Here is a 72,089-nt window from a genome sequence, read left to right as displayed (position 1 = left end):
AACTTAAAACCGAACCAAACAAGGTGGATGTTTCACGCATACGATTAGCTAGTGATATTCTAGATGAGGTATGACTCCATTTTGTATATTTATAACATTGTGTGTTACATTAATGCAAAACATCAATGATGGGATAATTTCATACTGTGTGGGCTGTATACTTTTTCCACGTGGGCCAGGCAAGCTCTCTGCTCATTTGCCAACCCTATCTATAAGCCCTGAGTTCCATCAGAAGCCTCAGACACAATTACTGATTGAGTTTTCTGAACCAGCTACACACTCAGCTCTGCTGCATCGGACTGCTACATAGGCCAGCACTGCTACATCGGGCCGTGCGTTCAACTCGGCTACTCCAGAGTAGCCGAGCTCAGCGAACGGCCAGCTCTGCTTCATCTCTGATGTAGCAGTGCTGGCTGATGTAGCCGTGTCCGATTCAGCAGAGCTGAGTGTGCAGCAGGTTCAGCTGAACCATGCTACACACTCAGCTCTGTTGCATCGGACTGCTACATCAGCCAGCACTTTGGGTTGAGCCGATCTTGAAATTGTTTTTAAGGATCGTTTTTAAAATCCGATTTCCGATCATTCGGGGATTGGATTTTAAAAACGATCCTATTCACTACACAGCATGTAGTGGTGATTAACCCCCTCTCGACACCAAAGCCCCACCCCGTCACCGGTGTCCTTCACATGTCTTTAGAGCGCCCTGCCTCCCGAGACTAGTATTATAGAGAAGGTGGGGCTTAGGAGAGTGTGGGCGGGTACTGGGAGGGGAGACGCCCACACTCTCCAGCCGCATCAAGCCCCGCCTACTCCCTGCATCTCTACAATACTAGTCTAGGGAGGCGGGGGCAGGGCACTCTGAAGACATGTGAGACTGGAAGCTGCAGCTGTGCAGGTAAGCGGACACCGGGGGGGGGGGGGGGGGGTTAATCACTACACAGCGTGGGGTCCAAAAATTTAAACAATTTTTGGACTACATGCTGTGTAGTGAACAGGATCATTTTTAACATCCTATCTCCGAATGATCGGAAATCTGATTTTAAAAACGATCCTGAAATTTCAAGATCTGCTCAACCCTAAGTGCTGGCCGATGTAGCAGTCCGATGCAGCAGAGCTGAGTGTGCAGCAGGGTTCAGCTGAACCTGCTGCACACTCAGCTCTGCTGCATCTAATGTAGCAGTGCTGAGTGTGCATTGAACCATGTTGCACACTCAGCATTGCTGCATCTGATGTAGCAGTGCTGAGTGCGCGCTGAACCTTGCTGCACACTCGGCTCTGCTCTGCAGCTCTGTGTGTGCTGAGCTCTGCCGCTTCTCCGTGTAGCAGTGCTGTGTCAGCACTGCTACATCTGAGATCGGACCACAATGGAAACTGCTGTGGACGGATCTTAGACTCCGCCTCCTCCAGCAGAACCAGCGTTGATTGGCCAAATTCTGTACACTGGCCAATCAACAATGGTCTGTGCATTCCTATGGGAAAAAGTCAGCTTGCGCATATCGCAAGCTGACAGGGATCCCGACCAGATAGAGCCCCAAAGAGCTGAGTGAGTAACATTCCCCCCTAAATAAAGGTAATCCCTAGCTAACCCTGCCAGTACATCTGTCCCTGTCTCACAGTCACATAGTTCACATTCTCAAATTAATCGAATATTAAACTCACCATTCGTTTAAATTGGAGGTCACCTGATTTCGGCCGCCAATTCCTTTTTCCGATTTCTTTTTTTTTTTTTTTTTAACTGCCTCCGTTGTCATATTTCCTGTCCCACCACCCTGCACAGTTATTGGTGCAAAAAAACACGCCAGGGAAGGTGGGAGGGGATACGAAGTTTAATATAACTTTACCGGTGCCTGAATAGCCTTTTTAAAGGCTATGCATGCATATGTGGGGCTCTAGCAGCATGATTTTGCTGATAGAGCCCCTTTAATTGCTTCAACACCTAGAATAAAGAGAAAATATTATTCAGGTGTAGAATGAAAATATAACAATAGATGTTACAGTAAAATGGCCCAACAGACATGCACAGTTGGTTCTGCCTGATGGTGGAGCCAACTGCACTGCTTGCGGCACTTTTCTCTCCACGTTTTTTTAAGCGGGTTTGGGAATTGAAACCCTGAATGGAGTGCAAGCACTGGTGTGAACCCAGCCTGAACTAGTCTCATTTAAAAACATTATATTCTTTGTCATATTCTGTTTTTATTGACAGAACTAGAAGTTGTGACTCTTTGGTAAAGTCTCCAGAAACTGTACTTTCATTTAATATTTTTAGATATTTACATCTTGGGAGACATATTTGCATATTCTTCCCATGTTCCTTTGCAGTGGAGCAACTATGGCTGTATAAGTCTCCACACACCTGAGAAGGTGGTCTCTCCCTAAGGAAAGACGTTATCCCCACAATCTGGTCTTTCAGCCTCTCACTTAAACCAAATCAATTCTCTCTAGGCTGCACTGATGAAGTCCAAAGAGACAGAAACGGTCCGTAGCTGAGAAATTGATGTGGTTATAACCTCACATCATGCAGCAAAGGCTTCTGGGAAGTCGGGCATGGTGTTCAGGGTGCTTGCTATAGAGGGCAGCATAACAGAGGCACTGTCTCCCTGTTTACATCTTGGGAGACAGATTTGCATATTCTTCCCATTAATATTTTTAGTCAGTGCAAACTAAATAAAACTTAAAACCTACCCTTTTTTCTAAACATTTCCACAAGGAAGTTTGTTTGTCCCTTTGGGCCACAATAGTAATGTGTATTCTTAACCCATCAATTGATGTGGCCTCACCTCTGTATGTGTGACTATATCTGCCTGGGCACAAGGTGGAAGCTAGTTTACCAGAAAAAGTATATTTGTGATAAATCTGCATATTGTTGTTCGCTGACAATGACGGGTCATTTCCCTTTATTCTGTTTAGTGCTGCTCTAAAATGCATATTATATTTTCTAGATGAAGACAAAGTATCAAAGTGGTGCAACAGATTAATATCCTCGTATGAAATTGAAGCTTTTATTTCTTTAAACTTTTATGCATGACATTTTCTTTTTTTTTCTTTCTAACAGGGTGAATTTGATGACCAGACTGGAACTGAAATGAAGATCCTAAGAGCCCACTGTGGACCAGTTTATAGCACCCGCTTCCTGTCTGACAGTGCAGGCCTTTTGTCGTGCTCTGAAGATGCTTCCATTCGCTACTGGGATTTAAACAGTTTTACAAACACTGTCCTATATGAAGGCCATGCGTACCCAATATGGGATCTAGATGTTAGTGCTTGTAGTATGTTTTTTGCCAGTGCCTCTCATGATCGCACAGCCAGGCTTTGGTCATTTGATCGAACATTTCCTCTTCGGATTTATTCTGGACATTTAGCAGATGTGGACTGTGTAAAGTTCCATCCCAATTCCAATTACCTTGCCACAGGGTCTACTGATAAAACTGTTCGTTTGTGGAGCAGCCAACAAGGAAACTCTGTGAGACTTTTTACTGGTCACCGAGGGCCTGTACTTGCCCTTGCTTTTTCCCCTAATGGAAGGTACTTAGCTTCTGCTGGGGAGGACCATCGACTTAAACTGTGGGATCTGGCATCAGGTACACTTTATAAAGAACTGAGAGGGCACACTGACAATATCAACAGTCTTGCCTTTAGCCCAGATAGTACTTTAATTGCCTCTGCATCAATGGACAACTCTGTTCGTCTATGGGATATTAGAAATACATATTGCAATGCTCTCTCTGACGGCTCTTCCAGTGAATTAGTTGGTGTATACACAGGACAGACAAATAATGTTTTGAGTGTACAATTTATGGCTTGTAATCTCCTAATGGTAATTGGGACTGCACAGGGACATCAGGAAAACTAATGTTTGGGGGGGGGGGGGGGGGTTATTTGGGTTTTTTTTTTTGTTGTTGTTGTTTCTAAGTTGAAAAATGTGTATGAAAATTCTTTAAAAATCCAAAATTTGATTGCAAAATCTTTTGGAATCTTTTTTTTTTTTTTGCCTGTAAGATGTTACGCAATCAAAATAAAGAAAAGGGTTCCATACATCCAAAATGGTGGTGTATTAGCAGTAAGTATAAAAATAAATAAATGTAAAGTTTCTGGGTACATGTTTTGATAAAGGGTCTATTAGTTGGCCCAGTTATCAGGAATGAATGTCTATAGGAACATAGCTTGTTGTTGGCCCTTGTAAAGGTAAAGACACGTGGTCAGGTTTCCTTGCTGTAGTTTTAAAAGCCAAAACCAGGTTGAAAGTCTGAGACCCTAGAACAGATGGTGATTCTCTTTTCAGTCTATTCTTGATTTGTCTTCAAAACCTGCCATAGTGTAATAGTGTTGGCATTTAGCTGACTTATGAGCAAAGAGTCCTCAGCCTTCTGTAAATAGCGATATGATGCCAATTAAGCAAAAAAAAAAAAAAAATTGGAGGAACAATCGTGGTATCAGGCTTTCCTCTCTGATATTCTTTGCATTGGTATGTGTATTAAGCCAATGCTGACCTGCACTGTTCACATTTGTTGATTTGACATTTGGAAACGGCAATAGGACTTTTCATTCTTTGTAAGACAATGTCAATGAAAAAGAATGGATGACGATGAACCCCATTATAAATAACTGGTCCCTCATGCTCTGTTGGTGCCTACTATTATAGCAGTACACTGTCTATTCTTCTGGCCCTCCAGACCAGAAGAGTGAACCCCCTTGTGCTTTGGTTTGGTAAAGCCTACTAGTGTTTTTGTTTCTTTTCTTACATAACCTAGAAACGTGGGAAGAATATGCAAATCTGACTTCCATGGTGTAATTAGGATGCACACCAATAGAGGGCGCTGACTGAGAATGTGCAAGTTTATCTTCCATGATGTAATTAGGAAGACAGAGTCTCAGTCAAACAAACCTATCGAGTGCGCTCCCTTTAATATGCCGACCTTCTCAGAGACCTTTGTTTGCAATGATGTTGGGATTATACCAGATACAGTCTTCTCAGCCAAGGACAGCCGTTTCGATGTATTTGCATCTCATCAGCTTGGCGCAGAGAGGACTGATCTGGTAGAGGTGAGAGGCTTAGATAGGGTTGAGGGGATATCTTCACTCTATAAGGAAAGAACCACCATTAAGGTGTGTGGAGTCTTATTAAGCCATGAGCGCTCCACTGCAAAGGAACATGGGAAAAATATACAAATCTGACTTCCATGGTGTAATTATGATGTCAGTGCCTCAAGTATGCACACCAATAGAGGGGACTGACATCTAAAAGTAGATGTAAAACCTTTAAATCAAATCACTCCTTTTTCCCCATTTTACAAATAAAACTAAAATTTTCAGTATTGCTGCGTTCAAAGATGCAGGAACTATCAAAATTAAAAATATCTAGTCCATACTGTTAAACCTCTAATGGAGGAAAAGAAATGCCCAAGTTGCCATTTTTTGGTCACTCCTGAAAAAATAATTAAAATGCTATTTTATTCACCATTAAAGAAAGACCACTTGGTCTGAAAAAAAAAAAATATCACAATACAAAAAATTTTTTTTTTCAATTTTTTTATTTTATTTTTATAAAGTATTAAACGTGAGACTGTAAAATTAAATGATTGTACTGAGCTGTACAATAAAGGTAACTGTGCTTGTTTTTTTTCCCCACTTTAACCGGTTAAGGACCGCCGTACGTAAATTTACGGCCTGCGGTCCAGGTACCTAAAGACCGGACTATTGTCAAAATACGTCCTGTCTTTAGGTACCTATTTCGCGGGGGGAGGGGTGCGGGGAGGACGGGGGTTAGGTGTTACTAACACCTAACCCCTTCCTCAATAACGTTTTAACCCTTTCGATCGCGCTGTGAAACATCACGGCGCGATCGAAAGGCATCCGCCGACAATTAAAGCTGATCGGCACCCCCTGCGGCGAGATCGGAGGGTGCCGATAGCAGTAAAAGGTAGTCTGGGGTCTGGCCAGTGACCCCAGACTGCCCGGAGCCCCCACATACCTGGTGATCCTGCCAGGACCTTCTGATGTCAGGCTGTGCGTCTACACAGCCTGACATCCTGCTACGGAATGCCATGTGGGACACCTGCAGGCTGTCTCACATGGCATTCTATATCAGCAAAGTATTGCTGATTGAAGTGTCCTAAATGGACACATGAAAAAGTAAAAAAAAATGAAAAAAAAAATAAAATGAAGTGTATGAAAATAATTAATAAAGTTATAAAGCCCAAAAATCCCTTTTTCTCTATAGAAAATGAATTATATAGAAAAAGAACTAAAAAGTAATAAAAACAATGCATATTTGGTATTGTCGCGTCCGTAACAATCTGTACAATAAAACTGAAATAATATTTAATGTACACGGCGAACGCCGGAAAAAAAACCCGGAAAAAACGCGCCGGAAGTAATGATTTTTCGCCATCTCACCATACAAAATATGCTATAAAAAGTGATCAAAAAGTCATATGCATCCGACAACAGTACCAATAAAAAGCGCAGGTTGTCCCGCAAAAAATAAGCCCTCAACCAACACTGTCAACCGAAAAATAAAAATGTTACGCCTCTTAGAAGATGCGATGCAAAAAACATTGATTTATGTCCCCAAATGTGTTTTTCCTCTGCAGAACTAGTAACACATAAAAAAATAATATAAATGAGGTATCTCCGTAACCGTACCGACCCGCAGAATAAAGGGAACATGTTACTTATACTGTACGCTGCATGGTGTAAAATTAAAAAAGTAAAACTCAATGCCAGGATTGATTTTTTTTTTTTTTTTTCTAAATCCAGCAAAAAAGGGTTAATAAAATGTATTCAATAAGATGTAGACACCCAAAAACGGTGTCATTACAAAATGCATCTTATCCCGCAAACAACACGCCCTTATATGGCCGCGTCACCAGAAAAATAAAGAAAATATAGCATCTAGTAATGTGAAGACAAAAATCGCCAAATTATTTGAACACAACTGGCTGCGTCAGGAAGGGAATATATAAGCTGTGCGAGCGAATATCAGCAGACACCCCAGATTTACACCTTATGAGGGAACAGACACCAGAAGTGACCCCTAAAGTGACCCCCAGAGTGACTCCCCCAATCATAGGAGCTACGGGGACATAGTAGGGAATTTGGTGTCTGCAATGTCCTCCGCACTGCTTATATATTCCCTCTTTTCGCCATCCGCTGTGCAGTCACGTCCGGGATACTAATACTCACTACACCCCCTGATAAATTCTTTGAGGGGTGCAGTTTTCAAAATGGGGTCACTCCTTTGGGGAATCCACTTTTCTGGTACCTTACAGGCTCTACAAACATGACATGGCGCCCAGATACCAAACATCTGAATCTGTACTCCAAAAGCAGCATAGCGCTCCTTCCCTTCTGCGCCCTGCTGTGCGCCCAAACTGCAGTTTATGACACATGTATGACACTGGTGTACCCAGGATAACGGACGTAATGTCATATGTGGGTATAAACTGATATTAGGGCAGAGCCGGACACAGAAGGGGAGAAGGGTCATTTGGTTTTTGGAGCACAGACGGTTTGGTTTTTGGATGCCATGACACTTTTGCAGAGCTGAAACGCCAGTAAAGTGGAATCCCTAGATATGAGACGTTATTTTGGAAACTACACCCCTGAAGGATTTATCCAGGGGTACAGAGAGCATTTTTAACCCCCAAGTGTTGCTATAACTTATTATCCATAAATGAATACGCAGCTGATTGTGAGAGGTGAAAATGACCATTTTTCCAGGAATATGTCATTTCAGTGCGTAATATGTTGTGCCCGACTTGTATCCAAGATGAACGCTCTAAAAGCTGTTGTGCCCAGGATACCCACTTACCAGTTTTTGGAGTGTGTATCTCTGCTGACATAAGTTGGGCACAACATGTTGCACACTGAAATGGCAAATCTGTAAAATTTTCATTTTTAACTTCTCATTATCAGTTGCGATTTCATTTCTGGAAACTAAATAAATGCAACACTCAAGGGTTAAAAATTCTCGCTACACCACTTGATAAATCCCATCAGTGGGGTAGTGTCCAAAATAGGGTGACATGTCTGCGGATTCCACTTTATTGGCAATTCAGGGGCTTTGCAAAAGTGGCATGACGTCCAAAAACCAAACTGTGCTCCAAAAACCAAAATAGCGCTCCTTCCCTTCTGTGCCCGGCTGTGCCCAAACAGCCATTTCTACCCACATATGGTATTAAGTACGTTATCCGGGGTACACCAGTGTCATACATGTGGGCATACACTGCTATTTGGGTACCCAGCAGGGCGCAGATGTGAAGGAGCAATATGTGCTTTTGGAGTGCAGATTTAGATTCTTCGTTTTTGGACACCATGTCACATTTGCAGAGACCCTAAAATTGCCCCTACAAAATGGGGTCACTTCTTGGTGAATTCCAGTTTACTGGCACCTCCAGGGCTCTGCAAAAACAACATAGTGCCCAGAAAGTCCCTCTAAATCTGTACCCTAAAAGCTAAAACGCACAGTGGTCCTTCCCTTCTGAGCCCTGCTGTGTGCCCAAGCAGCAGTTTACACCCACATATATAATTTTTTGACCCCCAGGATGGCCCACTTAATAGTTTTAGGAGTGCAGGTCTCTGACAACACAAAGTGGGTGCAACGTATTGGGCACCGAAATGGCATATTTTAAAAAATTTCAATTTTCATTTTGTACATTAATTTTTGGGAAGCATTTTAGGCTCAAAATGATAATACCCCTTGATACATTCCTTGACAGGTGTAGTTTCTAAAATGGGGTCACTTTTGAGGGGTTTCCATTGTATTGATACTTTAGGGGCTCTGCAAATGCGACATGGCCCCTGAAAACTATTCCAGCAACATATGCCCTCCAAAATCCAAATAGCGCTCTTTCCATTCTGAGCCCCACCATGTACCCATACAGCAGATTTTGGCCACATATGGGGTATTGCCATGTTCAGAAGAAATTGTGTAACAAACTGTGGGGGGCTTTTAATTCTTAAACTATTTGCAAAATTAAAACTATGGCGCTAAATGGACGATTTATTGGGGAAAAAAAGTAATTTTTCATTTTCACGTCCCAATGTTAATAAAATCTGTGAAACACCTGTGAGGCCAAAATACTCACTCTACCCCTAGATAAATTCTATGAGGGGTGTAGTTTCCAAAATGGGGTCACTTATAGGGGGTTTCCACTGTATTGGTACTTTAGGGGCTCTGCAAATGCGACATGGGACCTGAAAAATATTCCAGCAAAATCTGCCCTTCAAAAGCCAAATAGCGATCTTTCCATTCTGAGCCCCGCCATGTTCCCATACAGCAGATTATGACCCCATATGGGGCATTTCTGTGTTCAGGAGAAATTGTGTAACGAACTTTAGGGAGCTTTTTCTCCTTTATCCTCTTGTGAAAATTAAAAATTTGGGGCTAAATTGACAGTTTGTTGGAAAAAAAGTAATTTTTCATTTTCATGGCCCAATGTTAATAAAATCTGTGAAACAGCTGTAGGGTCAAAATGCTCACTCTACCCTTTCATATGTTCTGTGGGGGGTGTAGTTTCCCAAATGGGGTCACTTTTAGGGGGTTTCCACTGTATTGGTACTCTAGGGGCTCTGCTAATGCGACATGGCACCTAAAAATAATTCCAGCAAAATCTGCCATCCAAAAGCAAAATAGCGCTCCTTCCATTCTGAGCCCCGCCATGTTCCCATACAGCAGATTATAGCCACATATGGGGTATTGCCGTGTTCAGGAGAAATTGTTTAACAAACTGTGGGGGGCTTTTACTCCTTTAACCCCTTGTGAAAATGAAAACTTTGGAGATAAAGTGACATTTTAGTAATTTTTCATTTACACATCCCAATGTTAGTAAAATCTGTGAATCAACTGTAGGGTCTAAATGCTGACTATACCACTTGATGAATTCTGTGAGGGGTGTGGATTCTAAAATGGGGTCACTTTTGGGGGGTTTCCATTGTTTTGGTACTCTAGGGTCTCTGCAAATAAGGCATGGCGCTGAAAATTATTCCAGCAAAATCTGCTGTTCAAACACCCAGTGTCGCTCCTTCCCTTCCAAGCACTGCCGTGTGCCCAAAAATCAGTTTACGCCCACATGTGGGGTATTTCTGTGCTCGGTAGAAATTGTATAACAAACTGTGAGATGCATTTTCTCCTTTAACCCTTTGTGAATGTGTTAATTTTAGGTCTAAATGAATGTATTAGTGAAAAAAAATGAAATGTCTAAATTTCACTGCCATATTATTTTTATTCTTATGAAATGCTTAAAGGGTTAACAAACATCCCAAATGCTGTTTTGAATAATTTGAGGGGTGCAGTTTTGAAAATGGGGTAATTTATGGGGGTTTCTATTATACAGGCCTTTATAATTACTTTCAGAACTGAAGTGGTCCCTAAAAAATTGGTTTGGAGAATTTTCTTGTAAATCTGGAAAATCGCTGTTACACTTGTAAGCCTTGTGACGTCCAAAATAAATTAAAAGACAATCAAAATATGATGCCAATATAAAGCAGAGATATGGGAGATAATATTTATTCATGTATTTGGATGGTATGACTATCTGCCTGAAAAGCAGAGAATTTCACATTTTGAAAATTGCAATTTTTTTCAAATTTCAATCAAATTTCCTAGTTTTTTTTTATAAATAAATGCAAAAATATTGATTAGTGTTTACCACTAACATGAAGTATAATGTGTTACGAAAAAAACAATCTCAAAATCATTTGTGTAAGTTAAAGCGTCTCAAAGTTATTGCCATTTAAACTGACACATGTCAGTTTTGAAAAAAGAGGCCTAGTCCTTAACATACTTTTGGGCCTGGTCCTTAACCGGTTAACTTCTTTATAGCTTATTTTCAAGCTATGAAATACAGACAAGCATTATCAATCCCCCTGCAGGGATAACAAAAACTGAGGGTGTAACACCGTAATGGTATCAAACCATCAAGTGATAAACAACAAATTTATACTTAAACGGGTTTTATTAAGGATTTTTCAAAAAAAATAATACAACACAAGTAAACAGAAGATAAGCAGAGCATCAATGATAAAACACATAAATCAGTAGGCTGGGAGGCCAAAAAAGACCCCCCTGCACATAAACATCAACAATAAAATAGCTCAACAAGGAGAAGAAAAGGGAATAAAGAAAGGACAAGAAACAAACAAACACAAGACGAAAACGAAGAGACCACAAACAGAACCAAAACGGGAAGCGGAGGAAAGGGAAAGCCTGAAAGAAAAGGGAGAAGAAAACAGGCGGCCACGTTACACTCAAGCAAAGGCAGTAGAAAAAGCAGAAGATTCCCAGAACATAATCCAAGGACGCCAGCTAAGCTCAAACTTGGAATAAGCGGGAGAGTCCTCCGCCACCAAGGTCTCCATCCTCTGTATAAGGAGGAGCTCCTGGAAGAACTCAAGCAGGGAGGGTGGAGTGGAGCTGCGCCAGTGCCTTGGAATAACGGTCCTGGCGGCCGTAAGAAAATGCCTCAGGAGGTCCTCCTTAATAGCCGACAGCTTGCCAGGGATGACTGACAGAAGTGCCAGCTGAGGAGAAACAGTCACAGAACGCCCACTGACCGTGGAATACAATGAAAACACCGCGTCCCAGGAAGGTCGCAGAACATCACAGTCCCACCAAATATGTAGCATAGTACCCCTAGCGGAACCACAGTGCCAACATAAGTCCGAAACTGCAGGGAAAATCCTATGAAGAAGCACTGGACACCTATACCACCGGGACAGAATCTTGAAATTTCTCTCCTGAGCACTATATGGTAGGGCCATCTTATGAGAAAGCAGGAAGGATCTGTCCCAATCCGCAGAAGACAGACTCACAGGAAGGTCAGAATTCCAAGCAGCAACATAGGAGGGGAGTCCTGCCGTGGCATCCGAAAGGAGAGTGTCATACAACAGCGAAAGAGCGCGAGGGGGGGAGGACCGTCGCCCAACAAGGGATTCTAAGGCTAAGGCCGGAGAAGAGAGGTGAGAAGGGAGCGAGAAGCGCGTCAAGAAGGATTGAAGTTGGGCATACTCCAACCACGAGAGGCGTAGGTCCGGGTGAGAGCTACACAACTGGGCAAAAGGAAGGAGCGGAGAATCACCTGCCACCTCCTGAAGACAAGTACGATTCTCTCTCTCCCAACAGAGGAACCGATCCACTGAGCACCCAGGGGGAAACATGGGATTCTCGAAGAGGGGAGTCATAGGGCCCGGAACACGGGCCAAGCGACCAGAAGAGCAGACCAGATCCCACACCCTCAGGAAGTGCGAAGGGAGAACATAGAGGCCAGGAGGTTTGGGACGAAAGTGCAGTGGAATCCATGGCCAAGAGGAGAGCGAAGATGATATCAGGTCAAATTCGATGGACACCCACTGCTTATCTTGACGACGGAATTGCCAGTCAAAAAGACGAAGCAAAACCGAGGCGCGATAATAAAGGCGAACATCCGGGAGGCCAACACCTCCCCTGGACTTACGCCTGACAAGAGTACTAAACCCAAGTCTGCTCCGAGAGGAGCCCCATACAAACTTCCCAAACAAGGATTGTACCCTAGCCAAAAAAGTGCGGGGGAGAGGGATGGGAAGGGCCTGAAACAAATACAAAAACCGGGGGAGGACATCCATTTTAAGGGCATGGATTCGGCTGAACCAAGAAGGAAGACGAGCGCCATAAGAGCGTAGGTCCGAGGCAATGGCATCCAAAAGTGGGAGGTAATTAAGGTGGAACAGGGAAGCAGGATCAGGGGAGATATGGATCCCCAAGTATTTGAAGGAGGAGGGTTGCCACCTAAAAGGGAAAGTCTGCGCCAGAAATTCAACCTCGGAAGGAGGAAGTGAGACATTAAGGGCCTCACTCTTAGATAGATTAACCTTGAAATTACTGAGGGCACCAAAACGGGAGAATTCACGCTGAATAGCTGGGAACGACACCCGCGGTTCGGAGACATAAAGCAGAAGGTCGTCAGCATATAACGCCGCTTTGACCACACGAGACCCCAGAGGTATACCGTGCACATCCGGACAGCGGCGCAACGCCACCGCCAGGTGCTCCATCACCAAAGCAAAGAGCAACGGCGAGAGGGGGCAACCCTGGCGGGTACCGTTACGAACAGAAAAAGGATCCGAAATCACTCCGTTCGACCGGACACGCGCCGACGCATTCCCGTAGAGAGCCAGAATCTTGCCCAAAAATCCGGAACCAATACCGATCTGCACCAGGGTCTCCCGAAGAAACCCCCAATGGATGCGATCAAACGCCTTCTTGGCATCAATTGAAAGCAAACAAAGAGGGACCCTAGAGGAGCGGGCAACGGAGATGGCAAGAACAGTTTTGCAAATATTATCCCGTGCCTCCCGACCCGGAATAAAGCCGACCTGATCACTGTGAACCAAAGCAGGCATGAAAGGAGAAAGGCGATTCGCCAACAATTTCGCATACAATTTTACGTCTATATTGATTAGGGAAATAGGCCGGTAACTCGCCGGGCACACCGGATCCTTACCAGGCTTAGGAATCACAGTGATCAGAGCCGACAAGGATTGCGTAGCGAACGGCGACGACTCCCCTACACTATTAAACACCCGCGCCAGATCCGGGGAAAGTAGAGAACTGAAGCATTTATAAAAACGAGCTGTGAACCCGTCTGGGCCCGGCGCCTTACCCGCGGGCGTCGCCTGAATCGCCGCTGCGACTTCTTCCAACGAGAAGGGTGTCTCAAGGGCTTCCGCGTCAGAACTAGAAAGGGAGGGGAGGGCAGTCTCCGTGACATAACGACGGATCTTATCCCCGAGCGCCGACGGGTCTAGGTCCGCATAGTGACCGCGAATGTTATATAAGTTGGAATAAAACGAGCGGAATTCCGCGGCAATGTCAGTAGGATTATGAACCAAACCACCCAAACCCCTACGCAGGCGCGGAACGTACGCGGGGGAGTCACGCGGATGGAGACGACGAGCCAACGAACGACCACATTTATCAGCGAACTCGTAATAATGTTTTTTAACGCGATCCCTGAAGTGTAGATATGTCCCGTCCAAAAGGGTACGGAGTTCCTCCCGCACATTGATAAGCTCCGTGAAGGTCATACGGGAGCCAGTCAGTTTGTGGGACATCTCCAAATCGTGGATCCGCCCCAAAAGGGCAGCAACCCCAACAGCCCGCTCCTTCTTGAGACGAGCGCCATGCTGAATAAGGACCCCCCTCACCACGCACTTCATAGCCTCCCATTGCATCGGGAGGGAAGTAGGGTCATGGGTATGATCAAGCCAAAAGTTCCGAATAGCCTCCCCGACAGCTTCCCTACAGGAAATGTCCTTCAATAGGCCCTCGTTTAAGCGCCAGTTAAATGGACGACGCGACAAACCAGGGATGACCAGGGACAAATGAACCGGAGCATGGTCCGACCAAAGGACCGAGTCGATACGGACTTCCGGTGACCAAGAGAGGGCATGGTGGCTGGTCAGGAAAAAGTCAATGCGACTGTAAGAGTTATGGGCCGGGGAGTAATATGTATAATCCTTATCCTGAGAGTGTAGAATACGCCAGACATCCACCAATTGGGAGTTATGAAGGGCAGACCACAAACGGCGCAATTGCGAGGGAGCGTGGGGGGGACGCGGGGGGGAGGAGTCCACGAGGGGGTCTAGGACAAAATTGAAATCACCACCCAAAACTACTACCCCCTCACTGAAGTCTGCCAATCTGTGGATAAGGGACCTACAGTATGCCAATTGACCCTGATTCGGAAGGTAGCAGCCAGCCACAGTAAGAACCGTGCCTTCCGTGCGCAATTTCAAAAAGAGAAACCTACCCTCAGGGTCGATACAGGTGTCCAGAACCTCATGCTGCAAGGAACGGTGGATAGCAATCGAGACTCCCTTGGACTTAGCAACTGGGTTGACGCTGTGGAACCACTTAGGGAAGTAACGACTGCGAATGTCCGGGACGCGGTCCTTCTTAAAATGGGTTTCCTGCAAAACAAGGACATGTGAGCGCTGTTTATGCAACTGATACAAAATCTGATTACGTTTTTGAGGGACATTTAGACCCCTAGCATTGAGGGTGCAAAAGTTAACAGAGGACATGGCCAAGGGAGAAGAAAAGGGACGAGACAACAGAGAGACAGACAGAGAACGATAAAGGAAAACAAGAAAAGGAGGGAAAAGAAAAAAGGAAACAACCAGACAAAGAAAAAAAACAAACAAAACACAGAGGACAAGAGACAAGGAGAGACAAAACCAACTAAGTGGGGTGGAGGGAAAAACTCCACACAGAGAGGTGGGGAAACGGCAAAGAAAAAGATTGCCAAAGACCACGCAGAAAGAAAGCGTGGAGACCCCGGTGGGAAACGGGCTTTTCCAAATATAGCAGCCGGTGCCCCATCCCGGGCCCCCAGGCGAAAACACCGAAACAATAAATCTTCTAACAGAATATTAAATGCTGACCAACAAAATAGAACAACAAGAACATAACAATCGAAGGGAGCAAGCTACCCGAAGGAGCCAGTTGGTGGAGAGGATGGAAAGACCACAGTGAGAGATAAGCATCACACATCCCTATCCCCCCCAACACATATCACAGGGACGCAAAAGGAGTCCAATCTAAACAACTAGAAAAGTCCGTCCAAACAATCAGAGCCATCAGGTAGAAGTGCCAGGAGCAGCCTGAGACGGATTCGCCTCTACCGGGGAGCGGGTCTTGCGGCGCCTCCCGGAGCGCCTTTGAGGACGGACAGGAGGGGCCGACAGGAGGCCACCAGGGAACGGAGGCCAAGATAGGGCAGGAACAGACGGGAGGCCCAAGGCAGAGGCGAAATTGAAAAGTTCATCCGGATGAGACATGGAGACAACACGGCCGCCAGTACGGACCTGCAGGCGGAAAGGGAAGCCCCATGTGTACGGCACTTGATGCTGGGTGAGAACCTCCAGAAGAGGCTTCAATGCTCTCCGTTTAGCAAGGGTGAGGCGCGACAGGTCCGGAAGTAACTGGAGCTCAGAGTCCTGAAACAAAACCTTCGGCACCTCCCGAACTTTACGCATAATCGCCTCCTTCAACTGGTATCTGTGCACCCTGCAAATAACATCTCGGGGCCTATTGTCATCAGGAGGGCGCGCACCCAAGGAGCGGTGCGCGCGGTCAAGTTCCATGGGTGAGTCCAGGGGGGCCCCCAAAATCGAATTGAAGATGGTGCGCAAGGTGGCGTCCAGGTGCTGAGACTCAACAGATTCAGGCAGTCCTCTCACCCTTATGTTATTACGTCGATTGCGATTCTCCAGGTCATCCAACATATCAGATAAGAACCGCAGCTGCTGAGTGTGAGAGGCAATGGTCGCCTCCTGGTTAGAAAGCTGGGAATCATGGGAGGCAGAGGACGCTTCGAGGGAATCCACTCTGGTCTCCAGTTGTTGTACAGAGGAACGGACCGCAGACAGCTCCGATTTGTAAGACTGCTCAAGTCGAATCACATATTCCTCCATATCAGACTTAGTGGGAACCGCCGCCAAATGAGCGCTAAGGCGACGTAATTCAACCAGGGTATCAGAAACAGAGGCAGATGAAACGGCAGGTCCAGCAGAATCAAAAGCAACACACAGACGTGGTCCACCAACCGCAGCAGCAGTAGGAGAGTCCAGGGGAATCGGCAGGGAGGTAGCAGCAGCCTGATGACCTTGGGGTGGCCGGGAGGGAGCAGCAGAGGGGGGGGCGGACCCCGAGGGGGAGGCAGAAGATGGGGAAGAAAGTCCATGGGCCGCATGGACGGCACAGTCAGGAGCCAGAGGGCTTGGATGCACAGACAGCACATTCACAGTCTCATGTACAGGGCATGAGGGGGACGTTGGGGCCACCCTAGGGGAAGAGGGCTCAGGGGAGTACCAGCCATGTCCACCCTCCCCCCAAGCAACAGACCCTGAGGAGGCATTCATGGGCTCCAGGGAGGGGGGCAGCAGTGGGGCAGCAGGAGAAGGCGGCAGGGAAGGCCACTCACCATCCATCCCATGAGCAGGTAGTAGAGAGGGTGAGGCAGAGTCACGGCCTACCTGCCCATCATCCATCAGGCCGGAGGAGAGAAGGGGGGGGCCGCCGGAGGTATGCGTCGGCGGACGGACATCCCCGGCATGCAGCTTGTCCGGACCGCCGGAGGAGGAAGAGCACGGCCGCGTGTCCTCAGGATCCCCAGTATTGCGGAGGGCAGCAGATGAAAGGCGCACGTCACTGGAGGCAGCCGGAGAGAGCACCGCAGCTGCAGCAGGCCGGCCGTGTGGAGCGGCTACAGGAACAGGCGCCATCTTTGATCCGGCCGGAGTAGAGGAGTCCCCACAGCGCGGCACCCGGAGGAAGCGGGAGATAGAAGACGATCCAGAAGTCCCCGGAGGAGTTGAAGAGGACCGCTGAGAGGGCCTGCGGTTCTTCCCCATCACCAAGCAGGTAAGTTCAAATGTGGTCAGCCGTAGAGGGTGTTTCTACCAGGAGCCAGGGACGGAGCAGAGACAGCACACAACCTCACTCCGCCATGGCCAAGCCACGCCCTAAACAACAAATTTAGAGGCCTGATCAACGAGACGTATAAAAATAAAAAGAGGGAAAAGTGGCTAAAAAAGGGGGGGGGGGGGGGGGTCGTGATATGATGGAGCAGGAAGTGTTGGAGGAGAGTAACAGTCCCCACCTGCAGGACATCTTGCATAAGAGGGGTACAGGAATAAGTGGTTATATTGGACTTATTCTGCAGCCTTTTGGTAAATTAATAAAACAAGTTTATAAAAAGCCTCACCTTGGTTGTGCAGGATGTGTTCAGGATCATATTTTTATGTGTGCAGGATCATATTTTTAATCCAGCGTAACCTTAACAACAAACATTGCATACTCTGCTCACCATTCGGTGCCCGATGGGCTGCAACACTCGTGGGCATAATGTCAAAGGGATGTTTAAGTTCATATTTTGATTTCCCCTGCAGAGCCTTAAAGGGGTTGTCCATCACAAGAATCCTATCTATACTGCTTGTTAATGTGGATGTAAGACTTTTCCTAAATACACTGCTTCAGCAAAACTGCTTTGTTTGTCCACTATCTTACTTTATTCAATTAATTGTTGACACAGCCCTGACTTATCTGGTCATAAGTCAAGTGATGTATCTGCTGCTCTCAGGGGGGAGGGAGGAGGGGCTAAGTGCACAGGAGCGAGCCTGTGTTTCTAGCTATTCCTGTGTCTACACCACGTGACCTAGCTTCCTGTTAGCAGATAGAGGAGAGGATCTGTTTTCATTTCTTCTGTTCTCCCAGTTATCAGGCTAGCTAATTCAGTTGTGTTCATTATGGCAGAGACCTTTCAGTCTCTGTATGTAACACAGAATGGAGTTGTTGCTGCCTGTACTTCATAGTCCAATATGGGTGGGCGGAGCTAAACGGCAGGTTGCTTGTGAAACCCCGCCCACCAATTGATGCAAGAAACCAGGAAGAAAGAAGATTTTACAGCAGTAAAGACTGGTGAGTATGCGACATGGGAATACCCCTTTAACAGTCCTATCTTCCATGTTTCAAATGTCTTGCTCTTTCTGGACCCATTAATTTAAGCCATGACAGCTCTGGTTATTTCCACGGACTTGGGTGCATTGACCAAGTCTTGGTCTAACTACTAAGACTTTGAATGTTTTGTGTAGATGGAGAAAGAAAGTCAGGGTAAAATGTATGGAAAAAATCTCTAAAGGGTGTGCTTATTCTTCACACCTCTCCAAACGTGCTGAAGAACAGGGCAGCTTGAAAAAAAATAAAAAAAATTGTGCATTATGGTGCAGGCAGAAGGAATAGAGAATGTCAGTGGAATTTAGGTGCACAGTACCATCTTTAGGAGCTACTACCCAGCCTTTTGTAGGCAGCTAGAAATTGGCTATGGTCCACATATAATATTCCCTGCAAGTCAGAGAGGGAGGAAATGGGATACAACTGAAATGTCTACCTGCAGCTCACTGGGACGCCATATAATGAGCGTGTTGGTGTTGATGATCCACCTACGCCGGCGTTTCAGCAGCTCAAGCTGACCTGCCGCCGAACTTGTTCCTTGCACCATGCCTGGAATTGTTCCAGCAGCTCGAAGGAACGCCATATAATGAATGTGTTGTTGGAGTCAATGATCCGCCTGCTCCGGCATTTTGGCTGCTCTAAGAGCCACTTGACGCCTAGCTTGCTCAATCCTCCTGAGCTCCACTTGAGGAGAAGTCTGTGACTTCTGGCTACCTTCATAGCTTTCGTTGTTTTAGAATTGGCAAACTGCCAATTTGGATTAAAAGTGGTTTTCCTATGTCAATGTCTCAGCACTGGCCCAGATCAGATAATATGCAGATGCTTGTACACAATGGACTCAGTGTTATGTGTGTGTTTACATAGAGAGATAACAGACTAGGCTTTACCAGCAAAGTGCAATTATCTGATAGTTCAGCAAGAACAGTGTAATATAGAATATGAACGTAAATTCATAACAGCCGTGAAGTCATGTCATTTATCGGTTTAAAGGGATTCTACCACTAAAACACTTTTTTCTCTAGTTAACATGTCGGAATAACCTTTAGAAAGGCTATTCGTCTCCTACCTTTAGAAGTGCTCTCCGCCGCGCCGTTCGTTCAAAATACCGGTTTGTACCGGTATGCTAATGAGTTCTCTCGCAGCGATGGGGGCGTCCCCCATCGCAGGAGCAGCGATGGGGGCGTCCCCATTGCAGCTCGAAAACCGACCGCAGCGCCGCCTCTATGTTCTTGGGTATCCTCCCCTTGCTTCTTCAGCGTCCTGTCGGACGCCTGCGCAGTGCGCTCTGTTCGGCGAAGATTGCCGAACGTACTGCGCAATGCGCGAAATTGCAGTGCCCGCACTATGGCTGGGACCGCAATTTCGTGCATGTGCAGTACGTTCGGCAATCTTCGCCGAACAGAACGTACTGCGCAGGCGTCCGACAGGACGCTGAAGAAGCAAGGGGAGGACACCAAAGACCAGAGAGGCGGCGCTGCGGTCGGTTTTCGAGCTGCAATTGGGACGCCCCCATCGCTGCTCCTGCGATGGGGGACGCCCCCATCGCTGCGAGAGAACTCATTAGCATACCGGTACAGACTGGTATTTTGAACGAACGGCGCGGCGGAGAGCACTTCTAAAGGTAGGAGACTAATAGCCTTTCTAAAGGCTATTCCGACGTGTTAACTAGAAAAAAAATGTGTTTTAGTGGTAGACTACTTTTTTAAAGGGATTCTATGTGTTAATCGAGGTTACAACCTATCTATGTGCCAATTTGCATCCTAATCTGTTCAGCCGTTTTTGCGTGATTGAGTAACAAACACACACAAACATCCAAACCCACAAACTTTCACATGTGTAATATTAGTAGGATACCCTGCTTTGACTAAGAGGCGGAGACACCCCCCCCCCCCTTTCATTATATCATCATTGTCTCTGTTGCCACCCTGGGCTCGGCATGTTTTTACACTGTCTGGTCTTGTCCTAGTCTCTCCCCCCCTTTTGGTCTGTGCTGGTATCCTTCATGCACAAGCAATTTGATTTTCTTCGAGTACTTACATCCCAGGCGTACCTCTAGGGTACTATGAATAAGTAAGTTGAAGGTTATTATAATAGTGTTTTGTTGTTCTCTTATCTGCAAGGAAGAGTATGTTTTCAACTATTAATAAATATATATCACTGTATCAATTGTTGTATTTAGGCAAGAAGTGTTATCATAAGTTTGAAAGGATGTGTTGGCTGGAACTGCCTGTATAGCATATATATATATATATATATATATATATATATATATATATATATATATATATAGTATGCCCTAGGTCTGAGAGTTTGGCAGGGATACAAAGCATTGTTGTTGGTGGATGACTGCTATGATGGTATATATGTATGTTCTGCAGCAGAGGAAAATTTATATAGATATGATCAAAACATAATTATCTTGTTTCCAGGTCGTCCTGTCAGTCACAAACTCTATTCTTCTCATAATTCTCAACAAAATTGCAATAACTTCTGCCTAGAGTGGCTCTGAGTTTTCATTAATGTTCACCCCTGTCTTGTATGGACACTCCATTCACTCAATCTTGTACTCTCAATCCACTCAGGCTCAAATTTGAGTGTAAATTACACCCCAACACAGTCCATGCATGTCATATACACTCGCTGCTAACATATATTGTAAGAAGAATCAAGGACCAATAGGAATCCAAGACACAAAGTACTGCACCTAGCAGTCAGACACACTTCAAAAAGGTAGTGGGTTCATAGAAGGGCGCAAAGTATCCTTAAATTTAGCAATTTAATACCCAAAGTGTTCAGTGATATGTATAAAAAGAAAAGAATGACAAATGACATCCTGAATGCCTTCTGAATCTAATGCTCAATTTACATACATTGTCAGTGATGTTTTAGAACATGGTGAGATTATTCCATCCTCTCATCCAATTGAGAAATGTTACTTCTCCCCGGATCCTATGAATGCGCTTCTCCACGCAGTCAGTAATAAAATGAGTATTGAAGATGTCCAGGAAGTTAAAAGTCTGAAATGTTTGCTTGGCCAAGGAATCAACAAAAAATAAAAATAAATCTGCGATCTGCTATTGCCTAAAAAATCTTAGTCGGTTGAGGGGGGGTAGGAATTTATTTTAGTGGAGAACTGTTTGCAATTAAAGGATCCAATGGATTGCAAAAGTTTTCTTAAAAAAAATAAATAAAAATCCTGGGAGACATTGGCGGTTCTCCTCAAGGCCAACATTGGCCCTACCTGTTTGGCCAGGTCAATGTTTTGGTGTCTTAGGTATTAATGGTTTGGCATTCAGTGTGGTATATGGAGGTGCTCAGAGAGGGGTTTAACCCATAAATACATATATTAAAAATATAAATAAACAAAATTCTGGCACTCAGCATGAAAATCTCTTCACATTTTAAGTCCAGATACAAGTGACATTTCGGGCTATAAGACCTTCATCAGATATCTGTAAAGCAAAAGTACAAGATAATCAGACCATTGTATTATATAACAGAGAAAATCAAGCAGTACTTTACAATATGATAAAGCAATGACCAACGATTCAAAGTAAATAATGTTCCATATACAGAGCATTAAGTGGCTAGAGGTTCAGTGCCTAGATTTCTAACATAACATACAGTCCTATGAAAAAGTTTGGGCACCCCTATTAATCTTAATCATTTTTAGTTCTAAATATTTTGGTGTTTGCAACAGCCATTTCAGTTTGATATATCTAATAACTGATGGACACAGTAATATTTCAGGATTGAAATGAGGTTTATTGTACTAACAGAAAATGCGCAATATGCATTAAACCAAAATTTGACTGGTGCAAAAATATGGGCACCTCAACAGAAAAGTGACATTAATATTTAGTACATCCTCCTTTTGCAAAGATAACAGCCTCTAGTCGCTTCCTGTAGCTTTTAATCAGTTCCTGGATCCTGGATGAAGGTATTTTGGACCATTTCTTTCTACAAAACAATTCAAGTTCAGTTAAGTTTGATGGTCGCCGAACATGGACAGCCCGCTCTCAAATGATCTGAAAACAAAGATTGTTCAACATAGTTGTTCAGGGGAAGGATACAAAACGTTGTCTCAGAGATTTAACCTGTCAGTTTCCACTGTGAGGAACATAGTAAGGAAATGGAAGACCACAGGGACAGTTCTTGTTAAGCCCAGAAGTGGCAGGCCAAGAAAAATATCAGAAAGGCAGAGAAGAAGAATGGTGAGAACAGTCAAGGACAATCCACAGACCACCTCCAAAGAGCTGCAGCATCATCTTGCTGCAGATGGTGTCACTGTGCATCGGTCAACTATACAGCGCACTTTGCACAAATAGAAGCTGTATGGGAGAGTGATGAGAAAGAAGCCGTTTCTGCACGTACGCCACAAATAGAGTTGCCTGAGGTATGAAAAAGCACATTTGGACAAGGCAGCTTCATTTTGGAAGCAAAAATTGAGTTGTTTGGTTATAAAAAAAGGCGTTATGCATGGCGTCCAAAAAGAAACAGCATTCCAAGAAAAACACATGCTACCCACTGTAAAATTTGGTGGAGGTTCCATCATGCTTTGGGGCTGTGTGGCCAATGCCGGCATCGGGAATCTTGTTAAAGTTGAGAGTCGCATGGATTCCACTCAGTATCAGCAGATTCTTGAGAATAATGTTCAAGAATCAGTGACGAAGTTGAAGTTACGCCGGGGATGGATATTTCATGATATGGCATTCATGCAGAGGAACAATTACAATGTTCTGGAATGGCCATCCCAGTCCCCAGACCTGAATATCATTGAACATCTGTGGGATGATTTGAAGCGGGCTGTCCATGCTCGGCGACCATCTAACTTAACTGAATTTGAAATGTTTGTCCAAAATACCTTTATCCAGGATCCAGGAACTGATTAAAAGCTACAGGAAGCGACTAGAGGCTGTTATCTTTGCAAAAGGAGGATCTACTAAATATTAATGTCACTTTTCTGTTGAGGTGCCCATACTTTTGCACCAGTCAAATTTTGGTTTAATGCATATTGCACATTTTCTGTTAGTACAATAAACCTCATTTCAATCCTGAAATATTACTGTGTTCATCAGTTATTAGATATATCAAACTGAAATGGCTGTTGCAAATACCAAAATATTTAGAACTAAAAATGATTAAGATTAATAGGGGTGCCCAAACTTTTTCATAGGACTGTAATATCATGTTATTAAAGTGGAAATGAACAGGCACTATAAGCGAAATCAATCTTACCAGACTGTAGAATAGGAGTGTATAAACACAAAGAGGAGAAGCAGTATATCGCTTTACTGTACTTGATTTGTACTGCTTGCTTTTTCTTTTATTATGCACTGTTCTGAGTATCTTGTACTTAACAGTAGATTTTTATCTTTCAGAGATAAAAAATCTCTGAATCAGAGTCTGATACAGACTAATCCAATCATACCAGGTGTCTACGTGTTACCAAAAATCCACAAAATATTACACAACCCACCTGGGAGACCCCTAGTGGCCTCCATAGACCCTTCTCCCTTGTCCAAATTATTGGAAAATATTTTCACTACTCTAATCTAATGTACCAAATCTTTTCTTTTGAACACTTGAGATTTTTTTTAAATGGATTAGGAGTCTTCCTCCTATGAAGAGGAAATACTGGCTACTGATGTCAAAAGCCTCTATACCTCAATATAGTGGCCACCATATGCAAATACCTACAATTCCATGTACGAGGAATGGTTTGTTTACAACACACTCTTCTGTAATCATTGCTATATTTGGAAAAGATACATTGATGATATTTTTTGCATATGGGAAAGTCTGTTGGACAACCTAAACTGCTTTCATCTATATTTCAGTTCAATATGGGTCAAGTTACAATTTACCAAGCATCCAGATTCGCATAAAATTGACTTACTAGACACCACAGTTTACTGGAATCTAGAGGTCACTCTCAACACAGACTGTATACTAAACCTACAGACTGCAATGGATTGCTACATTAAAGGGGTTGTCCCATCAGAAGGTTCCTATCTATACTGCTTGTTAATGTGGATGTAAGACTTTTCCTAAATACATTGCTTCAGCAAAACTGCTTTGTTTGTCCACTATCTTACTTTATTCAATTAATTGTTGACACAGCCCTTGACTTATCTGCTCAAAATTCAAGTGATGTAGCTGCCTGCTGCCAGGGAGGAGGGGCTAAGTGCACGGGAGCAAGCCTGTGTTTCTAGCTATTCCTGTGTCTATACCACGTGACCTAGCTCCCTGATCTCTGATAGAGGAGGGGAGTTGCTTTCATTTCTGAACGTCTTCTGTTCTCCCAGTTATCACTCTAGCTAATTCAATTGTGTTCATTATGGCAGAGACAGGCAGTCTCTGTATGTAACACAGAATGGAGTTGCTCCTGCCTGTACTTCATAGTCCAATATTGTCCATATAGTGTTTAAGGACCTTTGATGACATCACAGGCCCTTCAGCCACCCCATAGGATCACGCTATGTGGTGGGCGGAGCTAAACGGCAGGTTGCATGTGAAACCCCGCCCACCAAATGATGCAAGAAACCAGGAAGAAAGAAGATTTTACAGCAGTGAAGACTGGTGATTATGCGACGTGGGAATACCCCTTTAAGTTAGCTATCACCTTGCATCCACAAAAAGATCAGTACCTACCTTCCAATTCAGCAGGGTACAAGGAATTATAATTGGTAATGTACTAAAATAAGTACACCTGGATGGGATGCATAATACATTTACAATCCTACTAATATTATAAATGTGAAAGTTTGTGTGTTTGGATATTTGTGTGTTTGTTCCTCAATCACGCAAAAATGGCTGAACAGATTTGGATGAAATTCGGCACATAGATTGTAACCTCGATTAATATATAGGCTACCTTGTATCCCGGTAAATGACATGGCTTCATGACTGTTATGAATTTAGGTTCACATACTATATTAAACAGCTCTTAGCAGCAGCCTTATGTCAGCCAGGGTTGTTATCCCTCTGTATAAACACATGCTAACTCTCAGTGTACACATATCTGCATATTATCTGATTTGGACCAGGCACTGCAGAAAAACTGACATGGGCAATCACCTTTAATCCAAATTGGCAGTTTGCCAATTTTCAACATGCCTGGAAAAAGAAAATCTAATTTGTCACAAACAACGAGAGTTATGAAGGAGCCAGAAGTCACAGAGTTCTCAATCGGAGCTGAGGGGGATCATCAACACCAACAACACGCTCACTATATGGTGTCCCGACGAGCTGCTGAGATACCGGAACAATCACGGGCACAGCTCAAGGAATGATTTCAGCGGCAGGCCAGCTTGACAGCTGCCGAAATGCCGGAGCAGACGGATCATCAACTCCAACAACATGCTCATTATATGACTTTCCAGCGAGCTGCTGAGATACTGGAACAATCACAGGCACAGTGCAAGAAACAAGTTTAGCGGCAGGCCAGCTTGAGAGCTGCCAAAAGGCCGGAGCATGCGGATCATCAATGCCAACAACACGCTCATTATATGGCGTCCCAGCGAGCTGCTGAGATACCGCAACAATCACGGGCAAAGCGTGAGGAACGAGTTCAGCAGCAGGCCAGCTTGACAGCTGTTGAAACACCGGAACTACAGGAGCGTACTGCGCATGCGAACAAGAGAGGAGTGTGACCCCAGTCGGAAGAAGACTCAGTTGCTGTTGAAGACGGAGGCGTTGCAATAGTGCGGACGCCCCCATTGCTGTGAGAGAACTCATTTGCATACCGGTAAAAAATGGTATTTCTACGGAATGGTGGGCCGGAGGTGACTGAGCAAGATAGGAGACGAATAGCCTTTCTTAAGGCTATTCCAACATGGTAAATAGATAAAATGTTGTTTTAGTGGTAGAATCCTTTTAAAGAGGACCTTTCACCATTTTGCCCACAGGCAGTTCTATATACTGCCGGAAAGCTGACAGTGCGCTGAGTTCAGCGCACTGTCGGCTTTCCCAATCTGTGCCCGGTGTGAAGAGCTTATGATCCGGTACCGTAGCTCTTCTATGGTCAGAAGGGCGTTTCTGACAGTTAGCCAGAGACGTCCTTCTTCACAGAACAGCCAATCGTGCTGTGCTGTGAGAGCTGGGAGGAACCCGGCTCTCACAGCACAGCGCGATTGGCTGTGCTGTGAAGAAGGACGTCTTCTGACCATAGAAGAGCTACGGTACCGGACCGTAAGCTCTTCACACCGGGCACAGATCGGGAAAGCCGACAGTGCGCTGAACTCAGCGCACTGTCAGCTTTCCGGCAGTATATAGAACTGCCTGTGGGCAAAATGGTGAAAGGTCCTCTTTAAATTAAAAAATCAAAGATGAGGTCCTCGGAGTGCCAGTCAATAATTGTAAAGCTGACAACACCTACACTAAAGTCATATAGCACAAACCACAACATAGGGGTGCTGTCATACTGCACTCCAAGCCACATGCGCTTACCAATATTTGCCTGGATACACATGTTCTTTTCCATTAGAAGCAATGTAAGTACATGTGTAACCCACAGTTAGTGGTAATTTATGTGACTGGGCTCAAAGGGCGCGGAGGGATCGGAGAGGACAGGGCTGTGGTCGGCCAGGTACTCCCACAACATGCGCCTATATTTGTCCCTCCTGGTGACACTAGACCCCTCAGTGGCAGTAGTTTGGCGAGGGGGTGCCATTAACGTATCCCAGACCTTGGAGAGTGTGCATCTGGTGGGTGTGGACCAGATGGCAGTTGTTAGCCTCTTGAAGGAACTCTCCTCTCTGTCGCCAACAAGAGTTGATGGAAACATATTCTGCACCAGTTGCTTGTGGCAATCATTAATGCGATTGGCCCTCCCCTCTACCGGAATAAAAGTCAAGATGTTATTTTTATACCGGGGGTCGAGAATTGCAAAAATCCAGTATTGGATGCTCTCCAGGATTTTGACAATGTGTTTGTCACGTGAAAAGCACCCCAACATGAATTCAGGCATGTGTGCCAAAGTGTTACTTGGCATGACTTCGCTGCCCCCACCGGAATGGTCACTCTCCATTTCCTCCTCTTCCTCCTATTCCCTTTCGCCCCATCCGCGCTGCAGCAATGGGACGCAATGAACTTCCACGCTAGCCTCCTGTGTGACAATGAGATCATCTGCCACTTCGTCATCCTCCTCCTCCTCTATCATTTTACGCTGTGAAGCGGACAGGAGTGTGCACTGACTGTCCTGGTGGGATGGTTCTGCTCCTATGCCCGACTCCTCAGCGTACAATGCAAGGCGATGAGGGATTCTCGCATCACACACAGGACCGTGCCTGGGCCCAGGTGCAGCGGCGAAAACCATATTGACATCTCATCGAGGAGGGCATCTCTCACCTCGGAGGCAGTGTGCTGGCTGTCCCCCAAGCTGATGAGCTTCAGCACGGCCTGCTGACGTCTCCCCACGCCAGTGCTGCAGCGTTTCCAGCAGGTAGCTGGGGTCGATGTGACGGTGACGGTGGTGGTTCAGAACCCCTGCCAGGAATGTTGGGCGGGGATACGAGGTAGACCGCCCCAGTTTGTGACCCGGTCCCAGCCTCAACTACATTCACCCAGTGTGCCGTCAGTGAAATGTAGCGTCCCTGTCCGCATGCACTTTTCCACGTGTCGGTGGTCTAGTGGACCTTTGTACAAAGCGTGGAACTTAGGGCCTGCCTGATGTTGCATGACACGTGCTGGTGCAATGCGGGGACGGCACTCCGGGAGAAGTAGTGACGGCTAGGGATAGCATAGCGAGGTGCCGCACTTGCTATCAGGTCACGGAAGGCCTGAGTTTCCACAAGCCGGAACGGCAACATCTCCTGAGCCAGGAGTTTGGAGATGTGCGCTTTTAAGGCCTTAAAAGCGCACATCTCCAAACTCCTGGCTCAGGAGATGTTGCCGTTCCGGCTTGTGGAAACTCAGGCCTTCCGGCTTGTGGGTGGGTAGCGCTGTACTTTTGCCTGCGCTCAAACGTCTAGGAGATGGTGGGTTGCTGGGAAGAGGCGCATGATGGTGCAGGAGAAGGAGCTGAGGCAGGAAAAGGGGAGGATGAGGGAGAAGTCCTCAAAGTGACAGAGGCAGATGTGGAGGTGTCCTGGCCGGTGGTCTGGACTGCAGCGCCAACACTGGCAACAGTGGGAGAGGCAGTGGCGGCAACGCTGGACGACGATTCTCCTGCGTTTGCTCTCTCCCACTGAGCTCAATGCTTGCATTCCAAATGACAGTGCATGGCAGTGGTCGTAAGGTTGCTCTTTTCAGAGCCCCTACTTAGTTTCGAGTTGCAAAGTGTGCAAACATTGAAAATTCTCCACACCACCAAAGACCGTGGCCTCGATGGGGGAGTTTTTCTAGGCTGGCTAGAATAGGGAACATCTTGGGTCTTGCTGGCTGCAGCCTGGCTTCGGTGAAGCAGCTGTCCTCTGCCTCTGGACATGCCTCTGCCTCTAGCCACCCTCTTTGGTGCTGCACTTCCCTCCACATCTACATTGCATTCCCCGCAGAGCAGTGAGAGAAGGGAGCGTGTCCTATACTTCAGCTCTAGCAGAGCACTGAAGGGACGCTCTCTCAATTTAATGCATGAAGGTAGCGGGCTGGTTGCTGTGCCAGCAAAATAAGCCTCCCGTGCCACTCTTGGCACGCGTGGCAGGGGTTGCCGACCCAGACCTAGAACATAAGACATATTTTCAGTTGTTTCACACTTGTTTGTTAAGTATAAAATTCCACATGTGTTAATTCATAGTTTGGATGCCTTCAGTGTGAATCTACAATTTTCATAGTCATGAAAATACAGAAACCTCTTTGAATGAGAAGGTGTGTCCAAACTTTTGGTCTGTACTGTACGTGTCCAAAGCGGTGCATCAGTCATCTATTTGCAACCAGTATATAGCCTTAACCCCTTCCTGCTGAGGGCATTTTTCAATTCGTTTTTTTGACTCCCCCTCCACCCTTCCAAACCGCATATCTTTTTCATTTTTTCACTCTCAGAGCCATATGAGGTCTTAATCTTTGTTCTTCTTGATGCTACCATTAATTATTCTGTACAATGTACTGGGAAGTTGGAAAAAAAATTCAGAATGGGGTGGATTTAAAGAAAAAGTGCATTTGTGCAGCTTTCTTACAGGCTTCCTTTTTTACAGCGTTTACTGTGCAGCCTAAATGACATGTCACCTGTATTCTATGTTTCGGTACTATTCCACAGATACCAAATTTATATGGTTTTATTTACATTTTCACCCCTTAACAAAAATCCAAAACTGTGCCAAAAATTTTTTATTCAAAAAGTCGCCATATTCTGATATCCGTAACTGTTTTATACTTCTGTGTACAGAGATGTATAGGGTGGGTTTTTTTTTGCGGGATCAGGTGTACTTTTCAGTTATACCATTATTGGGAATTGCTATTGCTTTGATAACAGTTTATTCTTTTTAATTCTATTTAATTTTTATGAGAGGCAAAACAGTGAAAAACGTCAGTTTTGGCACTTTTGACTTTATTTTCTTCCTACTAAGGTGTTTACTGTACAAGAAAAATATTTTTCTCAATTTGTAGACCATGTGTTTTCAGACATAGAGATAGATATTAGATATGTTTAGGTGTTTCACAGTATTTAAGTAATTTTATATGTGTTCTAGAGACGGGGAGTAAGTTTAACTTTTTTTTTTTTAAAATGTTTTAATGCATTTATTAGACCTAGGGGTCTTGAACCTCATGGGGTTTGAGCACTAATGTAATGCATTACAATGCTAATGCATTGTAATACTTTGAAAAAAAACCCCAGCAATTCTATTGCAGGCTACATGACATAGCCTGCAATAGAATCCATTGAATGACAGGCCGGGGAGCCTTCGCAAGGCTCCCCACTGTGATGCCAACGGGATCCCGACCCTGGAGCTTGCTCCGGGTGTTGGCTATCCCTTGGAAAATGGTGCCTCAGTCAGCTCACATTTGCACCAATAAAGTGGAATCCACTAAGGAGTGACCCCATTTTTAAAACTGTACCCCTCAAAGAATTTATCAGGGGCATAGTGATAATTAGTTTTCCCTGATGTGAACGAATAATGAATGGTGATAATCTGAATGCATTGAGTACAATAAATTCCATATTATGTTCCCTGTGACTCCTTTGATTGGGGGGGTTACTTTTTATCTCTTTTCCCTCATAAGCTCTGAATCTGGGGTGTACCTTGATATATGCTCACACAATTTTGTCCTAAAGATTTGGCAATTTATGCCATTAGCCAGAACCTCAAAAAAATGGCCGTGTCTTAAAGACTTATTGAAAAAAGTAATGTGACCAAATACGTAAAACATAAACTTTTTATTATCAATTATCATAAAATCCTATCAGCAGGTCAGATGTAATGAGCCAGTGAAAACACAAAGAACAAAAAAGGATTTATGGGATTTATGCCATTAGTCCTAGAGAGGGAGCGGTGACAGAATGTAGAATCAGTAACCAGAAATCAGTGTTGCGCCAGGGTACCAAGGTGCAGGATTAGGCGTCAGGGAGGACAGAAAAGTGGCACAGGTACAGCAGAGTATAGAAAGGGCAGTCCAACTATTTTCCAGAGATAGATGCGTGATGGAGGGGTTGCCAGGAAGTGTTGCAGGAGGGTCCTGAGTAAATCAAAGCTATGAGGATAGCAGGCGTACAGTTAAAGCTGGAAAGATAGCTGCAGCCTATGCCGATGGCCATATAAAAGGAACAAGTTGAAGATAACCACCATCAAGGGAGGATCAATGGTAAGTGGGCTATGGTGTACTATAGACAAATCTTGGCCGTACTATAGGAGTGGGTTGAAGGAGATGCATGAAATGAAAATGATAATGAAAATGATGTCCTTTGTGCACCTGAAGAAGAAACCAGCTTCCGGTTTCGAAACGCGTTGTGTGTGAGGCTTTAATAAACGAATGCAACAAGAACTACGGTTGGTAAGCGCGGATCCTTTTATCCATTTGATACTTCTGTAGAAGTTGGTTGGATAGGTCCTTTTCTGTATAGTACCATGAAAATGATAGTAACTCATGGTGTTCCATTCCTGGAAAACCTCTTTAAGAATAGTGTACACAGTATAATGTACCATAAGGGCCCCTTCACACAGTATAATGTGCCGCAGTGGCCTCCGCACAGTATAATGGCGCATGGCAGTCAACTAGATAGCATAATGTCACACAGTGGCCCCAGCATATCACAGGAGAGTGGAATAAACTTAACATACAGTGTTACCCATCTCTCCTATGCTCCAATCTTTGAGCATCTTCCACTCTTAAAGACATGAATAATATCGGAGACCATTGAGGCCTGTGATTGGGAATCAATAGTCACAAGGGTTACATGGGCCTCAGCAGTCTTTGACATCAATCAATGATGTCTCTGAGACTGGAAGAGGCCCGAAGACCGATGCCCAAGGGAGGTGAGTAACACTGTTTATTATGTTTAATCATCTCCCCCCTCCGTTCATTATGGGTCTGCAGACACCTCAGAGTGTAATAATAGCAGTCCCATTTTGGATGTGTTCGGATTGAATAAAACTGCTGGGTGAACCTTGTGAGACGTATCTTGCAAGGTTCTCCCCAACAAATAGTCTCAGTGCCGCCCCCTCAGGGACTCAGCAATCTGCTACCTGAGGCCTCATGGCATTTGTGGCCCTGGAACTGTCCCAATGGGCCCACTTCTACCATAGCGACCAATGCAAGTGCACCATTTATTTTATGGTTAAAGCAGCCTTGAGTTGATCTTTATGCCTAGATGTCCTCTCAACCAACCAGTTTGTCTGCTGTATAGAAACATAAACTGATAGATTCTTAAATAATCTAACCCAGTGGTTCTCAACCTTTCTAATGCCGTGACCCCACAATACAGTTCCTCATGTTGCGGTGACCCCAAACCAAAAAATTATTTTGGTGGCTACTTCATAACTGTAAGGGCTAGTTCACACAGGGGGTGGTATAGCGGATCTAGGTACTGAGAGTGACGCGGGGAGCCGCATCACTCTTGGGTCAAAACACGCTTGCCACGACTGTCGCGGCTTCTCCCCCGCAGTCGGCTCAAATTAATGGGACGACTCGGGAGGTTGCTACCGCCAGGCGGACGCCACGGGTCACCGAGCTGTGGAATCCACCTGAAGAAAGGGCAGCCCACGTTTTTTTTTCCGTAAGCGTCAACATGCCGCTCACGCAAAAAACAAGCCTGGCGGTCTAAATAGACCTCCATTGTGAGAGGGTGGATTATGACGTGGATTTCGCACCATAATCTGCCCCTCTGTGCCTGTGTGAACGGGCCTTAATTTTGCTACAACCCATACCTCCCAACTTTTGAAAAGTAGAAAGAGGGATAAAATGTGCGTCGCGCAGAGTGCGCCGCGACAAATTTGGCTCCGCCCACTTTTGTGTTGACTCCGCCCATTCTCATTCGTTTTTCAAGTGCTCCCACACAGTATAATCCTCCTACAGTCACCCTTAAATTATATGTCCCCCCTCTATCTCTCCCCCAGTTTCATATACACCCTTCATCTGCCCCCAGTTTCATGTCCCCCTTCCATCTCTGCCCCCAGATTCATGTCCCCTCCATCTCTGCCCCCAGATTCATGTCCCCCATCTCTGCCCCCTGATTCATGTCCCCCATCTCTGCCCCCAGATTCATGTCCCCCATCTCTGCCCCCAGATTCATGTCCCCCCCATCTCTGTCCCCAGATTCATGTCCCCCCATCTCTGCCCCCAGATTCATGTCACCCCTCCATCTCTGCCCCCAGATTCATGTCCCTCCTCCATCTCTGCCCCCAGATTCATGTCCTCTCCATCTCTGCCCCCAGTTTCATGTCCCCCTTCCATCTCTGCCCCCAGATTCATGTCCCCCATCTCTGTCCCCAGATTCATGTCCCCCATCTCTGCCCCCAGATTCATGTCCCCCATCTCTGCCCCCAGATTCATGTCCCCCCCATCTCTGCCCCCAGATTCATGTCCCCCCCATCTCTGCCCCCAGATTCATGTCCCCCATCTTGCTCACACAGAGCCTGAACCTCCTATCACGCTCACACACAGCCTGAACCCCACTATTATGCTGACACACAGCCTGAAACACCCCCATCTTGCTCACACACAGCCTGCATCCCCTCCTATCATACTCACACACTGCTTGCATCCCCTTCCCACCCCTTGCTTACACATGCTGTCTCCTCCCTCCATCTTACCTTCCAGTCTCCACTCACTGCAGCCTTCCCTTCCTGTGTAACTCGGCACTGTACTGAATAGCTCCGCCCACACCAGAGTCTGATCACATGGTCATGACGTCATCACAGGTCCTTCACCCCACTAGGATCTACCCTGCTGCAAAGGCAGCGCGGCTTCTCCTCGGCTAAAGCCATCGGAAATATGTATTTTCCGATGGCTTTAGGCGACCCCTGTGTTTTGGTCGTTCGACCCCCGCCGGGGTCGCGACCCACAGGTTGAGAACCGCTGATCTAACCAGTATGTTATACAACTGCATAGCCTGGTTGAGATGTTGTATGATGAATATCTGTATAAAGTACGTTGAAGTGTACAGTGTCATGCCAGGGTGAGTTGGGGGAACACAAGGGGATTTACCTGTGGGCCAGCCCTGGCTAGATTCTGTCTCCCGGTTTACCTTTAGGGTGGGCTCACACTACCGTTGTTAATGTCTGTTGCTGTCATCTGTCATAGGAGTAACAGAGTAACAGAGTCTGTGTCCATTCCCATGGACATTAATGTAAACAATATAACAGACGCTGTCTTCCGTCATTTTTGTTTACTTTCCTGATGAAAGAAAAAGTTGTGCATGTAGGACTTTTTCTTCCGATAGGGGGCGTTCACACTACCGTCAGTGTCCGACAGGTAGTGTCCGCTCCTAGTGTCCGTTCAAAATCTCGCACGGACATTAGGAGCAGACACTAGCTGTGTCCGCGACACTTGTCATTCATTTAAATGGCGATCGGGTGCGTTCTTTTACACTCCGTGCCTGTCCTTAAGTGTCCGTTCCTAAAGATGTCCGACTTTTCAAGCGGACAGAAAAAACCTACATGTTGGGTTTTTCTGTCCGCTTGAAAAGTCGGACATCTTTACAAGCGGACAGTGAAGGAAGGGCACGGAGTGCAAAAGAACGCACCCGATTGCCATTTAAGTGAATGACAAGTGTCACGGACACAGCTAGTGTCCGCTCCTAATATCCGTGCAAGATTTTGAATACTGACACTGACGGTAGTGTGAACACCCCCCTACAGAAGTAAACATGATGGAAGTAAGAGCCTGTCATGTTGTTTATGTTAGTTTCAATGGGATCAACCACAGACTGTCTGTTATGTTGCCACAATTTATGTCCATTGTTGTAATACTGTTGGATGACAGCAACGGACATTAACAACAGTAGTGTGAACCCATTCTTAGACTCTTCTTCAGGTTCCCAACATAACTCTACTTTGTGCACAAGCAACAGGAGTAGAGCAGAGTTGGCCATGTGACCAAAAATCAGAGTAGCAACATGGAGGACAGAGCAAGGCTTACAACTCCCTCTTGTACTCTCCAAACCAGAGAATGATTAATGGTGGATCAACATTTATATTGGTAAGGCTAAGTTCACATCTATGTCAAGAGTCTCTTTAGAAAATGTAGCGAAAGAGGGACCGTCCTCCTTGTGGAAGATGAAAGGAAACGTTGTTTACTTCAAGCACTAACCCTCAACTTGGGAAGGTTGATCATATGCACTTGAGAAAGAGCACTATGCTCGAAATGCGTTGTGTAAAATAAAGTCTTTTCACTGTACCTGGGCGAGCGCGGTTTTCCTTTCATCTTCCACAAGGAGGACGGTCCCTCTTTCGCTTCATTGCTTTGACGTCTTGCAGGCGTTCCTTCCAGCGGCTGCCCGTGTCCCTGTTGCTTCCAATATTATACGTCATAGAGTTGTTGTGTCACACACAACTCTTCCAGGTGAGCGGCCAATTTTCTGCTTACCTACCTTTCACCCATAATTTCTACACATTGGTCGGCTCGGTGCCCCTCTCTCTCTGTATTTTGTCTTTAGAAAATGTGACGCAGATTGCAGAGAGGATGCAGAGAGAAAAGTCCTGCCGGTTTCAGTCAGTGGAAACCTGAAGGACACCCTGCTGACCCTATTATAATCTATGGGGTCCGCGGACGCAGAAGACAGAGAGGCGAGAGCAAGTGGGAACTTAGTCTTATGCTAGGCTCACACCTGTGCTTGTTTCTCAGTTCTTCTGCATAGACTATAATGGGATACACCGGATTTCTGCTTGCAGGACTTTTCTCTCAGCATTTTTCAAACTTAATGGGGGATGCAATGGCTGAACGGGCAACGAGCCCAGGTGTGAATGTAGCCTCAGAATTTTTTGCTCAGGGTGAATAGATGGAGCTCTGCTAGTCAGTGCTTGACTCCTATTGCATCCTCGATAAGAAGGCGCTAGAGCACATCCTAGAAGGTGCGGTAACAGCACCTGTCATTGTTATGGGACCTTGTTCAGATGTCTTTGAACCAGTGAGCGCTCACGCCCAGAGGATAAATGGAAAAGAGGCGGACCTAGGGTGGAGAAAGGAAGTGCTCAGATCTCCTTGCCTTCAGCAGTCACTTCCATAGTCTTGGCGATAAGCAGGGAAACAATTACGATGATGCCGGCTGAGGTTGCAGAGAGCCCTGAGAAGAGGGTGGCCTTGTCTCTGCTGGAGGCAGCCCGCACCCGCTATGAGAGTCTGCAGATCTCCGATGACCTTTTCGGGGAATCAGAGGACAGCAGTGGTAATCCCTTCTACAGCACATCCCCAGATTCATCGGCTGAAGCCAGCTCCTCCGAGGACGATGATGCAGCAGAAAAGCCGGCGAGCTCTGAGGCAGGGGAGCAGGCAGAGCCGACCGGCTCACATCACCTCAGCACTGACTCCAGGCCTAAAGCCGGCAGGCGCAGTGCAATCCACGGGAAGGACAAGAGGAGGAGAGGAAAAGCTGAAGGGATCGCCCAGCCCTGTGATAACCTGCAGGAAGGTGGAAGGACGAGTATGTGTGATGCTGCTGCTGCCTGTCAGAGACAGCCCGAGGACGAGCTGGATGATGAGGCCGGCTGGTCTTCCACCCTTCAGCATGTGCCCACCCCTAGCTTTAACGAGACTACTGGTAAGGAATGCTCCATCACAAAGGTGTCAGGTCTGCAATAGTACATGTGTAATATGGCACTAGCTGGGATTCCGCCTAGTATCTGTAGGGACATTTACATGGTGCTCTTCTGCATCCATGGGGGTACCAGTTTTTTTTTTTTGTTTTTTTTTGACAACCTGCTAAAACAGTCAAAAAATGTGTTGTGTAGAAAGCCCTATTCACATGAATAGATTTTAATGCAGTCTTGTGACGTCCATTAAAAAAAACAAAAACCGTCCATCAACGTAATTTGTCTGAATAGAGCCTTAAGTGATTGATTTTGAGAGCATCTCTGCAGAGAGAGCCCTGTAGTCCATCTGTCTGTATAGAGGATTATAGCATCTGTCTAACCTCCATTTTATTCTACTGTAGACTAAGATCATTTGTGTCAAATTTTAATTCCAAATATAATAGCATGACAGCTGGAAGATGGATCGTATAAAGGCGATTTATCTCCGATCAGAAGCATCTGGCATGCTGAAATCCAACATGCTTAATTTTCATTCTCACGTGACTTGTGCTATAGCAGAACAGTTGGTACAATGCTGAGATTTATGGCCGTCTGCTTGAGTCACACTATGTCTTTCATATTAAAGAAGGTGGTTTGCTTTCATAGGCTAAATATTAAAGCCTTTTACTACAATGTAATGGCCTAAGGAATAGGGTGGCCACTACTTCAATGCTTACGCTTGCTGCCTTTCCCCTGAAAGTCCATTGATACCGATGTAAATAAAACATCAGGTCCTTGATCCCCAAGGTGGCTGTACCTGTAGCTCTGTTGTGCAGGCAAGGCAGCTGCACCTTCTTGGGAGCCCTTGGATCTGTTTATTCTGTATCTGTGTTCTTAAAAGTATATTCTGGCAATTTGAAGTTATCCCCATCCACAGGATGAGGGGTAATTAGTGAATCAGACACCCACTTATCATAAGAATTGGGGTTTCCTGGTACCTCTATATGAATATATAAACTCCTAATGCAGTTCCAATACGACAGTTGATAGGATTCAACAGTTTGATGGCTTTCAAGATGCCAACTTTCTGACAAATCAGCTTGACAAATTTATTTTAATAGAGTACCTTGATCGGCTTCACTTTAACTACTTTTGGGCTTGGGCCCCACACTGTGGAATAACCGCTTTTTGGTGCAGATTTTGTTGTGGTTTTATTGAGCCAAAGCCAAGACTGGCTAGAAATGGAATGGGAATTATATTGGAAGTTCTTATATTTCTACCTTCTCTTCAGTCCACTCCTGGCTTTGGCTTAAAAAACAAACAAACTGTATTTCTTCAATGTGGGGCCTAAGGCTAAGGCCCCACATGGTAAACTGCAGCCAAAAAGCGCAGTGCTTTTCACAGAAAGTCCAAGGGTCTTACCCTTGGTTCACATCTGCGTTTGGGAGTCCGCATGAGGACCACTGAATACATTGGCAAGCAGTGTGCAGTGAGAGCACACGGACCCCATAGACTATAATGGGGTCCGTGTGCTTGCCGCGAGTTCTCCGCACGAGTCATGCAGACATAAAAGTAGATTGTGAAGTACTTTCCTGTCCGCATGTTCCCTGTGGAGATCTCGCCAAGCACACGGACCCCATTATAGTCTAGGGGGTCCATGTGCTTTCATTGCACATTGCTGGCAAATGCAATCGGTAGTCCGTTCAGACGAGTCCTCATGCGGACTCCCCCAAACAGATTACCGATGCAGATGTATACGAGGCCTTACTCTGCAGACTTTATGCTTCAATTGACATGCTACGATTTACAAAAATGCAACGGTTTTTGACATTTCAGCATGTCCGCTTTGAATATTTTTCTTCAGTGTGTGGATGGGATTAGTCAGAATTCCATTCCCTTTGCAGGTACTGTAAAATGCTGCTGCAGAATCGTAGCATCTACGCTACATGGGGCCCCAGCCTCCACTGATAATCTATTATAAGGATAGGTTATCAACTAATAAGTCCTGGAAAAAAGTGCTGTGGAACGAAATACAATCATAAAAACACTTATTGGATGAGTTGACACTTTTTCTTTTTGAGGCAGTAAAGATCGATTCACACAGTTTTTTGGCGCTGAATTTGTGTCAGCACAAGCATTGGAGGGGCGTTTTCTGAGGTATGACTTGGAGCGTGCTCTGAGGCCCTGGGGAACGCCCAGGGTGCTCGGTGAGCCTCATTTACATATACTATTTCTTCATTATTATTTTTTTTAATAAAAAAAAAAAAGTGGGGTCATTTGCAGTACTAGAGGCAGCACCTGAATAGCCTTTTTAAAGGCTGCTCAGACATATGTTTAGCTAAAAATGCATTTTTTGAATGATAGAATCACTTTAAATATTGGGTTTTTGTGTTCCATGTGGTGAAATTTCTCTCTTTGGTAGTTGAAATCCAGTTGGGAGGTCGTGTATTCATTAGTTGGGTGGTTATTGGCATTGAAATTAGTGTATTTGCATGGAAAGTTATCAGCTGTTTCAGCAGAATGTGCAGAGCTAGAAGCCGGTGCCTCCGTGAATACAGTGGCTGTTCCATGCTATTGCAACTTGGCTCCCATTCAAGTAAAATGGTACTAGGCTGAAGTATAGCTTCTGCACAGTGCATGGACCTGTCTGCTTCTGGCTTTGTGCACTGTGCTGAACTCAGCTAATGGTGGGGTGTTGGGTATTAGAGTCTGATATTGGTGGTCTACTCTTTGAATTTGTAAACTACATCTGATCTTCGAGAACCTCTTGAAGAGTTTTTGTCAATTGTATCTTCCCTACTTCTACCCTGTTCTGTAAGGGTGCATTCACACTGAGTAAACGCTAGCTTATTTTGTAGAGTAAAATTACACTTGTAAATTTTGCTATCCCATTGACTTCAATGACATTTTACAGGCGTATTTTTACAGGCGTATTTTTACACTTGTAAAAAAATATCATTGAAGTCAATGGGATAGCAAAATTTACAAGTGTAATTTTACTCTACAAAATAAGCTAGCGTTTACTCAGTGTGAATGCACCCTAAGGCTGTGTTTGTTTGGCAGATACACACAGATCTCCCAGTGCGTAATGAATATAAATTTCCGAGTTGTGCAACACACAACATACATTTGCTCATAAATTCCCAAATAAATGGAATTTGTCTCTCATTGGAACTTCTGCATGTTTGCTGACACCATTTTGAGCATTCAAAGGGGTCTCCTATATCCTTGTTCAGCATATGAGCTAGGAGCATTTACCAGCATAAATGGCTAATGTGACAACTAAGTCTAATGTTATGTACAAAACTCAACTTGTATTTGCAACTACAGTGCTTAGACTTAATTTCTAGGTATCTGAGAAAAAGCATGAAAACATTTGATGTGTCACTTTAAACTCCTCTACCCCATGCCTGCTTTCTCTCAGATCCCTAACTGGTACACATTTGATCAGTAACTTGTTTCTGTCTATCACGTACTGTATGAATCGGAAGTGGCTTAAAGGGATTCTAACATTAAACTACTTTTTTTTTCTAATTACCACGTCGGAATAGCCTTAAGAAAGGCTAGTGGTCTCCACCGCGCCGTTCTGTAGAAATACCAGTTTTAGCCGGTATGCAAATGAGATATGCGCAGCAATGAGGGCGGGCCCCAGCGCTGAAAGGCCGATGAACGCATCCCCATTGCTGCCCGAGAGCTCTTTCCTGCGCTGCCTCCTTCTTCTGCAGCAACTCCGCCTCTTCTGGCTTCTCTTGCTCTTGTAGTTCAATACAGGAGCATAGAGAGGCCACCCCAAAATGGCCGCCGGCCGGCTCCTATATTGAACTGCAAGAGCGGCTACCCAAAAATGGCTGCCGGCCGGCTCCTGTATTGAACTGTAAGAGCGGCTACCCAAAAAATGGCCGCTGGCGCACTGTTATCTTTCCCGATCTGTGCCCCAGGTGAAGAGCTATCGGTCCCGGAACCGTAGCTCTTCACCATCATAAGGGTGTTCCTGACAGTCAGTCAGGAACGCCCTTACTCACAGCAGCGCCTATAGCGCTGTACTGTGAGAATGCCCCCCCCCCCCAGTACCCCTAGTGGTGAGAAATGCACCCCCAGCACCAAATTCCTAAGGGTCCATTCACACGGAGGAAAATGGTGAGGAATTTGGTGTGCAATTTCAGTGCTGGGGAAAAAAGCCTCCCATTGACTTCAATGCTAACAGAAAAAGGAACCCATTGAAGTCAATGGGAGACTTTTTATCAGCGCTGAAATTCCACACCAATTTCCTCACCATTTTCCTCCGTGTGAATGCACCCTTTTAGGGTCAATGCACTCTGAGTTTTTTGACGAGGAAAAAATCCACATTAGGAAATTGTATTTTGAAGTGGTTTCTGGAGCATTTTTTGAGGTATTTTTAGTTTTTGGCTTTCCTCCAACACAGTCAGCGTTAAAAACCTCCAGTGGTTCTTCCATCTCCCATTGACTCCCGTTGCTTTTTTCCAGGCAGAATCCGCCTGAAGAAAGATCATGTTGCTTTTTTTTTTTTTTTTCACTAGTGGAAAAAATCCGCTAGCGGAAAAAAAAAATAGCAGAATACATAGAACTCTATAGTGAGGTGTTTTTTTTTTTTTTTTTTTTTTTTTTTTTTGAGGCGGATTCAGCGTCAACATCCTCGGCAAAAAAACTGTGTGCGGGGCAGCACGGTGGCTCAGTGGTTAGTCCTGGGTTTGAATCTCGCCAGGAACAACATCTGCAAGGAGTTTGTATATTTCTCCTCGTGTTTGTGTGGATTTCCTCTCGTTCTACAAAGAGATACTGATAAGAAAAAAAAAAAAGAACATTGTGATCCCTATATGAGGCCCACTATCTACATAAAAAAAAAAATTAAAAAAAATCTGTGTGCATTGACCTAATCCTGCTTTGTTCATGTGGTTTTGCAGGGTCCACAGGATGATATTCGTATCTATAATATCTATGCCCCTAATGTGGACTGCTGGTCCTTCTTCTCTGACTTGCAGGTGCCTATATTGGCAAACCTTAACCACAATCTACTCTTGGGTGGTAATTTTAACATGGTTCACTCTTGCACTGAAGCTATGTGATCAGGATCAAAGGGACGAGTTATGCAGAATACCAAAAGGATGCTCTTAGCAGGTCTCAGGCTGGGGCCGGAGACACCGCAATTTGCCTGCAGCAGAAACACCACGGGAAAAACCGCGGCGTTATACAGTAACAGCAAAGTGGATGGGATTCATGTGAATCCCTTGCCCACTTTGCGGTAAAATCTGCAGCGCAAACACAATGCAATTTCCAAAACTGCACCAATTTTGGAAATTGCAGAATGTCATTAATATCTACAGAAACGCCGATGGTTTTCCCATAGATAAAATTGTAACAGAAAGTCCATGGAGGAAAACTCTGTGAACTTTCTGTTCACAGTGCCGCGGGAAGAACTACGATGCGTTCCCGTAGCGCTTTAGCGTGGTGTTTCTGGCCCGTGGGGCCTTGGCCTTAATGTGTGTGGTGTTTTGTTTTTTTTTTTTGTTTTTGTTTTTTTTCCTCCCACATTCACTTTATATGCATCCCGTTGTGCCTAACCACATGGAAAAGTCACACGGCAGAAAAGGTTTCTAATGTGTGAGCATAGCCTTAAAGGTGAGCAACAGGTGACTCATATTATTATTATTGCAACAGACGACAGCTCAGACTCCACTGACCTTATTGAGATCCTGGGACAATATTTTACCCATTGCAATTAGGATACTCTGGGAGATCTTGAATTAAGTAACTATTTTCCTGAATGATTTTGCCCTTCTAAAGTCAGTCATTCTAAAGGTGAGTTCAATTTTTTTATTTATTTTTTTTGACCGGAACAGGAGGACCGGACCAGAGGAGGGAATGTCTTCAGGCCAAATCATGAGGCTTCCAGAACAAACTCCTGAGTGGCTCACATGGCTTTAGGACCAGATAATTGAAAAAGTTATGGGATTTCGAAGGCAGGGAGTCAAAATGTTTATTGACAGTATATTAGAAAGCCGATTATATTGCAAATACCTATCACTTGGAATCCCCCCCCCCCCCAGACAACTAGGGCTGTGGGGTCGGAGACTTGGCCTAATAGTCTTCCCAAAACCTGACTCCATAAAGTTCTCGACAGCCATTGTCAGACAGAAGCAGTAAGTTTTTCTAATTCATTAAAAAGCTAGTGATTAAAATTCCTGTGTGTGGTGTTTTGTTTATCTAAATCCATTCAGCTGTTCCCAAACATGTAAACCCGATTAGTGTTTATGCAAATTAGGGTCTATTAATGTGCTGTATGTAATGCAGTGTTTCCATCCAATTGACTAAAAGACCTTTTTAAAGGAGTTGCCCAAGATAAATAATTTATAAATTTTTTTAATTTAGAGAGAGAGGAGAAAAAAAACTAAATCTATGCTCACCTGCCCCCAGTTCCTTAGTGTCTCCCAATGTGGTCCAATCCTGCTGCTCCACGCTTCACATGACCACAGAGGCCATTTTGTGGCCTTAGAAAAGGACACGGGATGCCACTACCTGTGACGTTTCTCTCCCTACACTACTGTATGACCTCAGCAGTCCTGTGGCCAATCGGTGGCCTAAGGAAAGGACCTGGGACTTCACAGCCAAAGAGGACTTCCGCCGCAAGAAAACATCGAAGCAGCAGGACCGGACCACACTGGGAGGCACTGGGGACAGGTGAGTATGTGTTGTTCCTGGACAACCTGTTTAAGCTTCAAAAACCTTGAGCGGTCTTATCTTTGGAGTGGCTGAAAAGATATGGATAACCAAAATGCTCCTGGTAACATCAGATGATGTATGTGTCTATATGTTTGTAAAAAAAAAACACGAAAACTTGGTAATCTTCAGTAGTTGATACCTTTTTAATGGCTAACTCATAATGATGACAAATGGCTAACGTTTCGGAACGCGTGGCTCCTTTCTCAAAGCAAATTTAAAAACATTTTTGAAGGATGCATATTTTGAAGACATGAAGCCCTGTGATGCATTAAGTCCACACTGTAGTGTCTGAAGCAGTGTCATGAATTTATATTCATGTATACGCCGTTCTCTCTTTGATCTGAAATTCCCTCTCAAAACCAGAATTTTCATGTCATTGGTGATGTTGTGATCCCCCCTGCAAAAATGTTTTGACACAGGAAGGTCAGTTCTTTGTTCTCTAATTGTATGGCGATGTGAGTTCATACGCAGTCTAAGCTGCTGTCCGGTCTCTCCAACATACAGATTCAGTGGAACATTTGGTGCACATAATTAAATACACTACATTGGATGTGCTGCAGGTGAAGGTACCTGGAATGTTATATTCCTTGTTCGAGTTTGGTATCTCTATCCTGTCAGTGGTCAGTATGTGGGGGCAGGTTTTGCACCTCTTATTTCCACATGGAAATGTTCCTGTGTTGGTTGGGGATGATAATGAGCTACTGACCACCATATTTCTGAGGTTTGGTGGCTGTCTGTAGCACAGGAGAGGGGGTCCGGAAATATGGATGTTAGACGGTTGTCTTTTTGCAGTAGTGGATGTAATTTGCATGTGATACCTCTCAGCGTCTCCAGGTGGGGGTTATATGTGACAACCAGGGGCACTCGATTGTTCTCTTGTTTGGTATTGTATCTTAATAATTCATGACACTGCTTCAGACACTAGAGTGTGGACTTAATGCATCACAGGGGTTCATGTCTTTTTACAGTGTGAACTGATAAGGACCTGTAGGTGTTTACATTGTCTCTACCAATTACCACATTGTCTCTGCCAAGTGCTTACATTGTCTCACCAATTACTAACTCCCCCCCCTCCTCCTGAAATCTAACACCCTTTGTGCCTGCTCTATATATATATATATGCATCCTTCAAAAATGTTTTTATATTTGCTTTGAGAAAGGAGCCACGCGTTCCGAAACGTTAGCCATTTGTCATCATTATGAGTTAGCCATTAAAAAGGTATCAACTACTGAAGATTACCAAGTTTTCGTGTTTTTTTTTTTTTTTTTTTTTTTTTTTTTTTTTTTTTAGATTTCCAACCCACTGGCTAACACGGTACAACAACGAACATTTTCCTTTTACTATATGTTTGTATGTACTTATTTATTGCGCTTTTTGAGACCTGGTGCTAATCCTTTTAAAAATTAATATAGACCTTTTATTAAAAATCATTTCACTGAATGACAGGCCATATTTATCTGATGTTACGTGTAGCATTGGTTCACTGCAGAAAGCACACAGGCCCACGTGGTATATTGTGGTGCCTGCATTGGAACATTAATATTTTCTGCAGGTTCCTGGGATGCAGGTGTAGCTTGCATGATATGGAGTTGATTTGCCACTATAGTAATGGTACGGACCAATGCTGGTTGCCACATCTATGCAAAGTCCGTGGAAGTGGATTTAGTAGCTGGTATTTCAGATGACACTAGTACAGGGCGAGGGAACTGTGTGCTAACCATATACAATGTGGAAGCAAGAGGAACTGTATGGATGAACTCTACAGAGAGATGGTTGTGTGAAGACTATGGAAGGCATATTCTGGGTAGAATCCATGGCAAATTCCTACGTGTGAACATACCCTAGCAGACTACACGGTACTGTATCCTCACGCCTAAAACAATATGTTAAGGGTGGCCATGCAGATAGAAGATATGTTTGATAAAGAGAATGGCCAGCAGTTGGCAAAAGGCAGATGCACAGAAATCCATATTTGTAATACAGCTGGCAGAAGGGAAGATTATTGGCTGTGGTTTTTAGGGAATAGAAATTTCCAAACATTTAACCAGGATGCGCGATCACTCTCAGCAAATCGTAACACACACGTAGCAGACGTAAGATAAAGACGATGATAAAAATCACATGGTATATTGAATGACATTCATACTGTATATACCTCTGAAAACTGGACTGCAAATTATTATTCCAAAGGGATCAAAATTAGGCCCCCGAATAATTGTAACACAAGTCATGATGTTAGGTTCACAATAGACTGGATCTATAGAATCCCGTGCGTCGCAAAATCTATGACCTTGTATGTTTCAAAAGATCTGAATTAGTCCAAATTACTATACAGAGGTTCAATCATTTGATTTTGTTTATAATACATATAAAGAATAGCATAAACGTCTTGTTACAAACAGCGTTTCAAGAAGATGTATTATAAAGATTGTAGTCATGTACTGCCAAAGGGAATTGGGGGGGAGGGGGTTCTGAATTGAGAAAAACAGGCTTTGCTCTAGAAGACTTGTTTTGGGTACATGTGGAGAAATAACTAATCTCAAACATCTTTGAAAATGGAGAGCCAACAAAAATTACAAGACATAACTCCAGATTTACTAATAGTGCAAACCTGAGCAGTCTGCAAAATGCATCAGATATATCAAAGTGACTGATGCTGGATGATAAATCTATAAATATAAAGTTTATTCTGTATTTATACCACCTTTTTACAACACTGGTACATTTTATGTAAATTATGGCACATTTAAGCCTTGTTTAGCTTGTCAAAAATTTTTAGCCATAACTTTTTTCCAAGCTGATAGCGACCTTTATCTTTCCTTTTCACTCTTTTTGTCTGTATCTACAAAAATCCTCTACGCAAGTACCTTTGCACTATGAATAGCTAACTATTTGAACTGGAAAAAACTTGAGGACTATTTCAAAGGTATCCTTTTTTGCGTCTATTGTTTATACTTGGAGGATGCCTGCATTTCCTGGGTACATATGGATGGCTTGGTTACAACCTAGGAACCTATCATCCCCCCACGAGTTAAGGGAAGCCTGGACAATGAGAGGCAGATGAGAAGAATGGAGGAGAAGCTTGCATGAATTTCGGAAATCTTTCTTTCAAAGAAAATCCTCTGTGTCTATTGTTTATGCTTGGAAGATGCCTGTAGCCGACATACTGGATTTTTTTTCTTTTCCTGTGTACATGTGGAAGGCTTGTTTGAAACCTAGGAACCTACCTATCTCCTCCTCCTCCCCCCAACAAGTTAAGGGAAGCATGGCAAGAAAGGCTGATAGTATGGAGGAATAATCAGCACCCTTGTTTCCCTGGATGGCTTCAGACTTCTTTGGGCGGATAGAACACGTGACAGTGGTAAGAAGGGCTTGCGATGAAAGATGGTGCATATTGTGGGTAAGGAACTGATGAATGAATATTGAACTAACAGCTGTGAGCATGTGAGCACCTCTGCAAAAAGCTGACTCTGCCTGTTATGTCTACATGCTGTGCCCCCCTCCTCATGTCCTCCAAATGTAGTTGGGCTATATAATCAGTATCACTTCACACAGATAACTAAATGATCCTGATTTGTTTTGTTTTTTTTCCTTTTTTTAGTTGCTATAACTCCTAGTTTATTTTCTATCAGCTATTCTGAGCTTGTATGAGTTCTTTCTTGCAATATACTACTGTACTATCCCTGGTGCTGTAATGCACTGGATTTCCCCATCATGGCACTATTAAAGGATTATATTTCTTTCTGTACCATGTTGGACCAAACATGTCAGGTTTATGCCAGTGTCTAGTTGTTCAACACTAGTCAATCTGGACCAATGTCTTGAGTTTTACACGTCCCAACATGGCCAGACAGTTTTAAGGGGTATTCCCATGTACCTAATCCTATTAATATTATAAATGTGAAAGTTTGTGTTTTTGGATGTTCGGATGTTTGTTCCTCAATCACACAAAACCCGCTCCACCGATTTGGCTCAAATTTTCCACAAACATAGTTAATACACCCGATTGCGCAATAGGCTACTTTTCGTCCCGAAAATGCACATACGTTTCACACAGGACCCTCACAAAAACACAAACTCGCAGCAGAATCAATGCAGTGTCACACATTTTGGACCACAGCAAGCCCCAAAACTTCATATTGCCCTCTATAGCCTAGCCCCTAACCTCACACACTCACATTTATAGACACTTTAGGACTTTCACCCTCACCTTACCCATACTGCAGGAGGCTATCTCTTTCACTGTCTGGCACAGCCATCTTTGCCGACTCCCACCGCTGTGAGGATCCGCGGCACCACCCACCCAGCCACTACACTGTCTTCACAGGAGCATGCGCATCTCAGCCATATACACAACGTGTTTCCAGCACGCCACCATTTTGCGCCTCCACCTTAGGCCGCAGCACCCGAAAGACTCACTCCAGCCCGCAACACTCCCCGACGGCACTCACACCTCCCGGCTGTTTCGTCTGCTCGATCCCTCCACCTACCTGACACTGTTAAGTTCCCCTAGCATGCTTGCATTACCAGGACTTCTGGCCTCTACACTCCGCTCTGTTTCCACAAACCACCAACACCTTACACCCCATAACAATAACAACACCCATCTCCCTCACTGCCCTATCCATCTATTTCTCCTCCGCAAAACACCTCACAATAACTTGCACCTCACTTCACACTTTGCCCACATACGCCGTACTACCAGGTCCCATACCGCCGGGGTTGGTATGGCGCGCGCCCGCAATATACGCCGCCTCCTATTGCAATACCAGCCATCGCTTCTCTTTGAAACCCTCTGCACCATGGCTTAATACGCCGCTGTTGTACGGCTTATGGTGGCGCATTGCCTATGGAAGGTGCCCGGGAACCGGACACCCGCCATAGCCCTCCCCTTGCACACTGTGGCACACACTGCGTAACCCCCGTTAGCTCCCCGGTTCGTGGCCACAAACATCCTTCACAGTAGCTCTCCCGCCCCCTCCTCTTACCTGGTCCGCGCCTCCCGTCTGTCCCCCGCTGCGCGTACGCATCCTCATGGTCAGCTCCGCCGCCTACACTGACTTAGGCTGCCAGCGTCAGGTTGCTAGAGCAGCCGCCGGGTCTCCCACGCCTCCCACTCAGCTGACTGGGCAGAGATGGGGGGGGGGGGGGTCAAGATACTGGGGGCAGAGATGGGGGGGGGGGGGGACAAGATACTGGGGGCAGAGATGGGGAGGGGGGGACAAGATACTGGGGGCAGAGATGGGGAGGGGGGGACAAGATACTGGGGGCAGAGATGGGGAGGGGGGGACAAGGTACTGGGGGCAGAGATGGGGAGGGGGGGACAAGGTACTGGGGGCAGAGATGGGGAGGGGGGGACAAGGTACTGGGGGCAGAGATGGGGAGGGGGGGACAAGGTACTGGGGGCAGAGATGGGGAGGGGGGGACAAGGTACTGGGGGCAGAGATGGGGAGGGGGGGACAAGGTACTGGGGGCAGAGATGGGGAGGGGGGGACAAGGTACTGGGGGCAGAGATGGGGGGGGGGACAAGATACTGGGGTCAGAGATGGGGGGACAAGATACTGGGGGCAGAGATGGGGTGGGGGACAAGATACTGGGGGCAGGCCCGCTCTGGCCACAAGTAGAGGGGCGTTGGGGCCCATGGGCCGCTCTGCAGGTGGTTTGCGCAGGCATCAGGGGGCCGACGACGAAGTCGCGGGTTATAGCTAGTCATATCTATATTTGTAGATAATTAAAAGTTAAACATTTTTGCAAATATAAGTAACTAAAAATTCTGCAGAGTTTTAAAGATTTTCTCTAACTTTCTTAATGCTGACAGTCTTTTATCTTGATGGGTTGCCATGGATACGACCACTAATGCAGAAACTTTCTATGGTCGGGGACTTGTCAGGAACCCAGCTATGATTTTCTTATTGTACCTGGGTTATCAGGCAGGGACACTACATGTATCAGAAGATATCCCGGCCACAATAAAGAAATCATGGCTGATTTTCTGACCTTAGAAAGTTTCTGCATTGGTGGTCGTATCTATGGCAATCACTCAAGATAACAGACTGTCACCACTAAGAAAGTTAGAGAAAATCTTTAAAACTCTGCAGAATTTTTAATTACTTATATTTGCAAAAATGTTTAACTTTTAATCCTCTACAAATTAAAAAATAATTATCTAGATGGGAATACCCCTTTAAGCTGTGACTGTAGGAAAGTACCTACTCTTTTCTGGAAACCAGAATAAATGTCTAAATATCCTTAAGCAGAACTACCGTGTTTCCCCGAAAGTAAGATAGTGTCCTACATTCTTTTTACCCCGAAAAGTCCCACTATGTCTTACTTTCGGGGTATGTCTTATATTGGGAAAAAAATGGAAGTATCAGATCTGCATTCACACTGTGCAGCCAGTTTATAGGGGGTAATACATAGTTTACATGTCATCTGTAGAAAACGACACAAAAACTGCATTATACAGTTTTTCCCAAAGTAGTTTTAACTGCACAATGTGAGTTCACCTTAAGGCACAGCTAGTCATTACCATGGTTACATGGTTTCCACTCTAGCACAAGCCCTTCACAGTAAATTCCCTAAATCGGTTAATAAATCACTGCACGTGGTTCCTGCTGCGCCCTTATGACCTCACCGTGCGACACCTAAGGCAGCAATGCAATGATGTCACACCACAGCGCGGGCCGCACCCCAGCTATCCACCCCCTTCTTACATACCGGTATCAGCTCTCGTGACTCCTCCAGTCCCAGCCATCCCCTCAGGCTCCTGCCCGTCCTCTGCTCACCTCACCCCCCCCCCGCCCTGCTCCATCTTTACCACACGCTCTTCACAGTAGGCTTGCCCTTAACCACGCCCATTATGACATAGTAGACCCGGATAGGTCTCAGGCCCGTCCCATCAACATTACACAGCTCCAGCCTCCCCGTGCGGCAGACAGTCTGGAGTCCCGCGGGCAGGCTGAGGGCTGTGTCCGGTAATGTCACTTGTTTATAGTCACTGACTACCCGAGCTACGTCTTCGTTGTCACCGTAACACCCACCTGGACTATAAGTACCCGCTAGCCGGACTGACACACATGAGACTGAAGGGACGCTCCTCTGCTGCAGCTGCTGCCGTGCCAGCCAGATATGCCTCGCGTGCCAAGAGCGGCACGCGTGCCAGGGGTTGCCGACCCCTGGACTTTACTATGTCTTACTTTCGGGGTACGTCTTACATTAGCCCACCCCCCAAAAGTCCCACTACGTCTTACTATCGGGGAAACACGGTAGTTCCACTATGAATGTGGTTCAATGCTCTGCTGGGGATTTTCAAACTAATTACTTTTTCAGTCCTTTGATGTATACACCTTGTCATTTTGCTCAGATAAACAGTAGTATAACAGGAAATCAACCAGGTGAAGAAGCCTGGCCATTCAAACGTCAGACACTGTGGTTTCTATAGACATGTTAAATTATTCTGACTGCAGATATGGTGATAGGATGTGCAGCTCCTTTTAAGGAGAGCTCTCCATTCTTTCAAGGTGAGCAATTCCCTTTCTCTGATGGAGAAAAAATAACCCCACAGGTCACGGATCTCCCTCATTCATCTCCACAAACACAGTGTCCAAGGAAGTTGTATCCACCTCCAGGAAGAACTATTTTGACATGCCAGAGTAGTGCAGATGGATGGCAAAGGCCTTGCTTAGTTCTCAAAAGTCTCTTCCCACTTCAGAGTCCAATTCTCTGCACTCGCACCCTTCCTGGTCAGAGCTCTCATTGGGCAGTGAGTGATAAATGCCATCTTCTATAGGAAATTAATTCCTTACCTGAGTCCATGAACCTTTTAAGGGGTTGTCCCATCACAAGGATCCTATCTATACTGCTTGTTAATGTGAATGTAAGACTTTTCCTAAATACACTGCTTCAGCAAAACTGCTTTGCTTGTACACTATCTTACTTTATTCAATTATCTGTGGCCACAGCCCTGACTTAGCTGCTCATGAGTCAAGTGATGTATCTGTTGCTCTTTGGGAGGAGGGGCTTAGTGCAGGGAGCGAGCCTGTGTATCTAGCTATTCCTGTGTCTACACCACGTGACCTAGCTTCCTGTTAGCAGATAGGGGAGAGGAGCTGCTTTCATTTCTTCTGTTCTCCCAGTTATCAGGCTAGCTAATTCAATTGTGTTCATTATGGCAGAGACAGGCAGTCCAGTGGCGTAACTACCGTGGTAGCAGCAGTAGCAGCTGCCACAGGGCCCGGGCCATTAGGGGGCCCGGTGACAGCCGCTACCGCTGCGTTTTTTTTTTCAATAGGCAGTTACGGGCCCTATTCACTTGCCGATCCTGGCTGGGCCGGGATCGGCAAGTGACACCGCGGGCCCCACAGGGGCTATCATTATACTCGGGGGGTCTTTGCAGACCCCCGAGTATAATGACCGGCGGATCAGGAGAGGTAATAAACATAAAAAACTGTTACTTACCTCTCCGCAATCCTGCCAGGCCTCCGTCCTACTGTTGTCTGACGTCTCTGACGTCACATGAACCCGGCATGCTTCCCGGGTCATGTGACGTCCGACGTCATTAACGAAGGACGCGAGAGGAGGACAGCACAGCACAGGAGCCGGGGAACAGGTAAGAAGCAACAGTGGGGTTTTTTTTTTTATGTTTTTATTCCCCGGGTCTCCGATTATTATACTCTGGGGTCTGGGTGCACCCTACGCACATGGGCCAAACAGAGCACATGCATACACAGTATTAACCCCAATAGTGTCCCCTGCACACAGTATTAACCCCTATAGTGTCCCTCTGTGGACACCCATACACAACTACCACACGCATAAACACTTGCACTGCGCACGCACATACATATATATATATATATATATATATATATATATATATATATATATATGTATTATACTGACCACACACGTTCATGTACACATGCATATATACACATGGATAACACGCGTGCACACACACACGCATGCATTAACAAAACACGTCTGGTATCCTTAGTAGCTGCTTGCACACTACAGTATTTTTCATACGCCTCCGGGCATGGATTTGGCGGTTCCATAGACTTCTTTGTGCACAGAGGTGTGAATTTTGCAGGCTCCATAGAAGTCTATGGATCTGTAGAATACATGGCCCGGAGACCCCTGAAAATACTGTAGTGTGCAAGCAGCCTTACTGAGCAGCAATATTGGTCAGGCTCATAGTAAGATTGTCATTATTGCTTACTTTACAGGGAGATTTCATCACTGAATTTGCTGAGGTAAAGTGAAAGCTGAGCTCTGACTGGTTGCTATGGGCAACTCCACAAGTCTGCCTGTGTGGCGTTTTTTTTATTACTGAGATGTCAGCTCCTTAAAATAGTTTATACTACATAATATGTATTGAATATGTAAAAAATCAATAAAAATGTTGAAACAAAAAAAAAGTTGTTCTTCACATCATTGTTATGACAAATTAGTAAAATGCCAAAATAAGTGGGAAAAATTTTGATTTACTGAAAGAAAGATTTTCTGTAGCGCTCTGAGAATGTCAATTTGAGTGTGACACTAAAAATTTAGCGTAACCAACAATGTAATATATTTTCCACGAGCGAAACCATTTCTAGTTTTTGGATTACAAATACTGAAGCAAAATGCTAAACAAGATAAACCAAGTGTGAAAGTGACCCTATTCTGATGCAATACTATAGACCAGAAATTGTAAAGGTACATCCCAGGTGTCTTTCATACTGAGGACCTATCATCAGTATGATCAGGATATACTGCAGTACCATGGCACCACTTTACAGGACTGGAACTGTTGATGACATATTTACCACTCAGGCCAATTGGGTTGCAGGAGAGAATTTATTTTTGATCGTTTACACGATGCTTGTTCATGATCATTGTCCACTAATCTGGACAAACTGTTTTTCTTCATGCAGTTTGCATTTGATGGCAGTACATCACAATGGGGCACCGTGCTAGCTAGGGAAAAAGTGTTCTTAGGAACACTTGTACCTGTTGTTTAACCCATTCATCGAGCCATGTCAAGCTCTTTTTAGAGGCCATGGCCACTTGACTAGTGTCTTCCATTTTATTCACAGTTGTAAATGTCTCCTCTCATACATATACAGTCCTATGAAAAAGTTTGGGCACCCCTATTAATCTTAATCATTTTTAGTTCTAAATATTTTGGTATTTGCAGCAGCCATTTCAGTTTGATATATCTAATAACTGATGGACACAGTAATATTTCAGGATTGAAATGAGGTTTATTGTACTAACAGAAAATGCGCAATATGCATTAAACCAAAATTTGACCGGTGCAAAAGTATGGGCACCTCAACAGAAAAGTGACATTAATATTTAGTACATCCTCCTTTTGCAAAGATAACAGCCTCTAGTCGCTTCCTGTAGCTTTTAATCAGTTCCTGGATCCTGGATAAAGGTATTTTGGACCATTTCTTTCTACAAAACAATTCAAGTTCAGTTAAGTTTGATGGTCGCCGAACATGGACAGCCCGCTCTCAAATGATCTGAAAACAAAGATTGTTCAACATAGTTGTTCAGGGGAAGGATACAAAACGTTGTCTCAGAGATTTAACCTGTTAGTTTCCACTGTGAGGAACATAGTAAGGAAATGGAAGACCACAGGGACAGTTCTTGTTAAGCCCAGAAGTGGCAGGCCAAGAAATATATCAGAAAGGCAGAGCAGAAGAATGGTGAGAACAGTCAAGGACAATCCACAGACCACCTCCAAAGAGCTGCAGCATCATCTTGCTGCAGATGGTGTCACTGTGCATCAGTCAGCAATACAGCGCACTTTGCACAAGGAGAAGCTGTATGGGAGAGTGATGACAAAGAAGCCGTTTCTGCACGTACGCCACAAATAGAGTTGCCTGAGGTATGCAAAAGCACATTTGGACAAGCCAGCTTCATTTTGGAAACAAAGATTGAGTTGTTTGGTTATAAAAAAAGGCGTTATGCATGGCGTCCAAAAAGAAACAGCATTCCAAGAAAAACACTTGCTACCCATTGTAAAATTTGGTGGAGGTTCCATCATGCTTTGGGGCTGTGTAGCCAATGCCGGCACCGGGAATCTTGTTAAAGTTGAGGGTCGCATGGATTCCACTCAGTATCAGCAGATTCTTGAGAATAATGTTCAAGAATCAGTGACGAAGTTGAAGTTACGCCGGGGATGGATATTTCAGCAAGACAATGATCCAAAACACAGCTCCAAATCAACTCAGGCATTCATGCAGAGGAACAAGTACAATGTTCTGGAATGGCCATCCCAGTCCCCAGACCTGAATATCATTGAACATCTGTGGAATGATTTGAAGCGGGCTGTCCATGCTCAGCGACCATCTAACTTAACTGAGCTTGAATTGTTTGTCCAAAATCCCTTCATCCAGGATCCAGGAACTGATTAAAAGCTACAGGAAGCGACTAGAGGCTGTTATCCTTGCAAAAGGAGGATCTACTAAATATTAATGTCACTTTTCTGTTGAGGTGCCCATACTTTTGCACCGGTCAAATTTTGGTTTAATGCATATTGCACATTTTCTGTTAGTACAATAAACCTCATTTCAATCCTGAAATATTACTGTGTCCAACAGTTATTAGATATATCAAACTGAAATGGCTGCTACAAACACCAAAATATTTAGAACTAAAAATGATTAAAATTAATAGGGGTGCCCAAACTTTTTCATAGGACTATATATATATATATATATATATATATATATATATATATATATAATATTCTTTGACCTCTTCTTGGGTACATCTTTCTAGTGTTCTGTATCAACTTAACGTTGCATGAGCATAAAGGTGATATTTTGCACTTTCATGGTGTAATAGGCTACCTTTTTTAAAGGGGTGTGTGTATGGTACCTTATTGTACCTCTGTTTGCCTCTGATCTTGCATAGAATTGTATAATGCCTATTTATCTTAAATGTTGTAAACTGATAGCGTTTCTGTTTGTTTGCAGGGCCTACCCGTATAATGCCACCCAACTCCAGCGCAATTGACTTTTTTGAACTGTTTGTCCCTGACAACGTGATTAAAAACATGGTGAACCAAACCAATATGTACGCTAAGAAGTTCCAGGAAAGATTTGGGTGTGATGATGCATGGGTAGATGTCACTCTTGCTGAGATGAAAGCATTTCTGGGCTATATGATATCAACTAGTACTCATCATTGTGAATCTGTGCTCAGCATATGGAGTGGTGGATTTTATAGCAACAAGAGCATATCACTTGTTATGACCCAATCTCGATTTGAAAAAATTCTGAAATTCTTCCATATTGTGGCTTTTCGCTCCAGCCAGACTACTCATGGACTCTACAAGATTCAACCCTTCCTTAACTCTTTGCAGAATGGCTTTGATTCCTCTTTCAAGCCTTCACAAACACAGGTAATCCTTTCAAGAGATTCATAACAAAATGAATATCTTCATCATTGTGTAACAGATAAATGTGTCAAGATTATTTAATCCAACATGGTATTCCACTAGTGATGCAAACATCCCACAAACTAATAGGAAATGCTAAAGTTGTCACATTCCTATTATGACAACTTGCTAAACCTTAAAGGGAACCTGTCAGCTTGATTTTCATCACTATACCCACAACCCTGTCAGGTAGGGTATGAAATATCCCTTTTAGCTTTCCTTCCTTCCTTCTTTCTTACAACATCATTTTCTTTTCATAGGTACTTCATGAACCTTTAATTGATGAAGATCCAGCATTTATTGCTTCTTGTACAGAACGAGAATTAAGGAAAAGGAAAAAGAGAAAATTCACTCTATGGGTGAGGCAGTGTACTTCAACAGGATTTATTTCTCAGGTAAGCATCACCATTTACTTATTTATTTTTTTAATTTATATTAAAGTACCATATTTTTCGGACTATAAGACGCACTTTCCCCCCCCCCCCCAAATATGGGGGAAAAAGAAAGGTGCGTCTTATAGTCTGAATGTGGCCGCCCCGGCATTCGCTGTAATAGAGAGGCGGATGCCGGCGAGAGATAGACGCTGGCACAGGTGCCGGGGCCTGAGACATCGCTACGCTCCTCTGCCCCGGTCTACTAATAGTTTTCCTGTACGATGAACGTCAAAATCACAAGTGCTAAACCGCCGTTTTTTTTTGTTTTTTTTCAATACAAGGTGATCTAAGCAATAAACATTCCCCAAAATGGTATAACTAAAAAGTACATCTGGCCTCGCAAAAAAAAAAAAAAAAACACTCTATGCGTCCCCGTACAGCTGCAGGGTCACTTGTCAATGTGGCCTTGCAGCTGTTGCAAAACTACAACTCCCATATATTCAATATTTTAATTTTTTTTTTTTTTTTTTTTTTTTTAATTCAAATTTTTTTTCCCCTATTTTCCTCCTCTAAAGCCTAGGTGCGTCTTATAGTCCGAAAAATATGGTAACTTGTGAAATATATATTATGTTTCTATTTTCTGATTGTAGCCATTTTTTTTTCTGTATATGATTAACAGCATTAAAGACCTGCTCCACACGCAGCAAGTCACAACTGTAGGCGGCAATATTCTGGACCTGATACATTGATGTCTATTGAATAGTTTTCTAGACCTGCTTCTTACAGTGAGAGGGAGCACATAAGCCATGAAATCTATTGTCTGTAGTGGATACAATGTTGGGTCATTATGGGTGTTATGTGCGGAGGTGTGATCGTCTATTGTGATTCTATCTTGTTGGTTATGTAAATGAGGTCGCTACTGCAATGATAGACCCTACAAAGTTATCTAGTATAAGGCTGCTGTTAGACTTTATTGGATAGAGAGGAAATTGCAGTTTTGTTTTTTTTTGTTTTTTTCTTCTCCTCCAAATTAAGTGTTTGTCATAAAAACTTTGGGTAAAAAAAATTTGGGATGACCCTTTTTAAGCATTTAAAACATAACTAAATTTTTAGACCACTTTTGCTTTTTCTTCCAGTATGTGTCATAAATAAATATATTTTTGTAAAATACAACCCCGATTCCAATGAAGTTGGGATGTTGTGTAAAACATAAATAACGACAGAATATGATGCTTTGCAAATCCTTTCAACCTATATTCAATTGAATACACTACAAACACAAGATATTTAATGTTCAAACGGATAAACTTTGTTTTCTCGCAGATATTCATTCATTTTGAATTTGATACCTGCAACACGTTCCAAAAATGCTGGAACAAGGGCAACAAAAGACCGGGAATGCTCAAAAAACTGTTTGACATGACCCTTCATTTGCTCTCCATTTTACACGTCCTCTTACCCAAGAGATCTATGGATGTGCTCTCCGTCTTTTGGGTCCCCATGCAGACCCGAATGACAGCCGACCACTATTGTGAACCTAGCGACAGTTGACCAGGCAGACATTGTGTTCAGTATCAAAGGGTAGTAGGCATGACCTGCAAGTCTCAGCCCCAAAGCATGTTTCGGCTTCTTCTGGGGGCTGAAGGTTGAAAAAAACTCTTCTATAAATTCCATGTGCTTTGTAGATGTAGAATGAACAGGTTATATGTTTAGCTCATAGTGAAATTAACACTCATTCCACATATGCATTCATGTAGTAAAGTCCCTGTGCTTTAGACATGGTATGAACAGGTAGTTTACAGAGGAATCCTTATATATTCAAGCAAGTAGAAAATTTCCAGTACTTTACACATATTTCTTATTCAGTCCTTATGTACAGTTTATAGGAAAATCAACACTTATTCCACATATACTGTATAGGTATATAGTAAATTCCCTGTGCTGATTAATGTGGAATGAACATACTATATCCACAGCCTCCCCTCTGTCCACACTTCTACTCTCCTCTTCACAAAGGCAAATCAGAATAGTCTGACAACTTCTGTCCGTAGTAAAAGCATACTGTCTGTCACTTATCATTATGTACAGTCACTCCTGTATATAGTTCCTTATGAGCCCCAATGGATGTTAAACTCACCGGTCTGCAATTACCTAGAGCCCTTCTTGAAAATTAGTACAGTTCCAAGGAACTGGCACACGTACTTGTCAGTAGAGGATCCCTGAAAATTAAGAATAGGGGTACAGAAATGGCTAGACTGAGTTCTTTAACTACTTGTGGGTGTAATCCATCTGAAATCGGAGCCTTGGTCACTTTTAGCTTTGCTTGGACCATTTCTTGTGTTTATCCAGTTTAGTATATGGGTTGATGTATTACCAGCATTGGTAACTCCTACATCAACTACTGCCCGTTTTTCTGTATTCACAGAGTGTATATGTGTGAGTATATAGGGTATATGAATGTAATTCTAGAAATTTCTATGTGTGAATATACAGTATATATGAATGTGAGACTAGTGCATGGTATATGAATGACTGTATAAACTGGGACTAATGTGTACATGAATGTGTGTTTAGTGTATATATAGTGTATATGTGTGTGAGTAAATGGTTCATTCATGGTTTGTTTTTGTGTTTTGTTTTTTTTTATTATGTAAGTGTACCAATATGTATACTAGAATTGTGTTTTATAGTGTGATGTACAGTATATTGAGTTAAAGAGGACCTTTCATCACTTGGGGCACATGCGGTTTTATATACCGCTAGAAAGCCTACAGTGCACTGAATTCAGCGCACTGTCAACTTTCATGATCTGTGCCCTGGGTGAAGAGTCAGTCATGAACGCACCCCCCCCAGTACTCGTCTATGGACGAGTACTATCAGGAGGGGAGGGAGGCGTTCCTCACTGCTCTCACAGTACAGCACTATCGGCACTGCAGTGAGGAACTGTCAGGAACGCCCTTCTTACGGTGAAGAGCTCTGGTGCCAGCACCGATAGCTCTTCACCGGGGGCACAGAACGTGAAAGCCGACAGTGTGCTGAATTCAGAGCACTGTCGGCTTTCTAGTGGTATATAAAACTGCATGTGCCCCAAGTGATGAAAGTTCCTCTTTAAGAATTAGGCCCAACCCTTCAAAACGCAGCTAAAAAACTCTGTGGGGAAAAAGCAGCAACTTGTGATATGGAGTTGCCTACCACCCCCTTCAAGTTTTTGGTGTGCTTTCCTCTGCACTTTTTCTTCCCACAATAACTCCTACCCGTCAGTGACTTTTTTTTCAAATGTTAGCCTTGGACTCCCCCGCCTTCCAAACCCATAACATTATTTTTCCATTTTCAGAACCATATGAGGACTTAGTGTTTGCAGGACAAATTGTTCTTCATAACGCTACCATTTCCTAATCTGCACAATGTACGGGGAAGCTGGAAAAAAATTCAGAATGGGGTAGAATTGGAGAAAATGTGAATTGCATCCTAAACAATTGTGCATTTTAATGTATGGCTAGCTGTGGTTTCTTATTGTAAACTTAGCCTAAGAAACAATATTAAAGATGCATCTGCGCTGGAGACTCTACCCTACATGAAGGACTTTTCTCTCCGCAGTATTCAACATGAAAACGATGGACACTTGTGTAACCACGGTTTTAGTAGTCTTGGTCTCTGTCTTTTGGGTCCCCCAGTGAACCTGAATGATGAAGAGCTCAGTGCAGATGTGTACCTAACCTTAAAGTGTATAAATAGCCAAATTGCAAACAAACAATATTCCAATCTGGTAACTCTCCCCCATCACACTTCACAATATATGAGCTCCCTAATATTAAGAAAAAAAAAAAAAAACCCTCAGCACAACATGAAACCTAATCAAAAAAGAAAGGAGGCCGAGTCAAAGGTATGTAAACGTTAAGAGTTGAGTCGCAAGTGATGGGCATATATTGGGGGAATAGCTACGTATTAGATGTAACCATCTTTAAAAACAAAACAAAAAAACCCTAAAACATTCACTTTAATTGCAGATGCTCTTAAAATTTCAGATAGTAGTATGCATTTTAATAGTTTTGTTTACGCTCTGGTAAATAAGTGTTTTGTAACTGGGTTCTAATAATTACTTATCTTAATATTTATTTTTTTTTTTTTTTCAAGATCTTTGTTCATTTGAAGGAGGGAAGTGGTACAGATGGTCTTGACACGCTGAAAAACAAGCCACAACTACACAGCATAGTAGCTAAAAACTTGTGCCAGAATTCAAGTGGAAAGAATTATATAATATTTACAGGTCCAAGCATCACAAGCTTAAATTTATTTGAAGAATTCGAAAAACAAGGTATGTATTGCCTTGGTACTGTACTTTATGGCAAATATGTAAAAGGTACGCTGACACGTAGTATTTTGCAGGCTGATTTTCATGCGGAATCCACCTCCCATTAATTTCAATGGGCAGTAACTGTTTTTTGTTTGTTTGTTTTTCCCGCTAGCTGATTTTTTTTTTTTTATTTTTTTTTCGGCATTCTAAAGTGATGGTGTTCCTCTACCATCAATGCAGATGCTATGTCAATTTGCTTTGACAGCCAGTACTGGCTATACATTCTATTTTTAATGAGGCTAGATTAATAGTTATGTTTTAGCTTTGCTTCCCTCTGCTCTTAGTGACTATATACCTTTTCAGTGAATACCATTTGACTTTATAATGCAAAATTCCACATACCATAAATAAGAGATACTGGTTTGTTTGTTTGTTTGTTTTTTTTTGCAAAACTCTGCTACTATACACAACTCTGTGACTACATGAAATTTTGTAGTCCTTATAATAATTGTAAGAATTTATCTCCCTCCCCTTCAGGTGTAGCCATTTACAATTCTATATTTCAGGGATTCTGATGTTGTGATTGGGAGACTAGAACCTGACTGGAGACTGTTTGATTCGTTGTCCACTGCAGGGACAGTAATGGCTTCCTCCATTCTCACTGTGCTTTTAGTTTGCTGTTGGCAGTAAGCTTGGATGATGTGTGGGGATGCTTTCTTCTGAATTGCTTGCTTGTGCTATTCCTCCTCACATGATTCTATGTCTACAATAAATTTAAGCCTTGCTGACTGCCTCCTCTTGCCCTAGATCACTGAAGAATATCTCCTCACTACATATCCAATCATACCCCACTGATATGACATGGGGTGTTCACCCCCTTGTCCTGGTTAGAAACTCATCCCATTTTGGCACACTCTATAGCCCCATCCATATTTTTTTTTTTTTTTTTTGTATTTTATTTTGGTTTCTTTTAGGACCACGTTACGTTACTACAATGATGAGATGCCTTCAAGGCCCATGGGGTTATGTCCCAAGCAATTCACCATTTGAATAGATATCTGGAGTTGAAAATGGCAGGAGGTTGATGAACTATTAGCCTTAGTAATCTCTCCCCAATTACTATCTGGCAGGGTAAACCGAGCTATACACGGAGTTCATGTATGACAAAGCGCACCAAATTCTTCGTAAAACAGAACTATGGCAAGTATGGGGAATGTAGTGGTACACTCATTTAGAAATCCATGGGGAATTATAATGTGAAAACCAAGGGATATATTAAAGGCCTTTGAGGAATTCCTGCACGCCTGCACCTCCTCCCTCACAGGCAAAATAGAGGAGGTTAAAATTGAAGTGTGACTACTGCGGCAAGACTTTCAAATTTTGAGCGGTAGAATGAGAGGCTGAGGACTAGATTTTATAACTGGAGGATACCACGGAACCTATCCCAGCTAAATTGAGAAAAAAAACAAAACAGACTTATGGATTCAGCAGGCGGATGCCCTAGGGAACAGACTGAGAAGCAATAACCTGCAGATTTTGGACCTCCCTGAGCGACTGAAGGGGCTAGCCCTTATGAATTTATGGAAAAGTGGTTGCAGGATACTCAGTTCTAAATTTGTCTTCGAATGGGCCAATAAAGTCAATATGTGAGGTTTCATTGACTTTGATCTTTGCATTTATTTTCAGATATTTACTGCTGTGGATTGCTGAGCTCCCGTAAAAGTGACTGTACTGGATTACCACTGTCAATGATGAGTAACACAGAAGTACCGCTATCTCGTGGACAATATAGAATCAGGATGAAGGGAAAGATGTCGCTTATTTGCTGGTACAATAAAGGACACTTTCGTTTTTTGAATAATGCATACTCTCCTATTCAGCAGGGTAAGTATTTACCATTGGAATATAATGTTAGTGTAGCATGTTAGTTTTAAATTGGATTGGAAAATTAGAGTGAGATTGTTGATTTTAAATAGGCACTTCTATCTCTATAAACTTTCTATAAATGAATAGAATAGGATTAGAAGGCAAAAGGAACCGTAGGCGATTGTAAGAAACTTTGTTTGAAATGCCACGTTGTATTCTGCTTACCTACTCCCTCTAACAGAATGACTTGCGATGTTCACACTACCATTATGAGAGGGAGCAACAGAAGTTCATAGGACATTGAAGTTATTTATACTGTAGTATATACTGGAGTAACTGCATTCCCTTCCACGTGTATCAATTGCCATTTATAATGTAAAAAATAAAATAATAAAATCCTTCTGAAAAGTTAAATGTGACAAAAGACCTCATGTTTGTCATGTTTTTTTGCATAAGTGTTAAGGCAGGCGGACACCAGATGGAGGGTGCTGCACCTGCACCAGTCACTCTAATACCGTTAATATTTGTTGATCTCATCCTATAACATATTAAAGCAATGGACATTAATCACAGAAGTGTGTTACACTGTGAAAAGCACTGCCTTAGGCTTCCTTGCACACGACATGTAGTCTGCGAGTCAGTATGGCACGGATAACACGCAGATTGGTATCTGCATCTCTTCTGTGGTTTTCACTGACCCATACATTGAAAATAAATTGACAGAGCCGCAAGTATGGATGTTTAAAGGACCTGCATCTTATTTAGCTGCTCTTCAATTCAGCCCGGACACACAGCCATAGATAAAATGTACAGTTGTCAACATGAGGCCTTATACATACTGAGATGGACAGCAGGTCACATGACTCACTTCTATAGAAGCCTATGGGGAGAAGTAAATAGGAATTGCAATGGATTAGAAAACAGAAGACCGGATTAGGGGTTTAACCTGATGCTTGAGGTGAATAGAAAGTTTCTCTTCAGTATAAGAAGAAAAGTACCCACCTTTTGGAAAGCAGCTCCCTACAGATCATTACCTGTTTTCTATGAAACCTTGTGATAATTGACTGGGATTAATGGCAAACCAGAGCATCTCTTAAGAGACCCATCCGCAAACAACTGTTTCAGAGTTATTTACATTCATCAGTCTGAAGCAGGGGACGGATTTTGCTAGGCGAGAAATCATAGATATGGATCAGAATGGGTAATATCTCTCCTTAGGTAGTTGTTGTGGGCTTTGCACTGCTGAAAAGACCATCCATAGAAAGTTTCATCTCAGGGGCTTGATTTAAAAAGTATAGACGGAAATCTTCAAAAATCAGACAAAAGAGAAAACATAAATGTTTATTAAAGGTGACCTAACGAAATGAGAGTGCCAAAGAAATTCTAAAATTGGAAGAAAAAAAAAAGTGTAACCTAGTGTGAGTACAAATGTGAAAAAAAAAAAATATTTTTAATTCTATTTACTCTTGGGTTACTATTTTAATTATTTCAAGGATATCAATGCTACATAAATTGAGAATAGAAATGGGAATAAGCACATAAAAATTAACTTTTATTATTGTGTTTAAAATTGGCGCAAATGATTAAAACTCACTATTCCTGCTGATAGGGAAGGACCATAAGGAGATTATCCATTAACCCTATATTAAGTTGAATGTGGTAATGTGGATTTGGATTCCTAGGCCCCTAGATACTTGGGCTAAAATCTCTAGACTAGATCTCTAATTGTAGAAAACACAGGTCTTACACACATACTTGGGGGATAAGTATTGACCACACCCTCAGGGGTTAACTGACATGCAAGAGGAGAAAAGGTTGTTGGTTTTTTTTTTAAAGAATGGATGGTTCATAATTTACCCAATGTCCCTATGTTGATAGACAGTACTGCAATGATTGACCGAGGGAGTTCAGCTAGTCCTCATCCTGCCCAGGTGAGATAAAGAAGATGGTCTTATCTTCATTTACAACTCATAGGTGGGCAGGGAATGCCATTGAATATGGAAGCTAGAAGTCCTAGAGTCTCCTCTTAATATGAACAAAAGAAGCTCTAACCTTTTGGAGAGCAGCCGAAAAATCCAGCAACATTGATTTCACAGTATTTTCATAGTAGAACTCCCCTTTCTGACTGTCTGCTTTCAAGATAGCATTGTGGTGTCTGCTACTAAGAAATCTGAACAGCTTAGGATGAGGGTGGGTGGTTTAGAGGGAACTCCATGTGCCCATTCAATGGTGTAGGTGGCAGACTGTCAATAGAACTGCTCCATTTGTCTCACCTACCTGTCCAATATCCGCTTTGCCTGGTCTAAAATCATAACCTTTACTGGCAGTCAGTTATCTAAATCATTCGCTTGCTGGGCCCGTACGCAGATCAGCTGCTTTTTCCAGGATTTCAAGCTTCATAGCAATAGGTGATAGAAAACCACAACTCCCATTTTTAGAGGGTACTACATTTCCCAGACCTGGTCGTGGAGATTGAGAGCCTTCATTTAACTTTCTTTGAACAGAAAATGGCCTCTCAAAGGTCTACCTAACAACCCACTAACTGAACTGTTGCCTGAGAAAATCCATAATTTTTTTTTTTTTGTTGCCAGTATATACAGGATGTAGCAAAGCCAAAGATGAGTGGGTTACGTTAAAAAGTTGTATATCTGTTTGGTTTTACACCACCTGTGGTTACTACTAAAATGCCTTTGGATACTATATATTTAACATTATCCTTCCTTGTAAATAAGAAGCTTTGCCAAAACCTGACATAGTCACATACCTTTATCCTTCCTATAACAAACTTTACTGTCGGTTCTTTGTGTTCTGGTGACTAGCTTTGTATGGGAATCCAACAAATAAAGATTCATCCATACGGCTGTCACTTAATAATAATAATAATAATAATAATTGTTTATATAGCACCATTAATTCCATGGTGCTTTACCTTTGGGGGTTTACATACAATACACAAAATATACAGGTATATATAATACTAACAGTGACCGACTGGCACAGTGGAGTAGAGGGCCCTGCCCGCGAGGGCTTACAATCTATGGGGGAAGGGGGGAGAGACAGAAGGAGAGGGGGAGACTGTATAGATGGTGGTGTGGTGATAGTGTTATTGGAGGTTGTAGGCCTTCCTGAATAGGTGAGTCTTCAGGGCCTTCTTGAATCCTGTGATTGTGGGGATCAGTCTTGTGTCTTGGTAGGGAGTTCCAGAGTATGGGAGATGTACGGGAGAAATCTTGGAGGCGGTTGTGCGAGGAGCGGATGAGAGAAGAGCGGAGTAGGAGGTCATTGGAGGATCTGAGGTTACGTGTGGGCACTTAATGAAACCTGCTGCAGAGAGGGCGTTTTCACTACTGCAGGGTCTAGCACTGGTATGCTTTATACTACTCCAACTGACCATTGGCATTGAACATGGCGATCAAAGGAACACATTTCATGAAGCACTTGATGCTAAGACTGTCTTCTCCAAAATCAGTTTGGAATTCTGTAGTGAGGAATGAACTGTTGTTTATTGAAGTCTATAGGGCAGTGCTTCAGTACCTACTCTCCTGCTGTGCCTCGGTATTGGTGATCCTGGGTGTCAGATCCTTGCTGATCTAATATAGATGGCCTAGTCTAAGGATAGACACTCAATCTTAGAAATCAGATAACCCCTTTTAAATGCTCTCTAGTCATCCCCCAGACAACTAATAACGCTACCCGGAGGTCCCACGAGTAGTTGTGCCATATGGATAAAAAACAAGCAACATTTGCCTCTCTTCATTCCCACCGATTTACTTGCTGCTGCCCTCCTCTTGTCTACAGACCAATGCAACAGGTCAGCATAAAGCTGTAGACATTTACTAGTAGATGACTGAATGATGGAGCAGCAAGCTGAACATTTACTTCTTCACCATTCTATTTAATTATACCTAAATGTTATGCACCTGTCTGCAGCTAGTGTCCAAATACTTTTTGGTCATCTTGTTTTTGTTTTGTCTTTTTAAAGGGGCTCTATCATTGACCAAAGTCATTTTTAACTAATCACATCCTTGCATAGCCTTTAGAAAAGCTATTCCACGCCTACCTTTTGTATGTAAATTGCCTCAGTTTTTGAATGAAACCATTTTTATTCATATGCTAATTAGCTTCTCTGTGCACCCCGGAAGTCTCTTCGTGCACTGTCTTCTGTACATACAGCACAGGCTGCTGCTGTTGATTCCTCCTCCCTGCTCTCATACACAGCATAGAGAGGAGAGCTGGCTGACAACTTCCTGTGCACAGAGAAGCTAATTAGCATATGAATAAAAACTGACTTATTCAAACACTACTGAGGCAACTTACATATAAAAGGAATGTGTGAAATAGCCTTTCTAAAGGCTATGCAAGTATGTGATTAGTTAAAAATGACTTTTGCCAATGATAGAGCCCCTTTAATTGCTCTCTTTTAACCACTTCCGGACCGCCCATAGACTATATACGTCCGGGAAGTGGTTGCCTTGTTCTGACAGGACGTACCTATACTAACAGTCATAACACAGCAGCTGCACGGAGATCGTGTAGCTGCTGTCACTAGAAGCCGGCTGTAACTTCAGCTGGAGCTCCCAGAGAGAAGACGGGGAAGATTTATTCCCTTCCCTGCCATCTCCATCGCTGTGTATAAAGGGGCTATGGACGCTGCCATAAATCAGCTGCCCTCTGACCTGGCGGACACGTGATCTGCTGGGAGCAGAGTCTTGCAAAAGCTGCTGGGTCCTACAGGACCCCAGATCAGCTCAGTAAGCTGTGTATACAGTGTGCATGAGGCTGGATTTCTCCTGCAACTGGGGTTAAATGTAGCAGCTCCAGTTATAGGAGAAATCAGCCTCCAGTACAAAAAAATAAGTGATCAGATGTCCCCAAAGGTCTCTTATCACCTTATGGGGACACAATCTGGAAAAATAAAAAAATAATACAAAAGTTTTTAAAAAAATGTAAATATAATAATAATAAATAAAACGCCGTTATTAAAGGTTATAGCCCCACCCCCGACGACACCATACAAAATAAAAATTACCGTAACGGAGAGGAAAAACTATTTTATAAAGTTTTTCAGTGACACTTTGGTTTTCAATTTATTTAATAACACAGACACAATTTCCCTCCTATTATGTTTATATTTTCCCGGATATAAAAAAAATTAAAACACATTTGAAAATAAAAATAACATAAAAATAAAGCCTTATGTGTCCCTGAAAAAAGACGCAAAAATTAGTTGACTGAGACATACGAGAAAAATTTTACAGACCTCAAAACCGCACATACAAAATAAACCTAAAATGTGTCTGGTCCTGGACCACAAATTGGCCCGGTACTGAAGTGGTTAAATAAAAATTAAAAAAAAATTGTCAGTATATGGTGCATAAATGATGTCTGAATTGGATATTAAATTTATAGTGCCCTGTTATTGCAATACATTGTACATTTGTTTAATTTTTCTATAAATATTTTTTTCTTACCTGTTTATGGTCCTCCATTCTGTAGGAGTCATTATAAAAAGAAAAAGTGGCGAGATCCCATGTCCTCTCGCAGTTGAAGCTTTTGCAGCTCATCTCAGCTACATCTGTAAATATGATGACAAGTATAGCAAGTATGTAACATTTCATTCAAGATTTTTTTTATTTTTTTTTTTTTACATTTAAAAAAATAAACATTTTATTAATGTATAGATTTGGACAAAATAGTTGGTACCCCTCGTTTAATGAAAGATAATCCCACAATGGTCACAGAAATAGCTTGAATCTGCCAAAAGTAATAATAAATAAAAAAAAAAATTGACAAGCCACAAGGCTTCTGGGACAATGTCCTATGGCCAAATGAGACAAAAATTGAACTTTTTGGCAAGGCACATCAGCTCTATGTTTACAGACAGAAAAATGAAGTATATCTTGAAAATAACTGTCCCTACTGTGAAGCATGAAGGAGACTTTGATATGTTCTAGGGCTGCTTTACTGCATCTAGCACAGTGTGTCTTGAATCTGTGCAGGGTGCAATGAAATCTCAAGCCCATCAAAGGATTCTAGAGAGAAATGTGATGCCCAGTGTCAGAAAGCTTGGTCTAAGTGCTCGTTCACATCTGCGCCCGGTCTCCGTTCTACAGGTTTCCGCTTCCTGCACAAAACAGAGGCAGGAGACGGAAATCTGCAGGACTCTTTCATACCCATTCATTTGAATGGGCTTGAAAGATGTCCGGCAGTGAGCGTTTTATGCTCTCCGCCACGAAACCGTTTTTTTTTAAACTGGACACAGAGTCGGACATGCAGTACTCTGTGTCCGATTTTAAAAATCCGGTTTCACGGCGGAGAGCATAAAACGCTCACGGCCGGACCCGATCTGACAGGTTTCTGTCTTCTGCATGCAGAAGACGGAAACCACAGAACGGAGACCCGAACGCTGGTGTGAACCTAGCGTAAGTTGCAGGTCATGGGTCTTGCAACAGGATCATGACCCAAAACACACAGCTAAAAACACCCAAGAATGGCTAAGAGGAAAATATTGGACCATTCTGAAGGCCTTCTATGAGCCCTGATCTAAATCCTATTACCGTATTTTCCGGACTATAAGCCGCACATAAAAACCTACGATTTCCTCAGAAATCGTAAGTGCGGCTTATAGTCCGGTGCGGCTTATATATGGATGGAAGCGGCGGCAAAGACTGCGTGCCGCTTCCATACATACATAAAAGGCACCGTAAGGGTGCATTCACACTACCGAACGCCGGCGTGTATCACAGCCGTACACGCCGGCGTTACAGCAGGGCTGCCGGACACTTCCTATTCATTTCTATGGGAGCAGGCATGCGAGCGCTCCCCATAGAAATGAATGGACAGACACTTCCCATTCATTTCTATGGGAGCCGGCATGCGAGCGCTCCCTATAGAAATGAATGGAAAAAAGCAGTCCATTCATTTCTATGGGGAGCGCTCGCATGTCGGCTCCCATAGAAATGAATAGGAAGTGTCCGGCAGCCCTGCTGTCACGCCGGCCTGAAACAGAACGTGAAACTTACCCAGCGGTGCAGGGCGGGCGGGCGGGCATTCAGGCCTCCTCTGCCTCCGATGTTCCGTCCTTCTCCTCCGGCGCTCGCTGATAATGGCCGGGGCGCATGCGCAATATCATAATGCTTCTACTGCGCATGTGCCCTGGCCATTATCAGCTTGCGAGCGCCGGAGGAGGACGGAACATCGGAGGAAGAGGAGGCCTGAATGCCCGCCCACCCTACACCGCTCGGTAAGTTTGACATTCTGTTTCAGGCTTTTATTTTAAAACGGGGGGGTAGTTTAACCTAACGTTTACGGTTGGGCTCTATCAGCATGATTTTGCTGATAGAGCCCCTCCTCGCCAGCCGAGCGCTTCCAATAGAAGCGGCTGGCACGCGGGGGGTTAAGCGGCCGCTGGCAAAGTCTGCCTGCCGCCGCTTTCAATAAGATATAATGCGCACCGGACTGCGGCTTATAGTCCGGTGCGCCTTATATATGAACCGAGACGGACTATAAGGCGCTCATGGGCAATGCGGCTTATAGTCCAGTGCGCCTTATAGTCCGTAAAATACGGTAAGCATCTTTGGAAGGAACTGAAACATGCCGAGTGAAAAAGGCAACTGGAGCAGTTTGCTCATGAGGAGTGGGCCAAAATACGTGTTGAGAGGTCTCACTGACAGTTACAGGAATCGTTTGATTGCAGTGATTGTCTCAAAATGTTGTGCAACAAAATATTAAGCTAAGGGAACCATCATTTCTGTCCAGGCCTGTTTCATGAGTTTTATTTTTTTTTTTAATTATATTGAAGCATAGTTGAAAAGCAATGTCTGACTTTCATTTGTTTCTTTTCATAGAATTTTTATTTATTAATTTTGTCAGATTCAAGTTATTTCTGTGACCATTGTGGGTTTTTCTTTCATTAAACGAGGGGTACCAACAATTAAACAAGTAAAACCAGTGTCAGTACCAAGTTTAAAGCCAATTTACTGTGGACAGTTTCCATGTATGCCTCTGTTATTCAGCTTTGAAGCCCGATATTATTATTATTATTATTATTATTATTATTATTATTATTATTATTATTATTATTATTATTATTATTTTTTTTTTTTTATTTATTTATTTATTTTTATCATTAACACATTGGAATATCCTTAAGAAAGGCTATTCTTCTCCTACTTTTCGTTGTCTTCTCGGCGCCACTGTTCGCCTAAAGTCCCAGTTTTTGTTGTTATGTAAATAAGTTCTGTCGCAGCACTGGGGGCGTCCCCCAATGCTGCCAGAGAACTTTCCAGCGCCGTCTCCACCTTCTTCTGGAACAAGGTCTTCACTGCATCTTCTTCCAGTGGAGTCTTCTAACTTCTAGGCCTCGGGCCTAGGGCAAAGCTGACTGCGCGTGCTCGCGGCCATAAGAAAAATGGCCGCTTACATAGCGGCTATATATATATATATATATATATATATATATATATATATATATATATAATTTTATTTATTTTTATTTTTTTTGTTAGATTTTGTTAACAAAGGACTTGTTATATTTATACATATTAAATGACATCTATGCAATATCATCCGTATAGATTCATAAAATGTAATTTTCTTTCCCCTTTTAGGTACTTTATTTCACACAAACCAAACAAAACTTGGCAGCAAGTATTTTGGTATTCATTAAGCATTGCAATAAATAATGCATACATCCTCTACAAAATGTCTGATGCCTACCATGTTAAACGATATAGTCGTGCTCATTTTGGTGATAGACTTGTTCGGGAATTGCTTGGCCTGGAGGAAACTTCATCTCACGATTGACTTCAGTTTTACAAGTATTTGACACAGAACTTGAAGCCACTGCTATCAACTGCCAAGCATAACTGTGTACATTAGAACAATCTATAACTATTATGTTAGTCCTTTTGCATAACTGTAAACCACACCAAATGAATAAACATTCCTTTCTATATTTGTAGAAATTCAAATATAGTCTGAATTTATACTCATACAACCTACCATGTAAAAGGTACAGCCGAAGTGATCATTGGAAATGTACTATTTTATGTACTGTCTTTAAGTTAGATAAAAATGTGTATAATTGCAGACATTGACATTTCCCTTAAAATTCTCTTAATCATGTGTCACATCCATTCCCTTGTTTGCCTGAAAACTATGCTGTTTAATGACTGGTATTTTAATAACTCCTTTGATTATTTTTACTACAAACACAGAGAAAAGAAATGTGTGTTTTGTAATTGCTATTCTAATTATGGGATATTCTGTCTTAAAGTGATTTGCAATTCATGGCTTATGTATTTTTCATTTGATAGCTGACTGGAGTAATTTATCTGAATTGTTATGAAATAAAGAACCTGAGCAAATCTATTCTGTGATTGTACACTTAGACATCCATGCACAGATGTACCAGTGATCACAAAATAATATTTTATAAATTATTCACAAAACAAAAACAAATGTTTGAATTTGTTTTTTCTCAATTTTTTTTTTTTTGTACTGTTAACCCCTTTATCTATTTGCTTAGCACAGTATGCTGAGTGTTAATACTGAGGCCCTGTTCACATCTCTGTTCAGTATTCCTTGGGGACCCACCCGAATGGAAATCTATATGCATGAAAAAGTGGTTAGCTAAGAAACCACAGACCCCATAGATCATAATGGGGTTTGTGTGGTTTCCGTTCAGTCTCCGCACGAATCATGCGGAGAGAAAAATACTGCAAGCAGCACTTTTTTTCTTTTTTTTTTTTTGTGCGGAAACCACATGGACCCCATTATAGTCTATGG

At 43.6% G+C, this 72,089-nt stretch overlaps 2 protein-coding genes across 3 annotated transcripts in view; both read left to right on the top strand.

Annotated features, from left to right (window-relative positions):
* TAF5L (TATA-box binding protein associated factor 5 like) overlaps positions 1-3,855 on the top strand; it is a 15,402-nt gene extending 11,547 nt beyond the window's left edge. For both annotated transcript variants that reach the window (XM_075267777.1, XM_075267776.1), the window contains exons 5-6: positions 1-68; positions 3,053-3,855. The exon at positions 1-68 is cut by the window's left edge and continues 660 nt beyond it. In XM_075267777.1, coding sequence (XP_075123878.1) covers positions 1-68; positions 3,053-3,850 — 866 coding nt within the window. In that variant the 3' untranslated portion in view covers positions 3,851-3,855. The remainder of the gene's footprint in view (positions 69-3,052) is intronic.
* A 32,174-nt stretch (positions 3,856-36,029) lies between these two features.
* On the top strand, positions 36,030-71,669 carry PGBD5 (piggyBac transposable element derived 5). Its single transcript, XM_075267796.1, has 7 exons — positions 36,030-36,620; positions 55,303-55,730; positions 56,027-56,161; positions 60,275-60,455; positions 62,121-62,318; positions 67,797-67,902; positions 70,910-71,669. The coding sequence occupies exons 1-7, from the start codon at positions 36,119-36,121 to the stop codon at positions 71,103-71,105; spliced, it is 1,746 nt and encodes a 581-aa protein (XP_075123897.1). The 5' UTR covers positions 36,030-36,118; the 3' UTR covers positions 71,106-71,669.
* Positions 71,670-72,089: the final 420 nt, after the last annotated feature.

Source organism: Leptodactylus fuscus, chromosome 3 (assembly GCF_031893055.1).
Source record: "Leptodactylus fuscus isolate aLepFus1 chromosome 3, aLepFus1.hap2, whole genome shotgun sequence".
In the NCBI taxonomy this organism is placed as follows: Eukaryota; Metazoa; Chordata; class Amphibia; order Anura; family Leptodactylidae; genus Leptodactylus; species Leptodactylus fuscus.
This window is presented reverse-complemented; position numbering and strand designations above follow the sequence as displayed.

Bases quoted from the DNA above. Each gene is read 5' to 3' on its own strand.
- PGBD5 (XM_075267796.1), top strand. From the start codon at position 36,119: ATGATGCCGGCTGAGGTTGCAGAGAGCCCTGAGAAGAGGGTGGCCTTG. The intron at 36,621-55,302 runs GTAAGGAATGCT...GTTTGTTTGCAG, and splicing joins TAGCTTTAACGAGACTACTG to GGCCTACCCGTATAATGCCA. The intron at 60,456-62,120 runs GTATGTATTGCC...ATTTATTTTCAG, and splicing joins TGAAGAATTCGAAAAACAAG to ATATTTACTGCTGTGGATTG.